Below are 72,089 nucleotides of genomic sequence, written 5' to 3' on the forward strand. Positions count from 1 at the left end.
TAGCACGCTTGTTATTGTCAGATGGAAGGGGAAGCCTTTGAAGTAGTTTCAATATAGTTTATAGTCAGACATTTGTCTAAATAAAATATAAAGTGTTGAGAGGGGGAATCGAACTGCTGAAGAAAAGCAACCTTTTTGCTGCAGTATAGAGTGAGGCTTGTACTTTATTCTGCCAGAGTTTTGAATTTCCTGAGTGTATTAATCAAGATCACATTACTGTTGTGTTAAGTATCTCAGTATCCTTTTTTTTTCCAGCTGCCAAATACAATAAATATGTGTAAAGTTTAGAGGGTTCCTTTAGACTAAAGATGAATTGTGGACAGGTAGGGAATGAGGGTTGGGCCAAGGCCACAGCGCTGAGAATATATGCTTTGCTGATTGATGGGTGGACTGAATCAGAACTCATGGGTTCTCTGACCTACTTAGGATATCTTAAGATGTCCCAGCCAAATCCTGGATCTTCTCCAGTTTCTGGTATTTTATTCCAGTTTGGTCCTGGGAGTGTGTCTGTGAGCTTCCACTCACTCCACTGCCATCTTTAATCTCCCATCAGTTTCTGGTATTTTAATTTGGGAGACAGCACTTAACTATTTCACAGGACAGGTTAGCTCATTTGGATTACTTATTTTTGTGTGTAACAACTCATGTCTAAATGAATTCCTGCCTCCACAAAACATGACAGGACTTGTTGCAATTAAATACCTTTTTTTTATTTTATAGGTAGGAAAAGTCCACATATTATATAAATTTTACCTGAATTAGTAATTGCCCACTTTCTCTGTAGCATGTTTTTGAACAGGTCCCTTTGGACAAAGAGAGGGGAGGGCCAAATAATCATCACTATTAATATTAAATTGCATCGGCACATGAGTTATTATTGATACAGGTATTTTATGTTACAATGTCTCCATGTTTGCCAAAAACAGTCTGGAACATTTTGATTTCTTTTTGACCAGGGATAGAGTGACCATAAGATAAAATACTTGATTCACTTATTATTTTTTTCTTCACTTGATGACTGCCAATTTCACTCATTATGAGGACTCTCAAAACTAAACAAAATATCTGGGCTGAGTACATGCCACAGTAAAGCTGCTGAAAGCCTTGAAGATAGGCAGGTATTTTGCAAAGTACACATGATAACAAGGTGTGTGTGTGTGTGTGTGTGTGTGTGTGTGTGTGTGTGTGCGCGCGTGTGAAAGCAGTTCCCATATCTCAGTATTTCTTTTCATTCCCTATCTACATAATGAGTTCTCTATGACTGCAGCATAGGTACAGGCCATTGCTGGGACATTTTTTGCTGGGTCCATTTGAAAGGTAATTGATAAATGTTAATGACATTTGTCACTACTAAACGCTTAATTTTATTTGTAAAACTTCTGAAGGTTTCTGTTTAGCTTTAAAAAGTTTCCCCTAAACTTATCTGTGGAATGTCAGCTTGCCATCAGAGTGCGAGGTGGACGTGAAGGGAGATTAGAGCCGGTCACCGCGGGCAGCACGTAGGAGAGGCAGAGCCCGAGCTGAGGAGGGCTGCTGTCTCCCGCAGGCCAGGCAGGAAGTGGGCACTGGAGAATCTGACAGGTCTCTGTCTCTGATTTTCTTTTGTGTGACCTTTTCATGTGCGAGCAAATTACTTAGCTCCCCATGAGTATCTGTCCCACCCCTATAACATGGAAGAATAAAGGAAGCCCTAACCACCAGGGAGAGACTGGAGGCGCGCACAGTCCAGGAATGAAGCCTGGTGCCCCGCCTTCGCTGTAGCTGAACCGCAGGCGGGCAGATCGGAGAAGCAGCTTTCGCCGGAGATCCACTGATGTTCAAAGTGAAGGGTAAAGGAGCACTCAGTCTCACAGGTCAGATGACCCAGAAAGAGTTTTTACCTTAAGTACAGTCGGTACACAATGTTACATTAGTCATACTAGTTTTAAGTCTACAATATAGCGATTTGACATTTTTAATTCCAGTAATCATCTGTCTCCGTGTAAACTTATCCCAATGTTACCTACTGCATTCCCTTCAGCAGGCATTATGCTCAGGGAAATAAGTCAGACAGAGAAAGACAAATATCATATGGTTTCACTTATATGTAGAGTCTAAAAAATCCCACAAATGAACAAACAAACAAAATTTAAAAACCCAGTTTCATAGAAAGAGAGCTTCTTTTTAAAACAGCAACTCCCAAGGTAATTTAATGGCACGAAGTCATTTAGAAGTATGAGGCTAAACTCCCTCTTTAGGCTGTGTGACTGAGGAATAAAATGTTCTGATTATTAGAACATTCTCATTGACCTAGCAATATAATATTCAGTAAGACCATCACCTTATTTGAAAACAGTAAAATACAAGTTAGCACTAACAGTGCATGGTATATAACTCAAACTTTTAGGAAATTTATAAGGTGCTTTGGAGTCTTATAACCCATATAGCCTTTATAATCGAGTGTCTATACATGATTCTTATTTTCCTGGGCTCTGGGAAAAGAATTTATTTGATAAATAGGATTCCATTTCCATCATGGCAATGTTTTAAGGGTATTTGTTCACATTCATGTGCCCTAAAGTCCCATTTACTTTACCTGATTTTATTCTTTCTTCTTTCTTCTGCAGTCTAGTCACTATGGGTTGGCAGCTCTCCACCTCCCCCACCTCTTTTTCTTTTCTTTTTTAAACCACAGAATGAATTGTAATGTAGTTAAACAACCCTGACTTAATATTACTTCAGAAAAAAAAGATGGAAATTGCACAAATATTCTTTGTAGGCTCTAAAACTATGTTGGCTCAAATATGATACCTAATCTAATTATTCATTTAGATGCTTGTTTTATAAGTTTGCCTTCCACTTCATGATTTTTCAGCAGCTGGTACTATATCTTGGTGTCATTCCCATGTTTTCTATAATGGATATTTTCACATCTACCAGCCTGTGAATTGAGTTTTCATTTTGAAATGGGAAGTGAAGGCAACATAGTTATTCCATAAGGAAATAGCTGATTTAGGAGAATAACCCATCTTTATTAAATTGAGACATTTTAGCCAAGAAAAATATGGGTCAAATTTAAAAAAAATGTTTTTCACAATTACCAGAAGGAATAGGTGGGGCAGCCTTCCTCGTTTACCATCCAGCTGCAAGAGTCAAGGATCTTGGCTCATTCTATTCCCAAGTGCATAATAGATGCAGAAAAAAGATGTGAAGGTCACAATCCTCAAATCAATGAAATGCATTGTGTTCTACAACGGATCCCGGCTGGAGGTGGGGAGGTGGAAGGGAACCAAAAGTGATAGATGATGAGGATCTGCCTGGGGATGTCCGTGACGCATGCATTTTATACAACCTTACAGTACTCCTACGAGTTAATAAGACAGAGTAAGCGGCTCCCCTCACTCGCGCAGTGTACCACTACAGACTAGACTCAGTGATCCCTTCTCCTGGCTTTTCCCCCTCAGCGATTTTTAATTATTTTTTCAGAGATTAAGGGCATAATTAGGAAAAAATAACCAGGACATCAAAGAATAAAGGTATAATTATGTATGTATCAGGACTTTGTGATGTTTCTGAAGTGATCATGTTCAATATGGGATATAATGAAAGATCTTTCTTTTTTTATCTTGTTTATAATGATGTTTTATCTAAACTATGGATCAGATAAGTTCATGCTACTGTACTGTTGTTTGGAAGTGCTTTAGTCTTAATGTTAGCTAATTATAAGTAAAAAATGTAGAAGCCTTTACGTATGTAAAAGGGTCTTTCCTTCTCATGTATATAATTGTGCCATTTTCATTATTAATAAACTTCTCTTTCAAGAACCTCGCCTACATTTTTTTTGTTAATTAGAAAAAACATCGTGGATTGTAGCAACAGTTGAGTTGTAATTACCACTCAAAGATACAATGTGAGCATGGTATAAAAATGAAAATCATTCTTTGATTAATCTTTTAAAAGTATATTTTATTTATTTGATTTTTTAAAAATAAAAAATTAAATTACAGTTGACATAGAATATTATATTAATTTCAAGTGTACAATGCAGTGATTAGATATGTTACTTACAAAGTGATCACCCTGACAAGTCTAGTACCCACTTGGTCTATACATAGTTATTACAATACTAGAGGCCCGGTGCATGAAATTTGTGCAATGGGGAGGGGGGGAGGTCCCTCAGTCTGCCCCGTGCCCTCTTGCAGTCTGGGATCCCTCAGGGGATGTCGCCTGCCAGCTTAGGTGGACATCTGGGGAGCAGGCCTAAGCTGGCAGGCAGACATCCCCCAAGGGGTCCTTAGCACTGCCTCAGAGGCAGGAGAGGCTCCCACCACTGCAACTGTGCTTGCCAGCTGTGAGCCCGGCTTCTGGCTGAGCGACACTTCCCCTGTAGGAGTGCACTGACCACCAGGGGGAACTCCTATGTTGAGCATCTGCCCCCTGGTGGTCAGTGCGTGTCATAGTGACCTATCATTCCGCTGTTTGGTTTATTTGCATATTAGACTTTTATTATATAGGATTATTGACTGTGCTCCCTATGCTGTACTTAACAAACCCATGACTGTTTTTATAACTGGTGATTCTTCTTAATCCCTTCACCTTTCTCACCTAACCCCTCCCATCTGGCTTTGATTAATTTTTGTGTAGTGAGGATGTAGGGGAACTGGAGACAAATCTAGAGCCCAATTGTTGCCTTGAATTTTGTTGATAATTAATGATGCAGTCATCGTTTAGCCTTTCTTGAACTTTACTCTTTTAAACTCTTAGAAACTTTCATTTTCCCCCTCGTCTGCTTAAGGCAGGGATGGAAAGAAAACTGATGGAGTTGATTAAAGGAACATTAGGGGGTAGTGAGAACCAGCAGCCCTGGAATGAGAGAAGGAAGTGGTGAGCTGTCTAATGAGAACAGAGGAGACCAATATGCTCAGAGCAACCTAAAGCAATCTTGCTGGGGAGGGCAAAAGGAAAATCAGCTGCCACTTACCTAAGCGTCAACATCAGAAACTTCAGTTTTCACTTTTCTTCCTTCCTGCGCTTGTGTGATGTCTTGCTGGCAATAGGGGGTGTGAAAATCCTAAATCAGTAAAGAGGAGGGTGGTCTTGATTTAACTCCAAGACTGTATTATAAAAACACAAAGTGGGAGAAATGTGTCTAATAAATACCTGTTGATTGATTAATTAGTGACTTAAGTTTAGGAGAAACAGTGAGTAATAACACTGTTTTGAATAATTCTGGTCAGGACAAGCCCTACTCACTCTTGGCTCATGCCCTCCCCATGCTGGTCTACTGTTGAGCTCCTTCTGCATATGTCCCATCTCAGCTGGTCCTTGATGGGCTGTGTCCCATGAACTAACCTTTAAATTATCTTCTCACCAAAATACACATATTTTGTGTCCCATTTTTTAAAGTACAAATAAATCTGTGCTGATATAGTAATAGTTGTTAAGAAATTACATTTTTCTAAGTAAGACCAATATGGTGTGTGGGCTTTCTGGAAATATCTTATTTTTTTGAAATGAATAACTCTCATTGTTAATATTGCACATACCATGGCAGGTTTGGGGAAGAAGATGCATATTTTTGGCAGGAGGGTCTTTGAAAGAACCTCATAAAACCCACAAAAACTGCTTTTTTTATGGCTTTTTCTGTATCATGTACATGCTTCCATTCCATTATTCACCAAGGCTGTGCTATAATTTTTTATTTATGTCACTTACTTTCCACTAAACTGAGTTCTTTGATGTTGGGGGCCATGTCTTGCTCATCTTTATTCATGAAACTGATACAGGATTCCAGGGCAAACTGAGACAGGGAAGTTAAAACAAGGGCAAACAGTGTGGGTAATTTGCAACCAGCTTGTAACTAACAAACCAATATCTGCCCCAGCCAAGGACCAGAGAGAAAATGGTTAAAAAACCTCCCTACAGAGAGAATGCAGATAGGGAGAGGAAAAGGGAGAGGAAAAAAGGGCAGTTTTACTCCCTAAGCAGAGAAGCCAGCAGTCTCAAGGCCTGGCAAGATAAAGTTGCCAGGTGCTTCTCATGAATTCTGGGAAGGACACAACAAAGTGAAGAAAAGGGACCTTGAGAATTAATCTGCACCAAAATATTAAGCAGAGGAATTTGAGACATATAGACAGGTGGGTATATTAACACCTCAGAAACCACCCAACTTGCTCTTCAGATTAGCCAAGAGCCTGTCTGTGCTTCATAAGCCAGATGTGTAGGTTTGCCTGTTTTGCTTTTTCAATAAAGGTGCATGCTTTAATTGCTTTTCACAACGCAATACAGGTCTCTCATATAAATTCATTTATATGAGAAGACAAGGATCAAGGTTGGGGACAGCCCTCTACACTGTCTCAGGGGCTGTCCTGTCCAGTAACACTTCTCTGGTGTTGGTGAGAGGTGCCTATAACAAAACTAAAGAATGCTTGATGCAGAATTTGTCTACAATTATTATTAACTAGAGGCCTGGTGCACGAATTTGTGCATGGGTGGGGTGCCTTGGCCTGGCCAGTGATTAGGGCCAATTTGGGCCGTTTTGCACATTCCTGGTCAGGGCAGGGCCAGCCAGCCGGGGGCAGGGACCGCGGGAGGTTGACTGGGTGGGAGGTTGGCTGTGGGAGTGCACTGACCACCAGGGGACAGCTCCTGTGTTGAGCGTCTGCCTCCTGGTGGTCAGTGCATGTCATAGTGGTCACTTAGGCTTTTATATATATAGGTTCAATTGGCTTTAGATAATGGGACATATGTAGATATCCATTTTATGACTATCCAGCAAATGATTGTTTTGTATCCAGGAGCAAATTAGGTGGACCTATTGAAACCAAAAATGTGGGTGATTTGAGTTCAAGTTCTTTGTCTTGTGAAAATCAAAGAATGAAGTCGCGGACAAAAATGATTAATGGAATTGAAGTTTACTGGGAGAAGCCAGTCCTGGAAAAGGTGCAGCTGGGATTCAGGAGCAGCCCAGTGTCCAGAGCCTCCTTTCCATGTTACAGTCGGGAGTAGTTTAGTATCCAAGCGAATTAAAGCCTAAATAGTCCATGTGTGGAGGCCCAAGTGGCCATAAGCCACGTGGGCGAAGGGGGTGTGTTCACTTGTCAGGTATCCATTGTGCACTGCACAGCCCCTGAGGGAGGGGGGTGGAAGAAGGAAGTACAGTGGGGCCTTGACTTATGAGTGCCCTGACTAACGAGTTTTTTGAGATACCAGCTGTCTCTCGGCCAATTTTTTGCATTGAGTTGATAGAGTAATTTGAGTTAATGAGCTCCTTAACAAGCTCGGTCTGGGAATGAATTAAACTCATAAGTCAAGGCCCCACTGTACGTTCTTTTTTGTATATATGCTTGTTAGTTCCTGATTGGTTATCTGCAAGCTGTCTGTCTTGGCAATATCCATACATTTTAAGGTTCATGCCTCTCATACGCACCCTTCTTCCCCGCCCAGTTGGGGTGTCTTAGTAACTCCGTCTAGCTGGGGTCCAGGTTTCACTTCCTCCTCCCATGGTCCCGCCCCGATCTACCTAACTTCTCCTGTCTCACTATGAGTGGTTTCCAAACTGAGAAAGAAGTGGTTGACAAAGATTTAAAAATAGCCCTAAGTGTTTCAAGAGATCAGGTCCATTAATATCCATCATATTTCATTGAGTAATTCATGAATTATAAAGTAGAAAGCATTTTACAAAAACTGGTCAGAAAGTACGGACTGCTACAGCCAGATGTAGTAACCTGTCTGAGTTTCTTAACCACAGCGGAAGGTGAGGTGAAGATGAATAGAGTGGGGGACGCTACTAGGGTGGTAGACACAAGCTTCAGGTGCTGCGGGGGAGGGGCGACGGGAACTCTGGAGACCTGTGGGTTTGTAGGACAAACATTTGACTTTCTGTTGACAGAGCTGGGAGTATGATACAATAGTCAGCATCGTTTAATCTTACAGAACAGTTTTTGAACAGTGACTTTATTCTTTGTTAATTTATTGTGTGGCACAGAATAAAATAGTTACACAGTTCTTCCATTTCTTAAAAAGAAAAAAAAAAACCTACCAAAAAGAAGGATGAGTAATTGGTTATACCTGTCAGCTTTATTTAAGTTTCCGTCTTTATCTTTTTTGAAAGTTCTTTATTATGTTTGTCCTGTACACAGCAGAAACCGATTTCAGGACTTCCCCTCAGTTTCCCCAGGTTTAGCACTCGGGGGAAGTTGCTTGTCTTCTCGTTTTTGTAACTCGGTCCTGGCAGAGTGGCAGGCTCCCTGTGCTCCCAAGGAAGGGCCCCGCAGAGCGGACTGCACGCCAGGGCCCTCCAGCCGGGAACCCCATTACCGTGATGTAGGCACAGGCGCACCTCGGAGGCACTGCCGCTTGGTTTCAGGACACCGCAATAAACACGTCTCTCAATAAAGGAACTTGAAATCTTTTTGCTCAGTGGTTCTCAACCTTGGCTGCACATTAGAATCACCTGGGAATCTTTTTAAAATCCTGATTTCTGGGCCTCATCCTCCGGAAATTCTGTTTCTTTGTTATGGGGTGGGGCCAGGATTTTAAAAAGATTCCCAGGTGATTCTAATGTGCAGCCAAGGTTGAGAACCACTGTTTTTGCTGGTGGAGGGCCTTACCTTCAATCTGTAAAAAAATGCAACACCTGTGACCTGCAATAAAGCGAAGTGCAGTGAGATGAGGCACGCCTGTCCGTGGAAGCATCCATTTGGCTCCACGCTGCTGGGAACAGATATACTTTTGCTTGGTGTCAGATAATTCCCAGATACTCCATGAGGATGACACTGCTGCTGCGAGACCATCAAAGGTTTGTGTGGCAGCAAAACAAATGTTAAATACTTTCTCTGCTATAATGAATGACGGAAACCCATTTCGGACTTAGATTTTAAATCGCTTTTCCATGGAAGGTACAGAAAAATAAAACAGATGAGAAAATTTTCCAAGTTAGAGGAAAAATGAAATTGTAATTATTCGACAACATATTGGTTTAGTTTCTAATTTTCTATTAGCGATTATTGTTTAAGATGCCCCTCTCTCTGCTTTTCTAATTTTAGCATGAACACCACTTTTCTACTTTTAAAAACCTAACACAACCCTGGTTGGTTTGGGTCAGTGGATAGAGCGTTGGCCTGCAGACTGAAGGGTCCGGGGTTTGATTTGGGCCCAGGGCATGTACTTCAGCCGCAGGCTTGATCCCCAGCCCCAGGTCGGTGTGTGTGTGTGTGTGTGTGTGTGTGTGTGTGTGCCGGATGCAACCGATTGATGTATCTCTCTCACATCTACATTTCTCTCTCTCTCTGTGTTTCTCCCTCCGTTCCACTGTCTCTAAAAACCAATGGAAAAATATCCTCAGGTGAGGATTAACAACAACAAAAAATGTATACAGAAAGCTTTTGTGCAATAATTGTTTTTCTTCAAATAATTTGTGCTTTCTGATATCCCAATACCTTATTTACTATAAAAGAGAGGAAGTTAATGATCTAAATGAAAGAAAGCCTGGTTCTTTACCTTTACTTTTTAAATACTATTTGGATTTGGAAAGCTACAGATGCAATGAGCATCTAGGTCTCTTCCTAACATTTAGTGACAATTTCACTTGAAAGAAATAATTAATCAGTAATTCATGTTGCAGTTTCTCCGGGAAAATGGATTTCGTGATCTATTTCCAAGGCAAATAATACTTCAAAGTATCTACATAAGGAGACTGTTAGGTTGGAATTGGCCCTTAAAACGCTGCCTGTTTGTTTTAGAAACGTAAACCCAAAGACAACTTATTTCTAGAGAAGTTTCTCTTCCTTACGAAGTGCTCTCCATGACAGTAGTAGAATGATCTCTTCCTCATTAAAAGAAAGCTCTAAAACACATGTGGAGAATTGGAAATACCTTCTGTTCAACGCTGTGAGCCAGGGGAAATTTTCCATTGCTTCATTTTTTCTTGTTTTACTTTCAGATTTGCCAGTGATGCTTCAAAATCAGAATTTAACTTGGAATTGCAGAGCTGCAAGCTTAAACAGATTTTCCATTAATGAACATGACTCTCTTCTGAGGACAGTCTGACATTAATTTTGACTTAAAATACAAAATTGATAGTTTAGAAAGTTCTATAAAATCAGGCGATTCATCTCAGTTTATTAAACCGAGATGGAGAGAGTAGGATTCTGTTCATTAGTGAACATGTTATTAAAACACTGGCTCTGATGGCATTTCTTCAGTGACCAGGTTGGAGTCACACTGACTGACGGCATTTAAGCATTTCTTCTTGTCCCTCTCCCGTGACCCACTGCGAGTCTGTACAAGCTCATGTCAGGACCTCACAGCGACCCCTGCTTGGGATGCCGTGGCAGCCCGTAAAGTGAGGGCCAGATCCTTGCTCTCTGTTTCAGGAACCACTGGGGGAGGATGAGGGTTACATGGCAACCTAACTGGCAGAGACAAACATGTTAATTTGCAATTCAGTTGATCCAGGGTTTTTATTTAATTGCCTTAAAAAATTTTGTCCTCAATACTGTTCAATTTGGAGCCGAGGTTGGGTTAAATTACAGTAAGTCCTTGGTTAATGCAGTCAATAGGTTCTGTAACTAATTACAGTGGGGCCTTGACTTACAAGTTTAATTCGTTCCGAGACCGAGCTCGTTAAGGAGCTCGTTAACTCAAATTACTCTATCAACTCAATGCAAAAAATCGGCCGAGAGACAGCTGGTATCTCAAAAAACTCCTTAGTCGGGTCACTCGTAAGTCAAGGCCCCACTGTAACATGTAACAAAACCGACACTACCAGAGGCTGATATAAACAAGTGTTAAATTCCTATGGCATCTCATCAACGTTATAATAAAGTGATGTTATTCAAGGACCTGCTGTATTACCTACAAGATTCGCTGTTGAGATTTTCTTTTATCAACAAAAAATATGCACCAAAACATAATGTTTTTAACCCCTCGACTTTTATATGATTTAAAGGGGGAGGTAATATTCCCAGTCCCAGGTCATAAGACTGTTCCTCAGGCACAGAAACAGGAAGTAGGATATGTTGAGAACTTTCCCACTTGGCGTTTCCCTTTATTATCTAGGAGACTGGAAAATATAGTAATTCTGGCCAAGAGAGGTGGTCATGAACCTTGATTTTCTAGTATTAATCTACTTGCCCAAATCTAGACCATGTCATACAGAACTCATATGCCAGCCAGGCCTGGAAACCAAACTTCTGCTTCAGCCACCAGCGGGGAGGGAGGTGTTTTGTGTTGTTGGGTACACTTTGTGTCTCTACTCGGCCCCTCCCCTTAATGGGCCTCCTTGTGCCTCTGCATGTTTTGAGCTGCTGATGGCGTCTAGCTCTGGCATCCTCTCCTCCCCTGGCCATGGTGACTCGTGTGTACTCATGGTCACTCTGTGAGCTCAGCGTCTGGGCTTCAGAGTCAGCACCTCCCCAGAGAGCCTGTGTCTGAGGCTGCGCAGCAGAGCGCCAAGAGGCGGAGAGCATGTTGGGATGAGCGCTGCAAACAGGCTGCGAGGACAACCGGTTGTTCAGGTGGCTGGTGGAGAGGTGGCCGATGAACAATACATCTTTCCTCTCAGCCCCAAACCAGACACTCTCAGATGAACACCAAATAAAATCAGCTGGTCTACAATATTTTTATCAGGTTTACACTCCCAAAGGAGTAAATTTTTTGTAAAGAAATTGTTGTTCTCATTCACGTGCCTGTCTTAGGCCCACAACTTGTTTGGGTGTCCCATGTGATTCAGGAATTGTTGAAAACCACGTGAACAGGCAACCCTCGCTTACCTAGGGTAACATTTTGTGTCTTCCTGACAGGTAGGCAGGTTTCCTCCCACTCTTACCTAATCTGGGTTTGGAGAATGTAAAATAGCTTCCATATTTGGCTAACCAAGACGTAAAAGTAAATGTGGGTAAATTTGCGTCATGAAAAGTCACCTGATTATTTCAGGTTACCCAGTGCTTTATCTCTTTCCTTCCTGGATATGGTGACCTAAGAGCTCATGCTCTCTGGGTCTCCCAACACCTGTTCCCTGAAAGCGTTCTAGAATGGTGCAGAGTGGAAAACAAAGACCGGAGAGGTCCTCAGCATCGGCTGAGTGGGCGCCGAGAGAGAAGGGGAAGCAGGCTGTGCTGAAAGCAGACTTGCAACACTGCTGGCCAGTGTTTGAAGTAAGCTTCCCCAAAGGAGTCGGAATCGTGTTTATTGCTGGATGATGGTGACCAGGGTCGGGGGCTTGGGCAAGGAGACCCTGGAAGGGATCAGGGACGTGGTCTCCAGTTAACCACGCTGAGACACCGGTGGCAGTGGGCGGAGGAGTGGGCAAGAGGCGCTAGAAAAGCTAGTAACTAAGCTGTGGACAATGGTTTGAAATCAGGGTGGGCGGAGGTCAGCACCAAGGCAGGCAAGTCGAAGGCAGATGTTTCAGAAGTAAAGTCAGTGAGAACCACAAGCTGCTGCAGAATGCAGGGGTCTCACACAGGAGCTCTGAGGCTTAAGTCAGGGTCTGGGATGGAGGCGTCTAGGAAGGAGAAGGGAGAAGACATCAGAGAGCAAAGGGACACTCTAGCAGGGGGGCCTTCCTTGTGAGGAAATTTCCATCTTTGCTTCCAGGTTTAAATGATTCCCTAGAGACAAGAATCTCCCCGGTGCTGCCTGTGCCTGCAGCAGCAGAAGGCAGTTGGGAGAGCCTGGCTGAGGCTGGGAGCGGAGGGCAAGGAATGGTCACATGCAATGACACAGGGGTGCCTGTTTCCCAGGGGGGTAGCCTGTGGTGCTGGCCACTGAGTTTCTCAGCTAGTTTCTCAATTCTAAAATTGCTATTAAGCTATGCAGCCTTTGAAATGCAACGGAAAACATTCCATATATGCACATAATTCTGCCTTGTAATAATAACCTCTGGGTATCGTATTGAAAAGTGAACACAAATCAGTATCTAATTGCTGGCATAAAAAATGAAGAGCAACAAAATGCAATGACAGTCATTTTTTTATGCCAGCAATTAGATACTGATTTGTGGCTCAGTGGATAGAGCATCAGCCTGCAGACTGAAGGGTCCTGGGTTTGATTCCGGTCAAGGGCACATGACCAGGTTGCAGGCTCAATCCCCAGTAGAGGGTGTGCAGGAGGCAGCCAATCAATGATTCTCTCTCATCACTGATGTTTCTATTTCTCTCTCCCTCTCCCTTCCTCTATGAAATCAATAAAAATATATTTAAAAAAATAAATCCATTTTATGTTTACAGGCATTACTTCTGGTGGCAGGCGTCCATTTTACAAACTTATTCCTGGCTTTACTCTTGAGTGCTTGTTGTTGGCCTCAGAAAGGTAATGCAATTGTTCATTTTCAATTCTCATTTGAGAATGACACCTCTACTCCCCACTAGTTCTGAGTGCATTGTTTTTGAAGTGACCACGTATTGTGTTTATGGGCCACGTGCTTCATATATAGGATTCCTCTACACTTCTTTTATAAATGTTTACAACCTGTTAATAATCTTAAATCAGTAAGTTTTACAGCAATTCAAATTTGTGGGGCCTTGCAAACAGCCATTTACACACAAAATTGAACACGACTGATTGGAAAAAAGAAGAGATTGCTAGTCTTCCTGAGTTGCCCCTTTTAGGGACATTGCCTGATTAATGGTGCAACATTAATGTGAACCCAAAGGAAGGGCTGAACAAATGCATTTTTCTTTCTTTAAGATAGTTTTAAAAATAGTATAAAGTAATAAATCCTCATTTGGAGAGAATTTTGAAAGTACAGAAAAGTGTAAAGAAAAATCATCTGTCACCTCCCTCTAGAGCAGTGATGGCGAACCTATGACACGCGTGTCAGAGGTGACACGCGAACTCATTTTTTTGGTTGATTTTTCTTTGTTAAATGGCATTTAAATATATAAAATAAATATCAAAAATATAAGTCTTTGTTTTACTATGGTTGCAAATATCAAAAAATTTCTATATGTGACACGGCACCAGAGTTAAGTTAGGGTTTTTCAAAATGCTGACACGCCGAGCTCAAAAGGTTCGCCATCACTGCTCTAGAGACAGAGATTATGATTTTGATGTTTTTCCTGCTAGTCTTTTTTCCTACACAAGAAAAATTTAAAGGTAATTAAGAAATAATTAGAAATATACACTCCTCCCCCTTTTAATATTAAACAATGAGCATTTTCAGTAAAACTACTTTAATCACATAATTTTCTTTTAGAGAAATGAATGCATTGAAGAATGCATTGAAGAAATTTTATATGGAAAAAGTTGGCAAGATTTAAAGACTGGCTAGATATGGAGTAGAGGAAAAGAAAAAAAAACAAAACCCCAGATAACTAAAATTTCAAATTCGAGGCATCAGGAGCACTGTAGAGTTTTTAAATAGAGATTTTAAATAGGATGTTTAGCTTGGGTATTGCTTTATTGCAGAAAGGATTATGTATCCAGCTTTAGAAATTATTTCTCCTTCATCAGCTCCCTCTTCTCATGAGGTTTTATTTTGTTGATATTGGAGTGCTAGATGGTGAATTTGAAGGTGAGAAGAGAATTGAATGGTAGGGTAACTTTTGAGACTTGAAAGATACAAGGTTTTCTTCTGAGATTAATGAGCTATTTATGTTGCAGCCTAATTAGGTAATTAGCATAATGTTACCAAGATGACGATAACGAGTTTTGTTTCCTTTTGCTCCCATATGGACTAGTTAGCTTAGCTCTGCTCTTCAGCAGCAGATGCTGCTCCTAATCGTGAACCCACCAATTTAAACTCATGTTGCTGACACCAGGGTAGATTGGGAATTTGAGAGGATGAATCAATAGAAATCAAACTATACTTCCCAAACACATATATATGCACCCATGCCCCCGTGAGTGCACACTCGCTCACATGCCTGTGCACATACTCACCTATGCACACAAACACACATCCATACATCCAGACCCATGTCTTACCTATACATGGGCGAGTGTATTTTTTTTTTAGAGCCTTGACCATATGTTTTTTATTGACTTATTTACTCTTCAACAGTAGATGTCAGAGAAGGAAAAAATGACTAAGAATGAATAGATTAGTGTGTCTTCATGTTTAAAGGGTTGGGTTGTAGAACATGAGATAGTGATAAGCAGGTCTTCTTTTACTGCAAACATTACTCTGGGTAATTTTACCTTAAGTCACTGGAACATACTAGAGGCCTGGTGCGTGGATTCGTGCACTGGTGGGGGGGTATGGCCTGCGGGGATCACCCGCCCGCTGTGGGAGCACCGCTCATCCTGGTCAACTGAGCAGCTGTGGACCTGCCTTCTGAGTGGCTGCTCCTGCTGTGGGAGCACACTGACCTCCAGGGGGCAGCTCCTGCATTGAGCATCTGCCCCCTGGTGGTCAGTGCACGTCATAGTCACTGGTCATTCTGGTTGTTCTGGTTGTTCCGCCATAATGGTTGCTGGGCTTTTATATATAAAGATGATTACATACATTTAAGAGAAACAAAACTACTAATTTGAACTCCTTGGCAAGAAAATGAACAAGATTACTTCTTTTAATAAGCATGTTGGAATCCATTTTTAAGGCTGTACCTAAGTTATCAGATGAGTATTAAGGGCCAGAAAGTATCTCTATTACCTTCAACAGTTGTAAAACTAGAAAATAATGATTTGTTTACCTTCACATTTGTGAATCAGGCGAGCTCTCGGTTGGTCTAAGTGAAAAAGCATCACCCAGTAGCAGCGGTAGCCAAGTTTCCCTGGGAGGGTGTGATGGCTTCCCAGACCTTAATCATGGCATGGACACACACTGCCTTGACCTCATGTGACACATTCCTTACCAAATTGGTTAAGACAAAATTAGTCATGGAGTGCAAATGGCAAGAGAGGGGTTGGAAGGTGGATCAAACTGGGACAGAAGGGAGCAAGAAAAAGATTAGGAACAAAACACAGGGATTCTATGTTGATGGAGCAGGATGGCCAGTGACTTACTTTTATTGGCTGCCTGCTGAATGTCACATAAAGGTTTGGTTTCAATTTAAAGAATGGGGTGGACAACACAAGACTCACAAACAATTGCAATGATACAGCTTAAACTTGATTTGATTCCATAGTTCTCCTGTGTTAAAAATAAGCAAATAGTAGATGTAGCAAAAAACAGGACACTGTATTTTGGTTTGTGTTAAACATTCTCAGCCGGATCTGGAGAAGGTAGTTGATAAATTGCTCTAGTACAAGTCACCAGAACTACTTCCTATTGCTGACCACAGAGAGGCATTTTGAATAGCTTAATTGGCCAATGTGTTCTCACAGTCCAGACCAGGAAGTCTTTAGTCTTCTGGCTCTTTCCTTGATGATGGAGAGGTACAATGGTGACATTTCATATAGATTTCCTGATCACAAATCCCTTTGATTCAAGTGTGTGTGTGTGTGTGTGTGTGTGGTGATAAATATAGAATCCATGTATAACAAATGGCCAGAGATGTGGGACTGAGTGGGAAATGCACTATTTTGGGAATGGGGATAGTTAGAACAACGTTCACTCAGGGAATCATAGATCAGTAACAAAATAACTAAGTGACTTTGGGCAAGTAAATTCTCTGGGTTTGAATTCCTCATGTGAAAATAAGGAGGTTAAAAGATTGGCAACTCAAATGGTTATGACTGGTCCTCATACATGGGACTTACTGTCCTTGCCTCCCTACCTGTACGTATGTCTAAAAATGTCCATAACAAGTAAACAAAAATTTGGAATGCACGTAAAAAATGAAGTAGAAATGTCATTCAGCCTTCTTCCCACCCACCTAAAATGAGGAGGTTGAATGAGACAATAAAATTGCTTTTATTCTAAAGTTCTATGATTCACTTTGTAATTATACAATATGGAGCCAGGATTGTTTCCAGCTGTTTTGAAAAGGAGTCTGATACAATAAAAATTTTCTTCCCCTGGAATGATTTTTTCCAAGTCAAAATTAAATTCTTGATCATGCTTCCTTGGTCAACTTACGTGGAAATGTATATGTATTTCATGGGCTATACTGAGTGGCCTCGCATGTTTTACAGTGATTTATAGTCTTTTTATATAAAAATCAATGTCAGGTCTCCAGATGTAGTTTGCAGGTAGTACATTCAGGGGAACACTTTCAGAATGGACTGGAAACAACAGCCTTTTGGATAAACATGTGATACTCCATAAAAGGCATACTTTATGGGCAGGTGATTCATGCTCCGTCCTTGTAAAAATTTAAATTTCTCCACCAGTTTTTCTACTGTATTCCTCTATCCACATCTGGCTTAAGATTTGAGACAATCATTCAATGATTTGGTCAGCTTGCAAAGGTGAATTGGATAGGTTTTCTTATGTAAAAACTGGCAATAAAGGGCTGCAATTAACATGGCAACGCTGGTGGCATCAGCAAGCGATTCCACTCTTGCAGGTTTACAATAGTCCCCCCTTGTCTATAGTTCCAGTTATTTCAGTTACCTGCTTGGTAATGACACTCTGGGAATATTAAGTGGAAATTTCTGGAAATAAATAATTTATAAGTTTAAATTGTGAGCCGTTCTGAGTAGTGTGATGAGCTCTCGAATTGTACTGCTCTGTCCACCCTGGGATCTGACTCATGACTCATCCCTTTGTCCACACTCTACATGCTCCCTGCCAATTAGCCTTTTAGTAGCCACCTTTTTTTTGCTTGGTTTTTAAAAATTTTTTATTGAATTTATTGGAGTGACATTGGTTAATAAAGTTATACAGGTTTAAAGTGGATAAATCTGTAATACTAGAGGCACGGTGCATGGATTTGTGCACTGGTGGGGTCCCTCAGCCTGGCCTGTGGGGATCTGGCCGAAACCAGCAGTCCAACATCCCTCAAGGGATGTAGTAGTGAGCAAAGCGACAGGGAGGAGCCTGCTCATCCCAGTCCTGCTGTGCCTGCTGCTGCCGCCACTTGGTAGGCTTGCTGCCGTTCCTCTGTGGTCTCCGGATGTCGTCCTAGGGCAATACCAGCATGCCCATGACCAAGAAGCTGCTGTGGGCTTCCGCCCAGTCGGTCCCGATCCTGGTCCGGTCCGGATGGGGGAGGGACATGCAGGGGGAGTGTCCGCCGGAGAGGCTCACGCTGTTGCTGCAGCTGCGCTCCCCAGCCATGAGCCCTGCGCCTGGCACCCATTGGTCAGCTGAGCCCACTGTGCATTGAGCATCTGCCCCCTGGTGGTCAGTGCGTGTCATAGCGACTGGTTGAACAGTTGAATGGTCGCTTAGGCTTTTATATATAGACTAGAGGCCCGGGACACGAAATTCGTGCATGGAGCAGGAGGTCCTTTAGCCCAGCCTGCACCCTCTCCAATCTGGGACTGCTTGGGGGATGTCCAGCTGCCAGTTTAAACCCTCTCGCAACTTGGGACTGCTGGCTCCTAACTGCTTGCCTGCCTGCCTGATCGCCCCTAACCATTCTGCTTGCTGGCTTGATGCCTGTAACTGCTCCCCTGCAGGCCTGATCGCTCCCAACTGCCCTCCCCTGCTGGCCTGATTGCCCCTTACCGCCTCTGCCTCGGCCCCGCCACCATGGCTTTGTCCAGAAGGATGTCTGGAAAGTCTCCCAGTCTAATTAGCATATTACCCTTTTATTAGTATAGATTGTTATAATTTTTCTATTTCATTATGAGTTATTGTTGTTAATTTCTTATTATGCCTAATTTATAAATTAAACTTTGTTATAGATATGTATTCATAGAAAAAAAAACATAGTATATTTAGGGTTTGCTACTATCATTAGTTTCAGGCATCTACTGGGGGTCTTGGAACATATCCCCTGGGACTAAGGGTAGGAGGACTATTTTATATTTAAAAAGAAAGTCATGGGCACTCAGCAAAAAATTCCAGGGTAAGCTACATAGTAGCAAAAATGCAATAAAAGGCTTACTTTTAAGAAGAAACTATCAACACGGATGCTAGAACAAACGGTCAAGGCTTGATATTAGGATTATTTTGGAAAGTCTTGCCTTCCATGATAACCACAAAGCTTCTTTAAAATTAATTTGAGCCCAGTTCTTTTCTGCATGGACTGTTATTATGAGCAGGGCTCTGTGACAGCTGGTATTTTGTAGCTAAGCCTAGTTCCAACGTTATTATATGAAATGTCAGTGGTAAGAAACAGAAATTTATATTCATGCTAAGATGCTAGCCAGGACTTGAAGTTAAAAGACTCTTGCCATTTGGGAAATGGTCCTTCAGCAGATACCTGCCAAGGAGAGCTTTTCCCATTAAGTAATGATGACTTGGCAGCACCTGCCTTTTGCGAAAGGAAAATGTGGTAGAAATAAAGTAGCCGCAGGAAGCCTAAAGCTGGTTTTGTTTTGAGAGGTGAGTACAAGTTGTGCAGTTACGGTTTTATATATTTCTTGCTTTCACCTGTGTTTTGAAACATTGTATGATTGTATGACGGCTTTAAACTTCCTGTTTTAAACCTTTTGCTTTCCCATCATTGGTCAGAGAACACGATGTAGAAAAAAAGGTCAAATAATTCATTCTTAGAGGACACATGTTCAAAGTTCTTACCCCTCTGAGCCTCAGTGTGCTCATCTGTTAGTTAGGAATAATGGTAAGACCAACTTCCCAGGTAGTAAATGAGATAATATTTATACAAAATTAGATCACAAACTTCAAAGATTGCGTAATAATAATTATTGATTACATCATTAGCAGATCTGGATCTTAAAAAGCAAGGTCTCTATAAAGCAATGGAATATTTAAGGGCATAAAGAATTTCGAAGTGAAGCATTCCTTCACTGGGAATGCTCCTCACAGAATGAGAAATGTTTGTGTGTATAGTGTCCTGCATTTGTTGGTCAGACTTTGCAAAGATCCCAGGAACAATCCGGAGCTGAAGGGCCTCATCCCAGAACACAGCTCCTCTCCCCTTAGTCTTGTTTACCAACATCATGTGTTGATCCTCTGGGTATATGCAATTGCTGTCCAGGCTCCACTTCAATCTTTCATTTTGTTTTCTCTTTTTAGAGAAGATGAAATACATTGAAGAAAAGGCTTGATCCAGATGGACTGACACTCTTTCCTTCTTTTTTTATATTTGTAATTCCTAGAATGTCTTGGGAATTGGTCACCCGTTTCTGCAGCTGGACTAGTTCATCAATACGCATACAGTGGCACTGATCACTATATTGTGAAATGGTGCCTCCTCAAGGGCCTTTGGAGACACCTCTGATAAGGGGCCTCTTCATCTGGAGGAGCCGTCCTGTGGAGTCACCCCTCCAGTTTTAGCCGCATGGACAGTTAAGAGCTTTGTAATCTCTTACAAAGAGATGGCTAGTGATCTTAACATCTTTGACACGTAGGTTCTTATGAAAAAGGTGTGACCATTATCTTTACTGAGTGTGGCTTTATCACTGCTGGAGTGACTTCCACCTTTCCCATGGGCATTTGTAAGTTCTGCTGCGAAGTCAGCTTATGCCAGGCAGTCTGGCTGCGTTCAAGAGCCCCCACTGCCAGGTGAATGGCTGCGAAAACTATTGACATTATTTTTGATGACTGTGAAAAGCATATTTCCGTCTTTCCTTCCTGTTTTAAACTTCCTTGCATATGTAAGTAAAGCACTGTATGATGCTCAGTTGGTATTTCTTAATTCATCTCCAGCTATCCTGCAGTTCTTGTATTCTGCTCACCCTACTGGCTTTTGTGGGCAACGTTTATGTTAGGTCCTTCGATTTTCCAGCCTTTTCTTGGGTCATTACAAACGTCAAATTGATTTACCCAAGTGGCCCTGATTAATGAACTCTGTAAACTAAGACACTTTTTAAACAATGTTGTCTAAGAAAGCCTTTTCATTTTGCAAAAATTACTCTGAATCCACGCAACCCTAAAGTCACTGCACTGAGTCAACGGAACACAAAACTATTAAGCCTACTAAGGATTCACCACTTACATCACAGTAATAATGAGTAACAAACATCAATAGGGTCAATAGCTACCAGCGTGGGTACCATTTGTCTCATATTTCCTGAGTTATTCTTTTTAATTTTTTTTCTTTTACCAAAGAATACTTTTTTTTGGGGGGGGGGAAAGCTCTGTTCTTTACTTTTACTTTCTTTTTAAAAAAAATTTATTGTTGAAAGTATCACATATGTTCCCCTTTTCCCCCCCATTGACCCGCTCTATCCTACCCTCACCCCCACCCCAGGCCCTCACCACCCCACTGAGTCTGTGGGTTATGTATATATGCATACAAGTTCTTTGGTTGATTACCTCCCACCCACATACCTTCCCTCCGAGATTCTGCACTCTGTTCCATGCTTCCATGTCTCTGGATCCACTCTGTTCATCAGTTTATTTTGTTACTTAGATTCCACACATGAGTGAGATCATGTGATACTTGTTTTTCTCTGACTGACTTATTTCACTAAGCATGATATTTTCCAGGTCCCCCCATGCTGTCTCAAAGGGTAAGGGATTCTTCTTTTTTATATTTTATTGATTTTTTTTTTTTTTTTTTTTACAGAGAGGAAGAGAGAGGGATAGAGAGTTAGAAACATTGATGAGAGAGAAACATCAATCAGCTGCCTCTTGCACTCCCCCTACTGGGGATGTGCCCACGAACCAAGGTACATGCCCTTGACCAGAATTGAACCTGGGACCCTTCAGTCCGCAGGCCGACGCTCTATCCACCGAGCAAAACTGGTTAGGGCTGAGAGTCTTCTTTTTTACTGCTGCATAGTATTCCATGGTATAAATATACTACAGCTTTTTGTCCACTCATCTACTGATGGGCACTTGGGCTATTTCCAGATCTTAGCTATTGTAAATTGTGCTGCTATGAACATAGGAGTGCATACATTTTTTTCTGACTGGTGTTTCAGGTTTCTTAGAATATATTCCTAGAAGTGGGATCATTGGTTCAAATGGCAGTCCCATATTTAATTTTTTGAGGAAACTCCATACTGTTGTCCACAGTGGCTGGACCAGTCTGCATTCCCACCAGCAGTGTATGAGGGTTCCCTTTTCTCCACATCCTCACCAGCACTTGTCATTTGTTGATTTGTTGATGGTAGCCATTCTGACAGGTGATACCTCATTATCATTTTAATTTGCATCTCTCTGATGATCAGTGACTTTGAGCATTTTTTCATATGTCTCTTGGCTTTCTGTATGTCTGATTTAGAGAAGTGTCTATGTAGGTCCTTTGCCCATTTTTAAAATGGGATTGTCTTCCTTTTGTTCAGTAGTATGAGTTCCTTATATATTTTGGATATTGACCCTTTGCCAGATGTATCATTGCCAAATATGTTCTCCCACACAATGGGCTCCCTTTTCATTTTGTTGATGGTTTCTTTTGCTATGCAGAAGCTTTTTATTTTGATGTCGTCTCATTTGTGTATTTTCTCCTTAGTTTCTATTGCCCTAGGACAGTGATGGCGAACCTATGACACGCGTGTCAGAGGTGACACACGAACTCATTTTTTGGGTTGATTTTTCTTTGTTAAATGGCATTTAAATATATAAAATAAATTTCAAAGATATAAGTCTTTGTTTTACTATGGTTGCAAATATCAAAAAATTTCTATATGTGACACAGCACCAGAGTTAAGTTAGGGTTTTTCAAAATGCTGACACGCTGAGCTCAAAAGGTTCGCCATCACTGCCCTAGGAGATGTATTCGTAAACATTGCTATGAGAGGTGTCTGAGATTTTGCTGTTTATAGTTTCTTCTATGATTTTTATGATTTCCCGACTTACATTTAGGTCATTTTTTTCCATTTTGAGTTTATCCTTGTTTATGGTGTAAGTTGGTGGTCTAGTTTCATATTTTTTTTGCATGTGTCTGTCCAATTTTCCCAGCACCATTTATTGAAGAGACTGTCTTGACTCCATTGCCTACTCTTGCCTCCTTTCTGATTTATTCTTTTAATATTTGTTGAAAAAGTATATAAAAGTTCTTTTAACCATCACTGGCCAAATGCAAAAGACTGTACATAGATAGATACTCCAGCTGCGGTAGATGATTCCTCAACAAGGACATAAATGACAACTAATTACAAGTGACATAAAGAATTGGGAAGTTATATGGAGATCTAGAAAACCACCATCTCACAAAAGGCTTTCTTTATTCTCACCAAAACCCTCATACACCATTTATAGAAAAGGAACGGGCTTCAGGACGGCCATACAGAAATAACAGATTATTACTGAGGAAGTCAGTCCTGACGGGAAACACACGCTTTCTGTTTAGGCCGTTTGGGTAGGTTCTGTGCTCTCGGGGCTGCACGCACTGTTTGGAGCAGAAGGGAAGTTGTTGTTCTGAGTTTTGTAAAAGTCAGATGTAGTCATGCCCAGGGTGGGGGAGTCTAGTGCTCCCGCAGCCTCACATTTTGGAATATGTGAAGGAGCAAAGGAAGTTTTGCCAAGACTGGCTGTCCTTTCAGACGCTCCCTTCACCGCGTTCCAGAGCAGAGAGAGTGTGCGGGGTGGATACCGACCACCGTGCAGATGCTCCGGATCCCACGGCGACATACTGTGCGTCAGCAGGACGGCCGGTTCCAGCACCACTTTATTTGTATCCCATTCTGAGTTCTTAGGTAGTTTGGGGACTTTTGGTTCTGCAAGAACAGGTTTTATTCAGAGTATTATATAAAATATTAAAACTTTCCTCCTGCAATGAATGCTAGTTGAAATACTTTCTGTAATTGCCTAAATTACTCCCTGGCTATAATTTAAGCGAATTTGGAAGCTGTCTGTTACCTCTGTCAGGCCCTAGGAGATTATTTAGTACTCCAAGTTTTTATTGAGTGACCAAAGGAACACTAATATTTGGGTAAGTCCTTGGGCAAACATATTAAAGATTAATAAGTCTGGGGAGCTGAAAGATGCCTCAGTTCTATCCAGAGAAGAGCTCAGGCACTAGAAGAATCAGAGTTGGTAGCGGTGCAAACAGACTTCTGGCAAATGAGCAGATATTAGTTAGGACATACCATGGCTGGACTGCAATATTATGTCTCTCGCCACCTTTAGAAACACTGGTACAAGAAAGGGAGGACGTGCCTAAGGACTTCCACGGTGTGAATTGAGCTGCTCTATTCGCTGGAAAATGTGGCCTGTGGGTAGGCGAACCTTTTGAGCTCAGCGTGTCAGCATTTTGAAAAAACCTAACTTAACTCTGGTGCCATGTCACATATAGAAATTTTTTGATATTTGCAACCGTAGTGAAACAAAGACTTATATTTTTGATATTTATTTTATATATTTAAATGCCATTTAACAAAGAAAAATCAACCAAAAAAATGAGTTCGTGTGTCACCTCTGACACGCGTGTCATAGGTTCGCCATCACTGGTCTAGACAGTGGTTGGCAAACTGCGGCTCGCGAGCCACATGCGGCTCTTTGGCCCCTTGAGTGTGGCTCTTCCACAAAATACCGCGTGCAGGCGCGCATGTACAGTGCGATTGAAACTTCGTGGCCCATGCGCAGAAGTCCGTATTTTGTGGAAGAGCCACACTCAAGGGGCCAAAGAGGCGCATGTGGCTCGCGAGCCGCAGTTTGCTGACCACTGGTCTAGGAGGGGAGTTTACATGTTGGGATAAGAAATTACCCAAACTATAAATTCACAATGTAATCGATATTGTGCAATTAGAACACTTTATTCACCCAGAAAATTAGGGTCCAATGAGTGACGCTTCTAGCATAATCACAAGAATTCTCAAACTTCCTGGACTAAATATTAGCTGGGCCCTTTCCTGGGGGAATTGCCATGCGGGTGGAGAAGCAGCCATGAGCCCACATCAGGCCTTCCCTGAGTATCTTCCTTCAATGTTTGCTGGAGGCTGCTATATGCCAGGCCCCAGGCAAGATGCACGGGGAACCAGGATGAGTGATAGCGTGGCCTGGAGTCGCTCACAAACGAGGAGGGAGACAGATGTGTTCATAAACTAATGATGAGAAACTGATAAATCCTGCAATAAGGGCATCTCCTTACCTGGAAAGTACTCATTTTTAGTGGCAGCTGCATCACGTTTATGGATCAGACTTGGTGTATTGTCAATAAAGTTCACAGGTCTATCCCCCCTCTGTTTTGGCCTCCTTTGCAGCTGGGGTTTTTTTGGAATGTGCTCATTCACATGATGATTCAGTCATGCCTTAAAAGAGTTGCAGTCAGAAATATTTCACCTTCACAGAGCTAGAAGCAGGGTAGGTCCACTCCGAAGGCTTTCACCCCCAGCCCCGTAGGATTGTCTCACATTCACAGGGGCACGCTGTGAACTCCCGAGGAGAGGCTGGGTCATCAGGGAGGGCACACATCCCCCCAGGTGCGTGGCTCGGGCTCAGGCTCTGCACCGTACTCCATTCGATCTGTGTTCTTGGAGCTGTCAGAGAGGGAAGCTGGCGGGTGAGGGACTGCATTCTTCTGGTGGGAAGAACTTGGCCAAAGCTCTGTCCCAAATATAATTTTATTATTATTTTTAAATGTTATTTTATTGTTTAAATTATTACAGATAGTAGTACATATGTCTCCCTTTTATCCCCATTGACCTTTCCCTGGCCTCCCCTACTCCCCGGCACATGCCCTCTCCCCACTCTGCCAGTGTCTTGCATCCATTGGTTCTGCTTATATGCATGCATACAAGTCCTTCGGTTGATCTCTTACCTCCCTCACCTTCCCCCCCAACCCTCCCCAGCCTTCCCACTATAGTTTGACAGTCTGTCCAAATATCATTTTAGAGAGACTGCTTAAACATTAACTAGAGCTTTACTTGGTGACCCAGTCATCTTAATATTCATTAGCGGCCTGTGTAAATGTTTTAGTGATAATTAAGATTTGAAAACATGAACATGTAGTCTTATAAAAGTTGCAAGGCCTCAGATAATTCGGAGGTGCCACTGCAAGGTTTAGATAGTTTAGAAAATCACTAGATTTTCAAGGTGAGCCAGATTTTAAATATAAACCCTAGTTGCATTTGAAACTATTTCAAAATTAAATTTTTACCAAAGCTGAGTGGATTTAAACATACAAGTGTACATTATGAGAAGAAAATAAGCTATGGAATGATGAAATGGGAATCTTACTTGCACTGACTAAAATTTGAGGGTTGAAATTCATTTTTCTAGGGTTTTTCCTGGTAGAAACGAACACCAGGGAAAGTGGCTATATTTTAAATACAATGTCCTGCTCCACACTCACAAGTTATTTACTTAAGCATAGGAAAACCATCTTTCTGGCCATATTTTGATGCTTAGGTTTAATATTTTGAAAAATAACCTCAATAAGCCTTTTGAAAAGATATCCAGAGGGGAGAACTCATTCTGAATTCTGAAATACCAACTCTTGCTCCTGTTCACTGGAGTAATTGGTATCTGGATTAGTGATTCTCAAAGTGTGATCCCTGGACCAGCAACTTTCATGTTGCACAGGAACATGTCACAAATGCAGATCCTCAGGTCTGCTGAATGGGGAGCTAGCAGAATGGGATTGAGCACCCCATGTTTTAACAAGCCCTTCACTTAATTCTGATGCTCGCTAAGTTTGAGAACCACCGAGCTAGACTGCTTCAAGCTTTGTAGAATTATTCAATACCATGTGGCCAAATCCTGATGAAACAGAATGAGAAGCCTCTACTTCCACCCGGACAGGTGGTCAGAGAACTATCCACAGAGGAAATGTGTGCCTGGCAAGGAGAAACCTCGGTGCTGTTTTATTCCCCCACTCAGATAAAAGAATGCGTTATTTTCTTCTTCTCTACAAAACCCAACTAGATTTCCTGGGATGCCTAGAACTTATATTGATAGAACATTGCTTCGCTCACTAGTTTAGTTAAACTGTGCTCTAAAATGGAGGAATGCTCCTAAGAAAAGACTCCTGAAGATGAAAAATTTCTTACTCATTGAAATGCTGCATGAAATAGCATAGTGAACCAAATTGTGTAGCTGGAAGGAGCCTGTAGAAGTTCTTTTATTTTATCAGCCTCAAAAAAAATATATTCCTCAAATAGGTCAGAGTTTTCTCTGATCTTAAAATCTCCAAAGATAATCACAATCAATCATAATCTTTCTGTTACTAAAGTGGAAGTTTAATAGCCATAAATGTCAGAAAATGCATTTTTACCTTTCCTATGCTATTTACCATATTAGGATCACATGGCAATTCAAATATTGCCTAAGACCGTCCTTCACAGTTGCAGTTCTGACACATCCGTTGACAAATTCTGATGTTCCACACGCTCATAGCTGAGCCACAGCTTCAGAGCAGGTTACCTCCGGGGCTGATGAAGAGGGAGAAGTGACCCTGCCCAATCAATAGAGACTCACTCCTCTGATCCAGGATATCCCTGCAGTTGGGTCCTTAGCGCACGCACGCGCATGTGTGTGTGTGTGTGTGTGTGTGTGTGTGTGTGTGTGTAAGGAGGCAGTGCTTCCTCTCTAAAGCTAGTGGGAGTCAATCATAAAGCCTGCAAATATTCATGACGGAGTAAAATGAGTAAATGAGGGACTAAAGTGAGTAAAATGAAGTGATTTCACATTTTAGCCACTGTCTTAAAACAATTCAATGAACCATTTAAAAAGGCTTAAACTTTTAAAATATAGATACAATGTCAAATGATAATCAAATGGATAGAAGTATCACTGTATTACTTAAGGATTATTTTTGTCCTAAATGGCAGAGGCATGCCAACTCAAGAATTATTATTGCACACGCACATGCACACGCACACACACAAACTATAGTCATGTGATAAAAATAATGGTATGTTTTATAATAATTGGTTAAGATTTATTGTTTTTGCTATCAGGGAGCTTCTGAGAATGTTTTTCTTTCCCATTTTTAGCTGTAATTATACTTCAGATGCTATAAAATATAGGATTTGTCTGCTGTCTGGGGCAGTGTCCAGCCAAGCAAACCATTCTCACACTGTTGGAAGATTCTTCCTTGCTCTGAGTCGAGATAGTCCTTGTGCACTGTCTCCAGGGCAACAGAAATCTGTCATAGTGAGAGGCCGACAATGAATCCATGGGGCGTGATGTGAAGGTAGAAAGAAAATATTATTTCCATTTTATAGCCAAGGGAACAGACAGAAAAAAGCACCACGAAAGAATGGATGGGATTCAACTTATAAAGATTTAAATTTCCACACTAAAAGTAGACAGGGTTTCCAAATCAGTGTCTCCTAACAGCATCGTTTTTAGTCTGCTAACCCGAGAAAAAGGCAAAATATGCTCTCTAGACCAGTGTTGTCCAGGAGAAATATAATGCGAGATATACATGTACTTTAAATGTTCTAGAAATCACATTTAAAAGATAAAAAGATCAGATTAAAAGGTGCCATTAATTTTAATAATATATTTTATTTAACTCAATATGTGCAAGAATTATGATTTCACCATTTACACTAATAAAAGAGAAACATGCAAATTGGTCATCACTCTGCTATGCCCACCAGCCAATCAGGATGAGTATGCAAATTAACCCAAACAAAGATGGTGGGTTAATTTGCATATGCAGGCATGGAGCGAAGATTGAAGGCTCTGGCCCGAGCGAAGACTGAAGACTGAAGAGACTTGGCTTCTCTGCTGCGGCCAGAGTGAAGGTCTGGGTCCCGGGTGCCTGAGGAAAACTGGTGCCGGCAGCCAGGGGAAGGAAGGCCTATTGCATGAATCTCTTCATGCAACAGGCCTCTAGTGTCATTATAAAAATGAATAGAATATTTTATATTCTTTAAAAAATATTGTCTTTAAAATCATAGCACACCTCAATTCAAGCTTGTCACATTTCAAGTGTTAGTAGCCACATGTAGCTTGTGGCTACCATCCTGAAAAGCACAGTCCAGACCTTTTCCTGCCCTAACAGACCTCTCCAACTCCCTTTCCCCACCAAAAATGCAAAATGTGTTTGTAGATGTTGAATTTCCTTGCTCTGGAAGTGTTCGAGCAGAGGCTGGGTGACCACTGCTTGGTGGGAAGATTGTGAGTAGAGACCATCGGATGAGTATTTGGACAAGAAAAGCCTTAAAATCCCTTGCAACCCCAAAGTTCTGAGATGCTTTGAAATTGAGAAGTGAGACATGGAATTATGAGTTTGGAAAGAACTTCCTTCTGTATAATCCATTATATCTCCTGATTTGTAATTTACATCTTCTCTGCTTCTAATAAGAATAAAATGACATCTGTAGGGTGCTCTATAGTTTATAAACCACTCCCATAAACATTAAGTTAGGTTAGTCACTTACTTCTTCACTCATTCAGAAAGGCATGCCGAGTCCCTGCAGTGTATGAGTCTACACGCCAGGAGCTGGGATGCACTGACCGCAGCGGAGGGACAGGCATGAGCCCTGGGCTCACCGAGTATTCAAGCTGTCTTATTGTTCTTACTCTTCTTTACCTCCGATTTCTGGAATCCCTCTTCTTCTTGTTTTACTTCAGTCACCAGGAGCCACAAACCTGGTAGGAAAACAGGGGTCTAACTATTTCCTGATATGAACTATCAATCCATCTCTAAAGGGCAGTTTTCAGGGCTGAGAAAACTGGAGTTGGGGCTCGCTGCTTCTCTGGTGTGATTAGGGCATTAGAAATAAAGATCTGTTTTCAGTGTTGAAGAGAAGCAAAATCTGCTGCCGTTCAGCTACATGTACCTGGACTTGTAATATGTATTAAAAACTCCTTTGCTGTCAGCCAACTTCTAGGTAAACACTTAATCTCCTTTGACTCTCTGCTGTACCTTTTTGTGCTCTATCCAAAATTCTGAACGAAATAAAGCTTTTGAGCCACAGGTCATCAGTTATGATGTTCCTGCTTTAGAGAAAGGAAGAATACAGTCACTGGGGGTCAGAAAACTGGTGCTTGTCCAGGTAGAAAACAATGAGGATTTATGACCAAGAAAAACCACTTACAGAAGTAGTAGAGGCCTGATGCACAAAATTCGTGCAAGAGTAGGCCTTCCTTCCCCCAGCTGCCAGCACCGGCTTCCCTCTGGCACCCAGGACCCAGGATTACCTCCGGGACCTGGGCTTCCTCTGGAAGGTCGTCCAGAAGGACGTCCGGTCTAATTAGCATTTTATGCTTTTATTATTATAGATTTTAGAGATTTGATTATGATTCTTCCTAGTAAATTTGAAAATACTCCAGTCATTCTGACTAGTTCAAGTGTCCCAAACTATTTTGTGAATTTAGTTTCTAAATTCTATTGTATTCAACTTTTCTGGAATGTGCTCTAACAGCTTCATGTTACCACCAGAGAGCAGCAGAGATTTGTAGGTAGTTAATGATACCCTCAATACCAAAAACCCAGGAAGCTTAGCCACTTGATTTGATGCCATTGCAGTTATTAAATTACTGAGAGAAAAAAGAGGCAGATGATTAAGAACCAGAACATTCGAACATTAGCCCATCTCCCCACACTTTCACCCTTTTATCTCTGAGGTGTATGCATAAATATGTAACTTTTATAATTTATGGCATTGGCTGAGGAGAGTTTTTTGACTTTTCTAGTAGCTTTGGAGATATAGGTAAAAACTATATCTAAAAAAAAGGAATTCTTATTTCATACTCATCCATACCATAAACTGAATGATGAACCTTAAGGCAATGAATCAAAGTAAATAGGGCACTGTTCCTCTAGAGTAGGGGTCATCAAACTACTGCCCTCAGGAAAACTATAGGTGTAGATATGTAATATTTATTTATGTTGGCAAAATTACTACAGTGTTTTTTCCAACATGTGGCCTATTTGCTAAAATTTGTTTAAAAATAACAGCGAATTAATAATAAAAATAACCTGTTAATTTAATTTAAGCAAATCTTTGTTAAAAGCATTTAAAAATTGACAGGGTGTTAACTTTCACATATGACATATGGACCAGAAATTTTGTCTGTTAAATCCAAAGTCCATTAAATCGAGGTTCGCAAAATTGAGGGTTTACTGTATTTTAAATTTTATTTTTCAATTATAGTTGACATTTAGTATTTTATATTAGTTTCAGATGTGTAGCATAATGATCAGACAATTATAAACTTTACAAAGTGATCTCCCTGATAATTCTAGTACCCACCTGGCACCACACATAGTTATTACAATACTAGAGGCCCGGTGCATGGAAATTCATGCACTGGAGGGGGGTTCTCAGCCCGGCCTGTCCCCTCTCACAGTCCGGGATCCCTCAGGTGGAAGGCGACCCGGTGATCAGGGAAAGGCGACACCCCCATCACACCTCTGCTGCTGCCACTGCCGGCAGCGCAAGCCTCGGCCAGCCCTGGTTACCTGTGCCTCAGGCCGGCCCTGGGCGGCTGGGGGGCTGAGGGGACTGGGGGACTCTGGCCTTGTTGTGCACCTGCTGCCCTGGCGGGGCTGAGGGAACTGGGCGCCGCCATCTTGTGGCTGTGGGCACTGCCATCTTTGAGGGCGTGGCAGTCAATTAGCATATTCCCTCCTTATTGGCTCTGGGCGCTGCCATCTTTGCGATGGTGTGAGGGTCAATTAGCATATCCCCTCTTTATTAGATAGGATTATTGACTATATTCCCTATGCGTGGCAGTCAATTAGCATATTCCCTCCTTATTGGCTCTGGATTTGTATTTTTTAACCCCTTCACCTCTTTTACTCAGCCCCCAAACCTCCGTATTAGATAGGATTATTGACTATATTCCCTATGCTGCATTTTACATCTCTGTGACTATTTGGTAACTGCTGATTTGTATTTTTTAACCCCTTCACCTCTTTTACTCAGCCCCCAAACCTCCGCCCAGTTGACAACCGTCAGTTTGTTTTCTTTACGTATGAGTTTGTTTCTTTTTTATTTTGTTCTTTAGATTCCACATATAAGTGAAATCATAAGGTATTTGTCTCTGCCTGAATTATTTTACTTAGCATAATACCCTTTAGGTTTATCTATGTTGTCATAAATGGCAAGGTTTTCTTTTTGTGTGTGTGTGGCAGAGTAGTATTCCATTGTGTACATGTAGCACATCTTTTTTATCCACTCGTCCAGTGATAGGCACTTGGGTTGCTTCCATGTCTTGGCTACTGTAAATAATGTAAGAACTCACTATTTAGAAGGCGAGGATACCAATCAGGCATAACAGAAAAACAGAACCTACTTTGAATTTTCAGCAGAGGAATTTATTTATTTATTTATTTATTTATTTATTTATTTATTTAACTTTGAAACAATCACAAGCTCTCATGATCTTGTCACTTTTGAAGTTTATAGGCCATTTATTTGTAGCATATCTGTCAATTTCGCTTTGATCAATGTCTCCTCATGATTAGATTCAGGTATACGTGTTTGATGGGAATACACAGTAGTGATGCTGTGTTCTTCTCAATGCATCCTATCAGGTGGCACATTTTTTTTATTTGTCCTATTACCGATTATGTTCACTCTGATAACTTTCTTAGAAGTCTGTCAGACTTCTCTACAGTAAAACTAATGTTTTCCCATGTAATTACTAAGTATTTGAGGAGAGAGGTTATTTTGAGACTATATTAACATCTTGTTCCTCATCCAACTTTAATTAATGCATAGCAGTATAAATTCTTGATTATGTAATAATGTTCAATGAATGATGTTACTTTTACTATTTTGATGTTCTATTTGTCCCTATTTTGACCAGAAGGAGCCCCTTCCAGCTGTCTCCTGTGTCCTTTTGAAATGCCCCCCTCATTCCTTGAGTACTTCCTTACATTTTGACCCCCAAAGATATTCCATGCTCATATTATTCTTTCCCCAGCACAGCCCTGAAACCGGCCACATCTCTAAGGATCCCAGACTCCTTTTAGTGAAGAGTGACTTATAAAGACCAAGACCTGGCTCTGAGTGTGCTCATTGCTATTGGGGTATTGCCGCTTTCAGACCCGAACGGAGAGGCTACATTCAGGGCGTTGGTTAAACTGGTGACAGGGAAGCTGGAGCCAAATAAGGGTCAGTGAGGCAACCTAGAGAAACCACTAGCACCGTGAGGGGGAGGGCCAGAGGGGGCGCAGTGTGCCCGAGGTCAGGTCATCTGGAAGAAGCTAGAGAAACGCTGGAAGTGTCTAAGGCAGTGGTTCTCAACCTTGGCTTCACATTAGAATCACCTGGGAATCCTGATTCCTGCCACATCCTCCAGAAATTCTGTTTCTTTGTTATGGGGTGGGGCCACAACATTAGTAACAAAGAAACAGAATTTCTGGAGGATGAGGCCCAGAAATCAGGATTTTAAAAAGATTCCCAGGTGATTCTAACGTGCAGCCAAGGTTGAGAACACTGGTATGGGAAACGTGAGCCAGGGAGGAGCTGCAGCTGTGGCAGGCAAAGCCACGTGGAGCGGAGCGGCTTCTCCCTTCCTCGTGCACTCCTATCAGCGCTCAGTGCCTCTCAGTGGCCTGCCTGGGCCAGAATCCAGCTGTCACGGGGCCTGGGACACAGCCTGCAGAATCAGTCCCCTGAGATAGACTGCGGAGGGAGGGGAGGGACAAGAATGGGACGGAGGTCAAAAGCTGGGACCTCACGAGGATACATACATTCTTGTACCCTGGTAATTGCCATTTGAACAAAACAGAAAGCAAGTGGTTTTGTGACTTGAAATGAGCAACATCGTCTCTAATGTGGCCACTTAAATTTGCCATGCTGCAAGGAGCCTGTACCAGCCCATTAGAACCCAGGCATGAATCATGGCCCTTTCTCCTCTTTCCTTTCTTCTCAGGTAATCTCTACGGATTTTGCGAGAGTGAGCACTCAGGCTCTAAGCGGAGTCATCGAATCTAATTCAGCTTTTTACTAGGTATGTTTTTACATTGCCTACTTTCAGTTGAATTGTGTCCTCCCCAAAAGATGTTGAAGTTTTAACTCCCAGTACCTGAATATGTGACCTTTTTTTTTTTTTTGAAATAGGGTCTTTGCAGGTGATCAAATTAAGTGGAGAATCTCAAGGTGAGCCCTAATCTAATACAACTGGTGTTCTTATTAAAAGGAAATTTGGACACACACACACACACACACGGAAGATACCACATAAACATCAACGCAGAGATTGGGTTGATGTATCTATAAGTCAGCAAATGCCAAAGACTGCCAGCAAACCACCAGAGGCGAGGGGAGAGGCATGGAACAGGCTCCCTCGCAGTCCTCAGAAGGAATCAACCCTGCCAACACTTTGGTCTTGGACTTCTAGCCTCCAGAACTAGGAGAGAATAAATTTATGTTAAGGCATTCAGTTTATAATACTTTGTTGTGACAGCCCTAGCTAATTAATACGAAGAATTAGAGGTGGATATTAGTATTCAATCATCTATTGATAAAGTGATACTTGGTCTCCCACAGTGGAAAGTGGCATAATAAAGGGGCTGGAAGAAGAGGAGGCATGGCCTAATGACCTGCTCTTTCTTCTTCACACGTCTGTGTAGGGACAATCTGGTCAGTATTGAGTTCGTTGCTCCCTGTTCCTCCTCTGCCTTCCCTGGTGGGAGGCCTGCCTTTGACCATTGCTGATAATGGCAGCAGTGGTTGGGCAAAGCTGGCAGCCAGCTCTTCTTGTGATGGTGTTCAGGCCTGGCCCCTGCAGCTGGTTAAGGGATGGGAGCCGGGATTCCACGTGTCCTTTTACTTCCCTCTTACATGAGCACGCTTGGCCTCCTACTTTGAGCCTCAGGTTTAAGTAAGTCTGACATTGGCTCTCCACTTGGATAGAGGAGCAGAGTATGGAAAACAGAATGCCCCCGGAATCCATCAAAATGCCACCCTCTGTTCATGGGACAATGTTTCTGCACTCTTGAATACAAAAAAGAAAAAACATATTGCTATTCTGGTTTGTTGGTTTATTTGATTGTTTTGTCTATAGAATGTCACCTGCTAAAGCCAAGTCGAGGTCAGCTTTTAGGTTTTAGGTTTATATTGGCCAAGTTTTCACACATAATATGTTGAGGATTACATGCATTTCAGAAGTTTGTCATCAAATACTGGAGATTAACATTGCATACCTCAGGAGATGACACAAACTAGAAGTATGCAATGTGAGTCATGTGGCAGATACACTGCGGTCCTATCCAAAGAATTGACTTTATGGGATTTGGCCTCAGTAGGGAACATATTGCTGACATATGCTATGTTTTTATTTCATGCTTATAATTATATGCAACACACAGCACAATGCTTCATTGCTATTAACCCTACAAATTCTGGCCTATGGGAATTTGAAATGAGATAGAACTTCTACCTCCAAGTACTTAGATGTGAAACATGTGTCACTGATATTAGAAAAGGTGACAGGACAAAGGCGCTGGGATCTTGGACTAAGGAGCAAGAAGTGGAGCCTAGAGCTTAAAAAGAACCCTATTTACTTTAACAATGGCAATTTCTCTGTTTTCTATATAAAAGTAGAGAAAACTGGTAGGCATAAGGTAGATTAATGGTTCTTGATGTCAGGATTACTTTTCTAAATATCCTCACCTAAGGATATTTTTTCCATTGATTTTCAGAGAGAGTGGAGTGTAGGGGAAGAGACAGAGAGAAACATCGATGTGAGAGAGACACATCAATTGGTTACCTCTGGCACTTGCTCCAACCAGGGCCAGGGATAGAGCCTGCAACCAAGATATATGCCCTTGACTGGAATCGAACCCAGAACCCTTCAGTTCATGGCCGACTCTCTAACCACTGAGAAAACCCAGCTGGGGAAGGACTACTTTTCACTCTTAAAATTATTGAGGGGTTGCCGAAACCGGTTTGGCTCAGTGGATAGAGCATCAGCCTGCGGACTGAAGGGTCCCAGGTTCGATTCCGGTCAAGGGCATGTACTTTGGTTGCGGGCACATCTCCAGTAGGAGGTGTGCAGGAGGCAGCTGATCGATGTTTCTCTCTCATCGATGTTTCTGACTCTCTATCTCTCTCCCTTCCTCTCTGTAAAAAATCAATAAAATATATTTAAAAAAAATTATTGAGGGCTCTGAATGACTATATGAATTATATGACTACATATTAATTAAAGCTATTAATATTTACCATACAGGAAATTAAAACTGAGTAGTTAAAATATTTATTAATTCACTTAAAATAATAATAAACCCATTAAATTTTAACTTAATTATTTTAAATGAAAATTACATTTCCCAAACAAACATCAGTGAGAAGAGTGTCATTGTTTTTCATTTTTGCAAATATCTTTGATGCCTGGCCTTAGAGATGATAACCAGATTCTAATATCTTATTCTGCATTTAATCTGTTATAATCTCTTTTTTTAAAAATTGAGATATAGAAATAAAATCTGGCATAACACAGAGACACAGTTGGAGAGAGAGGGTCTTTTTTTCTTTAAAAAAAATATATTTTATTGATTTTTTACAGAGAGGAAGAGAGAGAGACAGAGAGCTAGAAACATCGATGAGAGAGAAACATCAATCAGCTGCCTCCTGCACATCTCCCACTGGGGATGTGCCCGCAACCCTTATTCTGCATTTAATCTGTTATAATCTCTTTTTTAAAAAATTGAGGTATAGAAATAAAATCTGGCATAACACAGAGACACAGTTGGAAAGAGAGGTGTTTTTTGATGGCCTCTTCAGGTAATTGTGAGTAGTCTTCTTTAATACTATACCAAATTTGAAAGTGGTAATTTCCTAAAGGTGGAAGTTAAAACCGTTTTAACAACTTTTAACATTCTATTGCATTAAAATCTATTGACTCTTTTGTATACCAAATAATGTGTAATAATCATTTATCCATGTGTGATTTTATACTAGCATGCAGTGGTCATTTGAAAAATATTGGTTCACTTAGCTACTTGGGTCTTTAAATGTGAACATGTTTATTACTCAAGGTAAAGAAATCCACGCTACCAATTTGGTGAGAAAAGTCCTTACATATTGGGAAGCTATGAGGTTTATTGTGTTGTATGCAAGTTTCCCAAAATTTTCAATTTCATTTGAAAACTTGAATTTTATCTTTGGTAACAAATACTATGAGCTGTTTTCCAAGAAGTTACAGGCTTCCTTTGTTGATTTTGAAAAAATGTCTGCCAAATACCCAAGTCTGAATAATCATAATTTGCCTATTATTCATTATTTCAAGTAAAAATAATGTTTGCGGGAAGCAGAAAAATGCCCCGCCCCCTGCCCCCAGATGTTTATGCTCTCATCTTTGGGACCTAAACTTTATATGGCAAAAGAGACGTCGAATATGTGACTCAGTTAAGAATTTTAAGATGAGGAGACTGTCCTGGGTTATCAGGGTGGGCCCATGTAGTCACAAGGGTCCTTATGAGTGAAAGAGAGAGGCAGGAGATTTGAAGACGCTATTCTGCTGGCTTTGAACATAGAGGAAGAAGCCACAAGCCAAAAATTGCAGGTGGATTCTAGAAGGTGGGAAAAACATGGCTTTTGCCTTTAGAGCTCCTAAGAAATTTATTGCTGTCATCAGTGAGATTTGTGTCAGACTAGTTACCTCCAGAAATGTAAGATGTTAAACTTGTGCTGTTGTAAGCCACTAGCTTTGTGGTATTTTGTTATAGCAGCAATAGGAAACTAGGGCAGTATTCCATGACAAAAAGTCGCAGAAACAATCACGCAAGAAGTTTTTCTGAAGACAACGTGGCCCTTCTGTGTGCAGTTGAGGCGCTGTGCATGTTCTCCCATCACTTTCTCATGGATCATTGAAGGGAAATGAATAAGTTTCACTACTTCATCAAGGATATGCGAATGTGAACCTCTGTTTCCTTTCTCACTGTGAATGTGTGGTGGGAAAGAACACAATAACTACTAGTTAGTTTCGTGCCTTGGTCTGTGCTAAGGCACCAGTGGTTTTACTCTCTATTGCTTCCATCAGTACAATTAGCAATACAGTCAGAAGGCAGATGATGTTTTAGTTTTCTTATGAAATGAGTTTTGACCCTGTGAATCCCCTGAAAATGTCTGGGAAATAGCCAGGGGTCCACAGTGTGAAGACTGCTGGGTAAATTCTCATATTACAAGAGAATTAAGCAATACCACTCTTCTCTCACATGGAGGGGTGGGAAAAGCCAAAACGCTCTCTACAGACTTCTGGAAAATCTCCACTCTGCCCAACAGTCTTTAAATACCAACGGGAAAGAGGTGGCTGGGATGGTGGCTGATGGTAGCAGGATTGGCCCTGGAGCGGGTGTTTGTGCCTCGGGGGTACTGAGTACCTTTTCTCAAGTTTGAGGTCACTCCATATCCAATTCAAAAAGCTCTGAGTTTTGCAGTGGGGTTTACGTTACAGTGACAGTTCTGTTTCTGGTCCTGCTTTTAAGGTGAGTTAAATACCATCTCAAATCATGATGTGCCTTAAAAACCAGAATAAAAATCAGGAAGCAATTTGGAAAATGCTTTATTGTAACCCACTGTTAACTCTGTTCAGAGGCCAGATGTGCTCCTGAAACACTGAAAAGGCAAACGTGGTCCAAATAAAAGTACTGCAAGGCCCGCAGGTGCCCTGAGCTCCTGCAAGAGGAATTGTGGGCTTTTGTTGTAGTTCCTGTAGTTGGCCTTCTGCACACAGTGGGGGCCAAGTAAATGTCACCGACTGGGAGAAGGACTAGGAGAAAAGTTGGATGTACTTGATGGTGGCAAAGTTTCAAGTAGGAAAAGCTGCTTCATTGCACGTGGATCCTAAAGGGAAGCTGAAGGGTTATATGCCCAAAGTATGGGTTCCTGTATGTCTCTCGTACTTTCTCCCTGTGTGATTTCAGACAGGTTAACTATTTTGAGTCTTGTTTCAATCTTTTGTGAAATGAAGATAATAAAGGTACGTAAGGTTTATTTTGGGGATCTAATAATGTAGCGGTGCATGTTGAGGTATAGTTTGCACCATGCCATTCAAATATTAAATCCAGTATAATCATTAACTTAGATGGCTTTCAGGGCAAGTGTGGGGGCAGCATAACAGTGAGGAGCAGGGTAGAGGAGAGAGAAGCATCAATGATGAGCGACAATCATTGATCAGCTGCCTCCTGCACGCCCCCAACTGGGGATCGAGCCTATAACCCAGGCATGTGCCCTGACTGAGAATCGAACCGTGATCTCCTGGTTCATAGGTTGATGCTAAACCAACCACTGAGCCACGCTTGGCCAGGCGTCAGCTTACTTATTTATTTTTATTTAAAAATTAAGTGTGCAGGTATATGGTAGAGAATAATAAATGGAAATAACATTTATTTTCTGTAATGATTTCTGCCATTTTAGAAGTGGAAATATTCACTATCTTGCTCTGGCCAAAATGTTCATCTGCTGATAAATTAATTTAAGATGCAAGGCACAAGATGTAACTAACAGAACTGGCGAACATGCAGAAAAGGCCGTCTCGTGGTTAGGTCTGTTGGCAGGAAGCCTCAGACATTCGCGGAACAGCAGGGGGCACTTAGGATGGGAAGGAGCATGCGGGGAACTGCTGACAGTGGCTGTGCAAATGGAGTTGAAGGAAATTGGATCCCAGTAAATGCTTTGCTTCATTCTGTGGCATCATCCTTCCTCATTATCATCACCAGATGACAGTTATGTTTTACTTGGCACCTGGTGCCAAGCTAGACCCACGGTGATCAATTTTCCTGAGGGAAATTCTTTTGCCGCCAGAGGCAAGGGACAATTTCCAGATGACGGTTAGTCCCTCCTCTAAAAAGCTCAGTTCTCCTCGTACAATGACCACAGGTCCTGGATCTCTAGCTGAGACTTAGTTTTGTGTAATTTTATTCTTTTCAATAAAATGATTAAACAAATCTCTCACAATTGATCCTCATTTATAAGAATATACATATATGTATATATATATATATAAATATATACCATTGAATATTACATAAATAAATTTACAAATGAGGGGGCAAAAGACTCCTTTGTCAGATCAGACTTTCCAAATTTTGGGTCAGAAATCATGGTCATTTAAAGGTCAGGCAAAAGGCAGAAAAACTCAATGGTACTAAAGTGGGTAGATAGAACTACTTAAGAATGAACGAACATATCAAATGGATACAGGCCAGTCTTGTCTGAAAAAACAGCATCAATTTGTAGAAGTATGTTTAAATATATCTGCTTTTAATGGGTATTCTTCTAAATGTGGTTTTGTTAGCAGAGTACTTTTTTTTTTTACAGCTGGAGGGTTATTCATAGTTAAGGTAATATTGACAGATCAATTTGTGAGAAGCAGCAAGACAGGTCCTACTTCCTGTTGAGATCCTTTCTCAGAGCATCTCTGCTTCTCATCGATTGCTTTCTTTTTCCCTGTTGATTTTCATGGGCAAGACTTGACCAGCAATTGCTGGTCTGAGTTCCTTTCATGCTCTTATGACCTGAACAGCATGTCAACTACCTTTTATTTCTCCTCCTTTAGATCTGAGCTGAGCAGTTGATAAAAGTGAAATCATTGGTTTCAGGTTCCAGCTTGAGTGCAATTTATTTTTCATTTATTTAATTTATTTAGTTTTGAAATTTACTGATGAGAGAGATTTATTTTTCTTCTTATTTATTGCATCCTTTAATTGATTCTTATATGTGCCCTCCCCGGGGACCAAACCTGCAACCTTGATGTATTGGGTTGATGCTCTCACCAACTGAGCTACCCTGCCGGGGTCTCAATTTTTTTTAAACAATAGAGAAATGTATTGTTTCATATAATATAAAGTCAAAGGTAGGGAAACTTTCTGGGTTTGTTGATTTCACACAATGACTTTAGTAAAAAGCACCACAGTACATAGACTAGCAGTGCAGGCTCCGAAGCTAGACTGTTGGGTTTACACTCCCAGCTCTTCCACTTACTGGGTGTGTGACTTTGAGCAGGTTACTTATCCTATTTTGCCTCACAATCCTCTTTTTCTCTATTGAATTTATTGGGGTGACATTGGTTATTAAAATCATATAGGTTTCAGCTTGAGTCCAATTTTGTCCCAGTCCCTCTTAGTGCTCTTAGAACCATTGAATATTTGTGCCTTTTGCTGGATTTTTTAGGTGACCATAAAGTCTGAACCAAAATATTGAAATGTGTAATCTGACAAGGGACATATGTTGCCTGATATGTGCATTTATTTATTTAAAATGTCTTATAAATGGGGACAAACTATGTCTCAGATTTAATTTCCAATTTAATGATCACTCCCCCACCCTGTGTTGAGTAAGGGGGCCATGGGTCATTGGCTTTTATAGATCTTTGTTGAGGTGACTCTTGCCTGTCCACATGGCCCCTCAGACCTGAGACTCTCTCTGCTGATGCTATGCCATACCTCGGGCACAGAAATGTCAGTGAGGCAGTCATGGTCCCTTCTGCCGCAGTTATTCTCTCTCTGGCATCTGACCCACCTCCACCCCCAGCCCCGGTGACTCTGCTGGGAATCAGAAGCAATCTCCTTGCTAATTGAATCTGTTCACTGCTGATTCTGTTATAAACCCTCCGAGACACCATTTTCTTTCTTTTTAAAAAAATATATTTTTATTTATTTCAGAAAGGAAGGGGGGAGGGAGAGAATAGAAACATCAATGATGAGAGAGAATCAATGATCGGCTGCCTCCTGCACGCCCCCTACTGGAGATTGAGCCTACAACCTGAGCATGTGCCCTCAACTGGAATCAAACCAGGGACCCTTCAGTCTGCAGGCCCATGCTCTCGCCACTAAACTGAACCAGGCAGGGCACCATTTTTAAAAAAATGTTGCTTCCTTTTACAAAACTTAAATTTTTTGGGAAAAAATTAAAAACAAGATTGTGAACTTTTATGGGTTGAATTGTGTCCCCCCAAAGTATATGTTGAGGTCCTAACCCCAGTACCTCAGAATGTGACCTTATTTGAAATAGGGACATTGCAGATTAGTTAAGACGAGGTCATAGGGGAATAGAATGGACCCCTAATTCAATATGACTAGTATCCTATTAAGAATCTAGCCACACGAAGACAGAGACACAAGAAAGCCACTATATAAAGGTAGAGAATCAGAGCGAGGCATCTATGAGCCAATGAAAGCCCAAGGTTGTCAGCAAAGCCCAGAAGCTAGGAAAGGCAAGGAAGGATTCTCCCTGCAGGTTTCAGAGGGAGCAGGCCCTGCTGACATCTTGATTTCAATCCTGTGGCCTCCAGGACTGTGAGAAAATAGTTTCTGTTGTTTAAACAAACAGTTCATGGTACGTTGTTATGGCAGCCCTAGTAAGCTAATACATACATCATTGATTTATGAATTTTTTTCATGTTTTTTAAAAATTTGAGGTATAAAATACAACAATAAGGCACACAAAGTGAAAGTGCACACATTTTAAGTGTGTTGTTAAATTTTGTGTGTGCACATTCCAGTAGATGCTTACATATACCCATGTAGCCAATAGATAAAATACCTCTAGGACCCACGAAGGCTCCCTTGGGCTGCAACACCCAGTCAATACCATCTTCCTTGACCCCAAGAAGTAACCGCCATTTTGACTTCTATATCTGTTCGTTCTGCTTATTTCTGAATTTTGCATAATCATAAATATATGCTCTTTTGTCTGGCTGTTTCTGCTCAACACAATGCTCCTGAGATTCATTCATATTGCAGTGTGTGCCTGTAGTTCATTGACTTTAGATTTAAGAATAATATAGTCCTCCATGCTACTCTGGACAGAAATGAGCTCTTTCTTGCTTTACAATGTAAAGTTACTTCCACGAATAGATTTAATTTTGTGATATAGTCTAATGAGCTGAAAATGACTAGAGCTGTCACCACAAGAGTTGAAATGACTCAGATATTTTAATAAATAATTGAATACACATATGCTTAACATCTGCCACTTGGTAGAATAAAATGAGCTATTGTAGATGAATTGTGCAAAAAGAGACATGCATATACACTGCATATATTACTAAAAAGGCTCATCTGGAGCTATTGCTTAATTCTAGAAAATTTCAGAAGTTAAACAAACATTTGAACTATCCGAAATCATAGTAAGTTCTCTTCAACCCAGCAATTACACTTCTAGGAATTTGTCTCAGAGAATAACTAAATGTGCAAAAAGATTTAGCGACAAGAGTGTTACATTTATTATTGCCAATTGCAGGGGGAGGGTAAGAGCAGAGTGAGAGAACTAGTGGTAGGGAATAATACGAATTCTCAGTAATTTAGGAGGATTGGATAAATAAGGTTAGGCACAGTCACAAAACCAAACCAACTTAATGGTTTGTTCATCTGTCCTCAAAGTTTGGGCATTTCCACTTCAGATTAGCAATGAAATATTTGCAATGCCCTCACATTACCCGTGTGTTTTAGAAGAAGATTTAATGATGTGAGAATGTTGCCTGCTTATTGTTTATTGGTAGGGTTGTTACTAAACAATAAACACAAGGATGATCTCATTTTAAAAACAACATTGTGTAAATTCAGAACAAAGACTAAGAGGCGGAATACCAAAATGTTAATTAAGAGGGGTTACTTCTGAGATAGGATTATGGGTGATGTAAATTTTCATCTTTGTGCTTCTGGTTTCCCAAACTTTTGATAGTGTTTTTAAAATAAGAAAAAAAAGTATCAAAGAAAAAGAATAGAAAGTAACCACCTGTTTTAAGGCCATGTTCACTTTGCAACAGATAATGTGATCTCAAAGCATAGCAGCGTTGGTTCGTGAGAACATCCGTCTGAGATTATCTTTAACATGACCCACCTCCATTGTATATTACTTCATACAAGCAAAGCGTATATTCGTTCTGAATACCTCCAGGAAACTCAGACTTTTTAACTTAAAAAATGCAATATATATTCAAGTCTAGTGTACCATACGAATCTCATGAGCCAGGTGGAAAGTTTAACCTGCATGACCCATCCTGCTACTCTGCTTGTTTTGGGAAAGAAGAGGTTGTCTCCATCTTGGAACTGGCAATGAGTATACTTAGGTTTACTAGGGGGAGGAAGGATCAAAGAGGGTAAGAAGTTGGAAGAGGGATGCTTCCAGGTGTTTCAGCTTTAGATAATTCAAAGATGGGCCCCAAATCATCATTTCAGATTAAGATTGAGTGTGAAGAACTGAGATCAATCGATCTGTGTGGAAGCTCAGGGGTCTGGGGTAGAAGATTGGGGGTGAGGACTATATGGACCATGGACCATGAGCTGCCTCCTATTTGCTCTCTGGGGATGTGCATTTAGACTTTGTCATCTCCAGTGCTTCTTGCTTTTGTGTCTTTAAAAAATATAATATTTTATATATTTCTCTTGTCTGTTAGAGGTGAAAGTCGATATCTGATCTGTTAAGACTTTCTTTCAACATCTGGTGTTCACTACAGTCCTATGAAGTTCATTGGTTTTATTCTCATTTGTCTTCAAATCTAATGCATTTCCACTTAAGCTCAATAATTTTATGGAAGCTGCAACAGAATAAAAATATTCTTTTTTCAATCTTTCTCTTATATTCACCATGCTTATTTCTTAATCTTTCTCTGTCTCTCTATCTGTTTCTGTCACACACATATACTCCTAAAGCCATCCCTACTGAGACATTAAAAACCCAGATTTGCTACAACCCTACCTATGAAAATTCCACTCCTTCCCATTTAATTTCTTCACCAAACACTACAATTCTTCAGATCCAGACCCAGAATGCAGAAAACCATCCTCCTCCCCATTCTTTTTTTTTCAACTTTCATACATTTTATTAATTTTTTTTTTAGATTTATCTTTATTGTTGAAAGTATTACAGATGTCCCTCCCCCCTCCCCCATTGACTCCATTGACTCCTTCTAGGGGTCTGTGTCCATGGGATGGATATATATATATATATATATATATATATATATATTCTTTGGCTAATCTTTTCCCACCCATCCCCACCTTCCCTCTGAGATTCCACAGTCTGTTCCATGCTTCTATGTTTCTGGATCTATTTTTTCATCAGCTTATTTTATTCTTTAGTTTCCACATATGAATGAGATCATGTGATGCTTGTCTTTCTCTGACTGGCTTATTTCGCTTAGCACAGTACTCTCCAGATCCCTTCATGTTGTCTCAAAGGGTGAATTCCTTCTCTCTCTCTTTTTTTTTTACTGCTGCATAGTATTCCATGGTGTAAATGTACCACCGCTTTTTATCCACTCATCTGCTGATGGATACTTGAGCTTTCCAGATGTTAGCTATTGTAAATTGTGCTCCTATCAACATAGGGGTGCATGCATTTTTTTCTGATTAGTGTTTTGGCTTTCTTAGGATATATCGACCAGGTGATCCCACTCCTCCCCACTCTTGATCTGTTTTGTTTGTTTTCTGCTGCTGTAAACTTTCCTCCTCCCAGTGGACATGCTGATTCTCACCCATTTCCTTCTGAGGCAGAGGTGGGGCCTATTCCTTAAGACTGAATCACAAGACATGGACACAGGCCTACCTTATAATGAGATGCCAGAAGACACACTCCATGCATTTAGATGTGCTTCTACCCAATAGAATTCTCAAAAACTGTGATGCAGTTGCCACCTTGGCTGTCTGTGACCAGAAGTGCAGGGACAGCTGGCCCTGTTGTTTGATGAGGGCTGGTCTGTTTTTTGCTGTAATTGGGTTCATTGCCTGAGCTGATGGTTGCTAGCAAATTGGAGACTCAGTCTTAAGGTCCTTCTTCTGCAATCTTACTCTTACGGAGTGCTTCTGGCAAGGAACTTTTTATTTGCTATTGTAGAGCATTCTCCATGGATTTTAGTAATTTAGAATTCAGACAAGAAAATTTGCTTGGCCTATTGTAGTCTTTTTTTTCCTGTCAGTTGTATTTTTTTATGTTTTTACCACTGATGTCTGCTTTTGTAATGTTATCTCTTCTTTTTCCAATTGATTTTCCAGTGAATGTGACCAAGTTTGTGATCATTTTCATGATCTCTGGTTGCCAAATTTTGCAAATAAAAATACAGTAATGCAGTTAAATTAAAATTCCAGATACACAGCAAATAATTTTTAGTATAAGTATATCCCATGCAACGTCTAAGACATATTTATACTAACCAATTATCACTTATCTGAAATTCAAATTTAACTGAGCATTCTGTAGTTTATCTGGTAACTCGATTTCCATGTGACTTCAGAGCCTGTCCCCACTTAATGACTCCTTCTCAAAGAAAAACCCAGGAGAGCAAGCCAAGTGAGCCATGTTGTCCCCTTCGTGGTCACAAGTTGTTGGTGCAGGAAGTTAAAATTTCAGGTGGAAGTGAGTCTTCCGGATCATCTTTAGAATTTTATATGCTCTACCCAAACTCTGGGCTTGGTCCATGATGTTCCTTATGTCTGCGGTTGCCCCTTCCTCCTCTCAAACTCCAACCCTCTCTCTCTGAACCCTGGCTCTTGCTCTGCCTTGCTGCCTAGCTCCTAGTCCTTCTTTGAGTTTCAGTTTTAAGACCATTGCTTTCCTCTGATAACCCTTCCTTGACAACACAAATATGAAGAGGTCGCGCCCACCCTCCGCATGTTCACAGCATTCTGAACTTCTCCACAGAGAACCTGCTCATGGCATTTCGTCTGTTGTATCCTCCACAAGGTCTAGCACATCCATGAATGAATGAATGAATGAATGCATGAATGAATAAATGAAGGACTGTGGAAACTGGGGGTGAAGAAGGGTGAATAGATGAACTGAAGAGTCTTCAATATAAAAATTTATAGAAAATACTTGATTATAGACAAACATGCTTGATTCTAGGACAGCGTTTCTCAACCTGTGGGTCGCGGCCCTTCGGGGGTCGAACGACCCTTTCACAGGGGTCGCCTAAGACCATCGGAAAACACATATATAATTACATGTTGTTTTTGTGATTAATCCCTATGCTTTAATTATGTTCAACTTGTAACAATGAAATTGGGGGTCACCACAACATGAGGAACTGTATTAAAGGGTTGCGGCATTAGGAAGGTTGAGAACCACTGTTCTAGGAGAATGGAGCAAAGCTAGAGAGGAGAGATGTTTTTTAATAGAGCAGATACCTATCAACCATATTGTTCTCTGGCCCAGGCTTCATGGTGTTGTGCTTATGTTCCAGGCCAAGAGTCAGAGGAGAAACAGCCATTCTGCTAAAATCTCCACAGGTGTAAACTGCATCAGACATCACTGGCTGTGTAACAGCAGCGCTCTGGGCACAAAGGTATGAAGGTGGTGATGGGTTAGCTCACGACTCTGGAGAGTCCCAAGACAGGTACTGCCACTTTAGTGAGTTTGAGCAGGACAGAAGAAAAGAGCAGACACCGTGGCAAATACAAGCATTAGTGCCCGTGCCCCCTGGAGGCTCCCAGAATTCTTCATGTGTTCTCTAAGAGGGGCCAGAGTTTTGGCAGAGTTGGGGGAGAACAAAGCCAGCAGATCCAGTTAATAACATATGGTGACCCTATTCTTAGCTCCTGCTTGGTGTGGTTGGGGAGACATCCACTGTATCCATATTCACGAGCTTCTTTGTTTAAAACACTCATAAATAAAGATAATGGTTACTTCTTCCTCATGTACTCTACAGAGGCGTTTATAGCTTCTCTCTGTAATGAGTTACAGGCCGAGAAAGAGTGGAACATTTTATGAGTTGAAGGAAAATAGAATAAACTGGACTTGTCCTGACTGGGAGCATGGTTGTGGCCATATGTCACTTAAGAGTGTTCTTTCTTTTTTCTTTTTCTTTTTAGGTATATTTAAAAAAATTTTTTCTTTTTTTTTTAAATTTAAAGTCTTTATTGCTTAAAGTATTACATATGTCTCCTTTTCACCCCATTGACCTCTCCCTGGCTGTTCCCACCCCCCAGCAGAGGCCCTCCCCCCCCCCCCCCCACACACACACTGTCTGTGTCCATGGGTTATGCTTATATGCATGCATATAAGTCCTTTGGTTGAACTCTTACAAGAGTGTTCTTTACTAGCATTTTTAGGAGAAATGATTTGCTTCTTATAACAGAAGACCTTTCAGATAATTTTCTATGCTTATTTCTAATGAAAATTGCTGGAGGCTAAGACCAGCAGGTCATAATAAATGCAAGAAGTCCTTAGAAGGCTGATAGACTTTGATATTCAGCAGGACTGAGAATTAGCATTGTATTACCCTGCTGTTGGCTGAATAGCTGAAGGCAATCCCCTAAACTGATAATCCTTTATTATTTACCAAACCTTACCATTGATGTCTGTTTGCTTTGCCAAAGGGCAAATGTATATTCTAGTAAATAAAAAGCTGTGGGTCTGGAGATTCAGAGAGCCACTCTACTAGAGAAGAGGTTTCTGCCTGGTTCCCCATGCCTTCCAAATTTATATTTCTTGTCTAGTGTATCCGTTTATGTCGCAGCCCCTTCTCCAGATTCCTGAACTCTCCTACAAAAGACTGCGGCAGAAAATAGTTCACAGTTGCACAAAATAGGAAAGATGTGTCTCTTTTTCCTTTGAATTTGGATAAAAATGAGTGAATGAAGTATAAGATTATAAGGTGAACACATTCTGGTGTCCCTTGGTATTTTCCCCTCTTTATTATCTAATGCAATGCCAACATGTATATATTTCTACTGAGACAGTAAATGGAAGGAGAAACAATGTTGTTTACAACTATTTTTTTATATTTGTTTTTGGATATATATGAAAGGGAAATAGTTGTAATAGGTGGGCAAAAGGAGGGTTAAAAGGAAATAGTCAGCATTTCACTTTCCTCCCAAATCTGTTTGCAAATATAAATTTACATAGAGGCTATGGGCAACTTGGAAAGGAGGTTGGACCTCTGACATACTTCCTGCTCCCAGGTTCTCTTGACCCTGGCCATTCATCATGGTCTCCTGGGGACTTTTAACCCACTGATCCTACAGGACTGTGCCAATTAAACTGGAATTTCTAGGGTGAGCAGGTGTCATCTTTTAAATAAAAATTCCCAGGTGATTCTAATGTGTAACCAGGGTTGAGAACTACTCTTCTGTAATGTATAAAGTTATTTGCAGACCCAGAGTGTTGACAATTGAGGCCAGACTTCAGGAAAAGACTCTAGGTATCTGAAAGACAATTCACTATGAAGGCCTGAAGACCCAGCGAGGTGGTGGTTGGTGGTACTTGTGCAGCTAGACATCGTGCCAGCTCTGTACGTGTGTGTGCTGTACCCATAGACATAGCAAGAGGTCCCTGCATATCATAAACATCTGCACACAGAGGCCAACACTATTTTTCCAGTGTCTTAGGAAAGTGTTTTTTTGATGCTAGGTAACCTATTAAATGAATGTAAATTATAGAAAAGGAAACAATGAACCAAACCTGACCCTTCAAATGTGGGCACACATGTGTGTTTATGAGAGAAAGAGAGAGAAAGAGAAGAGGGGGTGGGCATGAGGGAAAGAATATGAGAGTCTCTAGATATTCAATTTTTTTCTGAGAACTTATCCATTTATCCTAAGTATAAAATAGAGAGGGGAAAATTCCCAATTTGAAGAAGCACTGTTGCCCAGATGAATCAGTTGAGATCACTGTGGCAGTTCTATAGATCCCATGGCTGTGGCAGGTGGTAGAGAGGCTGGTGGGAGTGGAATAATGAATTATGGAGTTCTCTTTATGGGACTTGTGGAGCCCAGGTATGAAATCTTTGCTTAGCTAGTCTTGGTGGTAAATGAAAGTGTTATATCATCAGGGCCCAGGGACCATTCCACTTTGGATTCTGGGATAATTTTGGAGAGGCAATGACTTTTTGGCTTGGAGAATCTCTAAGGTATTTTGACCATATGGATTCTACTATCTCATGGGAGGAAGGCAATGTCCTGGCGCAAGTCTGACTCAGAGAAGGAAATAGCCATGAAGATTTTGTCTCCATAATGTGACTTCTACAGTGTCCTCACAATCCCTTCCACTCAGTCAAATTATAACTAATATTCTATTAACAAGAGAGGCCAGAGGGAGAAGTGTCTGTACATCTTGTCCTAATAACATCTTTGACAGCATGGCCATAACTCCATTTTAAATCTTTCCCTGCAGCAAGGTTAGTTTTGCACCTGAAGAACTCAGGTTACCTACATTTTACAAGGAGCTGGGTCATGGGTTCCTACCTGAGAGTCCAGAAAACTTGTAGGCGAGAAGGTGTTGAGGTAACAGAGTTTGCCTAAAGCCATTGGTTGGAACCAAAGAAGAAGAAAAGGAAAGATAATTTATAAATGTGTATATGAAGCCCTTCTACTCTGAGGAAATATTTAATTCATGCTTGAATCATAAAGCAAGTGTTGAAGGTTTCCTTGAGGTCTGTTTTATTGATCTTGTTTTCCTATTAGTCTTCCATTAATTAATATTAAACTTTAACAGCCTCAGACATCTGCACCCTAAATATATCAATGATCTTCAATTCCCCTAATTACTATAATGTTGTAGGAATCATATAGTCTTGCTTGTGGGAACCTCCCATTGGCCCCTATTTATTTCACAAAAATAATGAGAAAGCAACAGTCACAACTTTGGGGTAAATTTTCAGCCTTGAGCAGCACCTCAGGGGACTTACCTGGGGTCTCATTCATTTTCATCTAATTTGGGTTATAGCAGAGTCAGCTTGTGAGGTATAAAATCTGGGCAGTGAATTTGCAGTATGATCACTGAGATTTGGTATTTAGTATCAGTGGTGCTATAGCTATGAAGCCCATTCTCTTGGGTTACTCAATGATATAGAGTAATTAAATGTGTCTTTGTCAAGTGCTTACTAGTTTAAGGTTACATAGGTACAGCATAAGAATCTGTACTCATGGAACTTTTCAGTTTTTTTAGGGAACAAGACACAGAACCTTATATAGTAGGGGAAGACAGTCTATGATATATATTAAGCTGAGTAGTTGAGAACATAAGTGGGTAGAAACAGCTGGAGAAAATTGCTTGGATAAGTGGGATTAAGAGAGGTTCCAAAGGCTAGGAAGGATAGGTGAGAAGGCGATGAGTGTATGGCAGTTTTAGAGGTGGGAAAGAGAATGACATGCTTCAAGGACAATGAGGAGACTTAGCTAGAGTATTCATTCCCTGGGGCTGCTATATCAAATTACCACAAACTTGGTGGTTTAAAGCAACAGAAATTTATCCTCTCACAATTCTGAAGGCTAGAAGTTGAAAGCAAGGTGTTGGCAGAGTTGGTTCCTTCTGGAGGCTCTGGGGGCAAAACCATTCCATGACTCTCTCCTAACTGCTAGTGGCTCTCTTTGTTGTTCATTGGCTCATAGATGCATCACTCCAATCTCTGCCTCTATCTTCACATGCCTTCTTCCTTGTGTCCCCGTGTCTTACAATTTCCTCTCCCTTCTCTTATAAGGATACCAGTTATTGGATTTAGGGCTCACTCTCAATTCCTAGAGACCCTTTAGTTATTTATATCTGTAAAGACCCTATATCTAAATAAGGTCACATTCACAGGGGTCAGTGGTTAGGACTTATACATATTTCTTTGAGGGAAACTATCAACCCACTGTAGATAGTAAAGGGAGATAAGGTTTGATAAATGAGAGAAGTCTGATTGTGGCAAGTCCTGAATTTTTAAAAATATTGTATTGGGGATTCCAGCGTAAATATTTCAGTTATCAGTCAAAAAGGACATATTTGGTGGAACAATTATGGGATGGGTTCATGTGGGGTCATTTGCATTGGGGACTGAGGATAAATTATTATGAAGGAAAGAAGAGTGACATATATGAGATGATTAATCTTATGTGTCAACCTGACTGCACATGGGATGCTCAGATTAAACATTACTTCTGGGTGTGTCTGTGAGGGTGTTTCTGGATGAGATTAGCATTTGCATTGGTGGATTCAGTAAAGTACACTGTCCTCCCAATGTGGGTGGGCAGCATCATTCGATCCATTGAGGTCCTGAATACAACAAAATGTGCAGGAAGGAGGAAATCATCCTTTATTCTTTCTGCTTGCCTGATTGAGCCAAACATTGGTCTTCTCTTGCCCTTGCACTTAAATTTGTAAAAAACCCCCCACACCCACAATACCTCTGAAGCACAATAAGGTGAAACACAATGAAATGAGATATGTCTGTATTTGATAAGGAGTTAGTATCCATAACATATATAGAACTCATACAACTCAATAGCAAAATAGCAAACGATTTAATTTAAAAATGGGCAGTATGTCCTGGTGCTTACTAATAGTTGATTGGGCTTCATCCCATGCACTGAAAGGTTGCCAGTGATGTTGTGCTCTCACATAGATGTTTCTCTCTCTCCCTCTCCCTTTCTCTTTTCTAAAAATCAAGACACTATTAGAAATTTAAAAAATGTCTATCTTGAATAGACATTTTTCCAAAGAACATATACAAATGCTCAACAGGTACATGAAAAGGTGCTTGACATCACTAATCATCACATAAATGCAAATCAAAACCACAATGAGATATTACCTCACACCTGTTAGGATGACTATTATAAAAAACACAGAAATAATAAGTGTTGGTGAGTCTGTGGGGAAAAAGAACCCTTGTTCACTGTTGGTGAGATTGCAAATTAGTGTAGCCACTATGGAAAACAGTGTGGAATTTTCTAAAAAAAGAAAAATAGAAGGAGGGCCAAGATGGCATCATAGGAAAACGTAGTACTTGCCTCCTCCCAAATCCCATCAAAATTACAGCTAAAACCACAGAACAATCAACATTCAAAATTGCCTGAAATCTGGCTAAATGGAAGCCCAGAACTAGAGAATTAAAGAAGCCACATTAAGACTGGTAGGAAGGGGGAGGCTTGGAAAGGGCTGGTCCAACATCAGGTGTTTTGTTTGTATCTTGGCTGTGGAGGTTCCGCCCTGTGAGGAGAAAGGGGTCCCAGCCCCATACCAGATCCGTCAGTTCAGGGTACCAGTGCTAGGAAGAGAAGTCCCTGTAAAAACCAGCAGGGATTGTGGCTGAGTGACACGGAGGTTGCTGGAGTCCCAGGTAGTTACTCTTAAGGGGCAAACAGTGTAGGACTTTCTGAGACCCCACCCCAACCAATGTGCAGCTCTACCAAAGCTGCTAGCAGTGCTTTTCCATATGAATGGCCTGTCCTGGCTCAGGCTTCAGACTTTCCTAACATCTTTCAAACACGAAATAGCTGGCCTCAGCATGCCCCATACCTCTGAATAAGTGCCCCCAGGCCCAGCACTAGCAGCAGCCTGCCTTCGTTCAGAGCTTGGCCTCTCCTGGGCTCCTTCAAGCCCAACACAAGTAGCAGCCATCTGCAGATCGCTCTGTAGCTCATGCTGGGTGCCCCCAAGCAGGGCACTGGCAATAGCTGACTTTGCACCTCCCGGGAGGCCCCAGAGCCAATGCACCTGGTGGTCAGCTTCAGACCACACCAGATTACAACCCTACCACATCCATGAGTGACACACTCAAGGGTCAGACTTGGTGAGCACCAAGCCCCACTGAAGCAAGTCCTGCTCTACAGGGGTGTCTCCTGCATGGCAGCTCTTCTGCTGTAGTTGCAGATAGTCCTCATCGCCAATTGGTCTGGGGGTCAATCCCTCCCAATGATGCCAACAGCAATCAAGACTCAACTACAACAGGACAGTGCACACACCCCGGGGTGCACCTAGAGTGCCCAGCTGAGGGAGGCTGAGCCACTGGATCCTACAGGGCACCTGCTGTACAAGGCCACTCTACCAATTGCAGGAGACATAGGATCTCCACCTAATACATATAAACAAACACAGTGAAGCAGCCAAAATGTGGAGACAAAGAAACATGTCACAAATGAAAGAACAGAAGAAATCTCCAGAAAAAGAACTAAATGAAATGGAAGCAAACTACTAGCTGCAGAGTTCAAAATAATGGTTTTAAGAATTCTCAGGGAACTTATTAAGAACTTCAAGGAACTTAGTGAGAACATCAGAGACATAAAAAAGGACCAGTTATAAATGAAGGATATACTAACTGAAATGAATAATTTACAAGGAATCAACAGTAGAGCAGAGGACACCAAAAATCAAATCAGTGATTTGGAATATGAGGAAACAAAAAACACCCAATCAGAAGAACAAAAAGAAAAAAGATTCCAAAAATATGAAGGTAGTGTAAGAAGCTCTGGGACAAAAAGATACAAAATATAAACAATAAAATGGCAATAAATACATGTCTATCAACAATTGAATCTAAAAATTAAAACAAATGAACAAGGACTCTAATGAACAAAATAAACTGATGAATAAAATAAAACCAGAGGCATGGAAACATGGAACCGACTGACTAATCTCAGAGGGAATGGGGGTAGAGGGGCAGGAAGAGATTAACCAAAGAACTTATATGCATACATGAATTACCCATGGACACAGACAATAATTAGAGTGGTGACCTGGGTTGGGGTGGGATCCAGGTGGAGGGGGGCAAAAGATTGGTAAGTAGGAGGAGTATCTATAATACCCTTAACAATAAAGAGTTAAAAATTAAAAATAGAACTACCATATGATCCAGAAATTCCACTTCTGGGTATTTATTGAAAGGAAACAAAAACACTAATTTAAAAAGATGACTGCATCTCCATGTTTATTGTAGCATTACTGACAATAGCCAAGACATGAAAGCAACCTAAATGTTCATCAGTAGATGAATGGATAAAGAAAACGTAATACATACGCATACTGGAATATTATTCAGATGTAAAAAAAGAATAAAATCTTGCCATTTGTGACAATGTAGATGGAGCTTGAAGGCATTATGCTAAGTGAAATGAGTCAGACAAAGACAAATACCACACGATCTCACTTATATGTAGAATGTAACAACCAAACAAAAATGAACTAATAGGCCTGGCCAGTGTGGCTCAGTTGGTTGGGCATCAACCCATGCACCAAAAGGTTGCTGGATTGATTCCCAATCAGGTACATGCCCAGGTTGTGGGCTCAATCCCCAGTGCGGTGTGTGTGTGTGTGTGTGTGTGTGTGTGTGTGTGTGTGTGCAGGAAGCAGCAGATCAATGTTACCCTCTTATATCAATGTTTCTCTCTTCTCCCTTCCTCTCTCTCTAAAAATCAATAAACTATTTAAAAAAAAATCGGTATAGAGAACAGATTGGTGGTTGCCAGAGGCAGGGGGTATGGAGTGGGCAAAATGAGTATAGTTGTTCAGAAGGTACAAACTTCCAGTTAGAAAATAAATAAATCCTGGGGATGTAATGTACATCTTGGTGACTATCCTATATAATAAAAGGCTAATATGCAAATTGTCCCCTTGACCAGGATTTCAACCAGGAGTTTGACCAGGGGGCAGGGCTGTCCAACCTCCCATATCACCTCCTCTTGGCTGGCCTGGCCCAATCAGCCCAATTGGGGCCGGCTGGACCCCACCCATGCATGAATTCATGCACCAGGTCTCTAGTAGTTAATACTAGTAATACTATATTGTAGATTTGAAAGTTTCTAAGATAATAGATATTTTCATAAGAAAAACATTGATTACTGTGTAGAGATGGATGTCAACTAGACATTGTGGTGATCATTTTAGAATATATATAAATATCAAATCATTATATTGTACACCTGAAACCAGTATACTGCTATATGTCAATTATACCTCAAAAAAAGAGAAGGAAATGAATAGTCCAACCAATATAATGTTATATGTCAATTATATGAGAGAGAGTGAGAGAGAGAGAGACAAGGAAATGAATAGCCTACACTATACTGGAGAAGTATTTTAGCAGAGGTGAACACAATAGTAGTTCAGTTTCTTATGTCTGCTTTCTTTCTTGAGGTAAGGAGAATTTATAAGCTGTTAACTTTGTATACTCTGCATGAACTGTTGTAAAAGTTTCAAATGTGCATTCAATTTAGTTGTGTGTTTTTTTTTAACTACCCAAGATTCTAAAGAGAGGGGAAATATTAGCCAGAAAGATTTATTTCAAGAGCAACTTTTATTAATTAAAATATTATTAGCATTGTTCAGTATATACACTTAATAACTTCTTTACTATAGCCATTTGTCATTTATAAACACCATCTGATTAACCCGAATAATTAACTCTGTATTCCCTTCAGTTCCACTTAGTCAGGTTCAGGGGTAAGCACAGATTTTTCTCTGGCTTGTTTTGTAAAATAACTTTTTACAACTTGCTTTCATATGCATTCACACATATAAAAGAAGTCAAAATAATATATTACAGAGCCTCAATTATTATAAATGTGAAATTTAATTTCCTATCCATAATTCATTTAAATTAATTAATAATTAGGTTATCTTTTCTTGTAATACATTACTGAATTACTTTCTTGCCTGCTATAAAATTCTATGAAACCATATATTATATATTAGAAAAACATTATTCTGGATCCAGAGCTCCAGGGGCTTTTTAAGAAAGCAATTTATCTTAAAAGAACAACCAAAAACACTTATGCTTCAAAGGATACTATCAAGAAAGTAAAAAGACAACTGAAATCATATATTTAATAAGGAAGTTATAACCAGAATATATAAAAAGCTCTTATTCACAATAATAAAAAGAAAAATAAAACAATTAACATATGGGCAAATGATTCAAATAGACATTTCTCCAAAGAAGATATATAAGTGACCAATGACCACAGAAAAAATGCTCAACATCATTAGTCATCAGGGAAATGCAAATCAAAACCACATGAGGTACCAATTCACACCCACCAGGATGAATAATTAAAATGGAAAAGACAGACAATAAACAAGTGTTGGTGAGGATTTGTAGAAATTAGAACCCTCATGTATTGCTGGTAAGATTGTAAAATGGTGCAGCCACTTGGGAAATCAGATTGGCAGTTTCTTGAGTGATTAAGAGTTCCCGCCCTAACTGGTTTGGCTCAGTGGATAGAGCGTCGGCCTGCGGACTGAAGGGTCCCAGGTTCGATTCTGGTCAAGGGCATGTACCTTGGTTGGGGGCACATCCCCAATAGGGGGTGTGCAGGAGGCAGCTGATCGATGTTTCTAACTCTATTCCTCTCCCTTCCTCTCTGTAAAAAAATCAATAAAATATATTAAAAAAAAGAGTTCCTATATGAGCTAGCAATTCCACAGCTAGATATATAACCAAGAGAATGGAAAACATGTGTCCACACAAAACTTGTACACAAATGTGCATTGTAGCATTATTAATGATGAGGGGCCCAGTGCACGAAATTCATGCGGGGGGAGCCCAACCTGCACCCTTTCCAATCTGGGAGCCCTCAGGGGATGTCCTACTGACAGCTTAGGCCTGCTCCCCATGGTTCTCTGCTCTCTGTGGACCTGCCTGCTTGATGCCACCACAGGCCCTGGTGTCTGCTCTCTGTGGGGGACTGCTTGCCCTTCGCCGCCAGGGCCAGAGGCAAGCGGGGACATGCTGTCTGTTCTCTGGCTCGCCGCTGAAGGGGCAAGCAGGGCCCTGGTGTCTGCTCTCTGTGGGGGCCCTGTGGAGGACTGCTTGCCCCTCGCTGCCATGGCCAGGGGCAAGCAGGGCCCTGCTGTCTGCTCACTTGCTGTGGGGGACTGCTTGCCCCTCGCCACTGGCAAGGGGCAAGCAGTCCCCTGCAGTCTGCTGTCTGCTCACTTACTGTGGAGGACGTTCCCACCCCGCCCCTGGCCGCTTGTGCATGCGCCGGCTCGGAGTGCCTGGGTCCCAAGGATGTTCCTGCCCCACCCCTGGTGTCTTGGCGCCTGCGCGCATAGGCCTGGAGTAACCGGGGATTGTTCTGGGACCCTGGGGGCTCCGGGCCTACATGCAGGCCTACAGACTCAGAGCGGCCTGGGTCCCGAGGACGCCCGTCCCCGGGACCCAGACTGCTTGGTGCCAGTGTGCATGCAAGTGGCCGCCCACCCTCTGCTGCTTGGCGCCTGAGTATGCAAATTAACCTGCCATCTTTGTTGGGTTAATTTGCATACTCACGCCTGATTGGCTGTGGGGCATCATGAAAGTACAGTCAATTTGCATCTTTCTCTTTTATTAGTGTAGATAACCCCAAAGAGGAAACAACCCAAATGCCTGCCAATTAATGCATGGATGAATAAGATGTAGTGTATCTGCACAGTGGAGTATTATTGGGTCATGTTATGGACTGAATGTTTGTGTCCTCTGAAAGTCATGTGCTGAAGCCCTTACCCACCTGTGCTGATATGAGAAGCTGAGGCTTTTGGGAGGTAATTGGATTTGAATTAGGTCCTGGGAGTGGAGCCCCCATAATGGGATTAGCACTCTTGTAAGGAAGGGAAGGTTCACTTGAGCTTCTTCTCTCTGCCATATGAGGATATAGTGAGAATGTGGCCATCTTCAAGATGAGAAGGAGAGCCCTCACTGAGAACCAAATTTGGCAGCAACTCGATGGACTTCAGAGCCTCCAGAACAATGAAAAATAAAAGTCTGTTCACTCTATGGTATTTTGTTATAGCAGCTTGAGCTGACTAAGGCAGTGAAAAGGAATGAAGTACTGATACATGATAAACCTGAAAACATAATGTTAAGCCAGATACAAAAGACAAAAAAAAAAGCAGTAGCACTCAAATCACCTAGTAGAGATTTGATTGGACCGCAGCATTGCCAATCATTTCTGCCATAGGAGAGATTCTGAGAGAGATCAGAACCTCTCCCTTAGAAGCAGACAACAGCACACAGCACTGCCCTGTGTTTGCCTCTCACACTTCGGACATGGCACCTGCTTACACATATGAACCAGGAGGATATCTCTGTGAGCAGAGGCTGAAACTGGTGTTGTAATACCTGAATGTTGTGAGCAATGCTTTTTAATTTTTAAAAAAGTGGTCCAACAGTCTTGTCTTACTTAAAAAAAATTTTTTTTAGCAAGAAAAAGAATGCATGTAATTAGACAACTCAACATACTAGCTTTTTCATTCTAAAAGCACTTGCAACAAAAATCAATTTTCTTTTTTGGAGGATGGTAGCAATTAATAATTATTGGAATCCCTTGTCCTATGAATGAGTAATGGCAAGTGTCATGAGGCCACTTAAAATATTTATTTGTTTTATTGTGGTAACATACATATAACATAAAATTTACCATTTTATTCATTTTTAAGTGTATTATTTCAGTGAAATTAAATACATTCACATTGTTGTGTATGAGGCTATGTTTTGAAATTTATTTTTTACTTGGTCCCTTTTTTCCCTTTAAAATATGAAAGCCACACTCAAAGTCCATGCACATCCAGTTCAGTGAGGTCAATATTTTTGTAGAGAGAGTGACATCAAAAAGATAATTTTGAATTACTTCATCTCCTATTTCTTAGGTAGGTGGTATGAAGTCTGGATTAGCAAATTCCTGAAGAAAGATTTCAGGATCTGTCATAACTAACGTCAATGGAAAATTCTTTCTTTGAAATCGCCTTGAATTCAGTATACTGTTTAATCCACTTGGCCCACGTGTGTGATACTTGTTAAATTCTTTTACTAAATCTGGGCAGACATAACTATAGCACTGCTTTACTTGCATAGCTGTTTCCAGGGATTGCTCTGGAGCTATTCCTACTTCTCGGCCTCAGCAGTCACCGAATGAAATATATTGCAGCTGCATTGTGATTGACATGTGCTTACCACAGCTGCCAATCACACATCCTTCAGCCACAGGAGGAACTTGAGTGACACCATCTTTACTCTCTGGTACCATACTAGTCACTAGCAGTTTTCCTACTTGTCTTGATGCTCAGGATGCCATTAATGCAAAAACAGCCTGTATGGCTATGCATAAGCCTGAAGTACTGAAGGACTCAACAGTGTTTCAGCAGTATGTTCTGTTTTCTTGATTATCTAGTGGAGGTTTAAGCAAAAGAAAGTAATGACCTTCAGGTTCCGCTTTAAGTATTTAAAGAACACTTGCTCCACAAACCTTTCCATCAGGTCAGACTTCAACTATACCATGTGGACTGGCCACTTCCTGCTACCTGGGGCCTTTTCTAACTTCATTCCAATAAAGAAGTCAAGGATATCACTACTTCCATCACCCTTTTTTACGCTCCATTGCCCACTGTCTTTGACTCCTGGGTTGCAATACATGAAAGGATAATGAACTATGGTCTGTATTAGCATCATGTTCCAGTTTTGTACACTCAGTGCCATGTCCCCCATCTTCATTTTCTCCTGCCCTTTCTGCTATTATTGTCTGGTCTGCTGGCTCGGTTCTGAGATTGGTGATACGGTATAGGGGCTATCTAACCCTCCATAGTGGGGTTACCCTCTCCTACAACTTTTCCCTCTAATGCTGCCTTTCCCCAGAAAGCCAAGATGACCATAGGTGCCCACACCCCAGTCAGGCCCAGGCTGGTGCACACCCAGAGCATCTGTACAATTGTTTTGAATGGAGGTTATAGGGCAGAAGGATAAAATTTTTATTTGTAGGTTGTTGTTTACCTCTTTGCTTATTTTAAAAAACATAGAAATCCAGCCTAGCCTAGCGAGGGTGTCATCCTTAATTTTGACAAGATGAGAAACAAAGTATAAAAAGAGCCAAATAGTGGCAGTGCATAGGCTAAGATCACTTAGGAAAATAAAAGCCCTGGGGACGGTGAGATCATGAATGATGCAACTTAAGTGTGGTCACAGATCAAATGTTTAGGACTCAGTGGTCGGCAAACTGCGGCTCGCCAGCTGCAGTTTGCCGACCACTGGTTTAGGTTGACTGTACTGGTGGGAGGTGACGTACCTGGAGGAAGGCAGGGAACGGCACAGGTGAAGAAACGGTGCAGGTACATGTGCAGAAGTTGCTGCATTGAGTGGGTTTTAACGGATTAGCTTTCTGGGCAATGCTCTCAAACCAAGACACATCTGAGTGAGCCACGTGGTTAAACCAAATAGCTCTGGGAGTCTCACCTGAGGCCTATTAAAACAGACTCTCCAAGGGTGGCATTTTTACCTTTAAAAAACTTTACAGGAGATGGATTGAGGAAGAAATATTTGAGCTAGCACAATTTATTTGCAATGTTCCAGAAACGGGTTTCTATCTCTAAACAGCAAGGAAGTGGCCTGAAGCATTATACAAAGGGAAGGAATTATTGTTTTCCACTCAGTAATCGGGTGTGAACTCAAGAATGCAGTTGTAAGCCTGTTGAAGAACATGCTAATCAAAGAAGGCATGTGATGAAATGGGGTAAGAGAGAAAGGCTTTGAGGACACTGAGCAGATCAGAGGCAGCCGGTGGGCCGCTGCCATTGGCCTGTCGTGGGGGCAGCTCCTCGGTGGGGGAGGATGGCTCTCCAGAGCAGCGGAATGGGGGTGGGTGCAATGACAACACAGTTCAATACAGAGTAAGATTGAGTCGAAGAGGCCAAATCAGGCTTAGGAGTTGGCTCAAATCTGACATTGTGGCTCACGATGCAACCTCTGTTATCTTGGTTTGATTCCTAAGAAAGGAGAGTTGGTTACCAAAATAGAACCACAACTAGGAATTATGTGTTTGTACTGAGCGGTAGGTGCATATAGGATGACTGCTTTATAAACTTGGATATCAGCGTAGCCACTGTATTTGATTTTAATTATATGAAAATTTAATGCACGAAAAGCTTCATGAAATCAGAGACTGTCTATTTTGTTTGTCGCTGTGCCCCGGCTCTCTAGGACAGTGACTGGAACATAGTAGATGCTTGTAGAAGCTCAATAAATGTTGAATGAGCCCATTGTCCCAAAGAGGAAGGGAAGAACACCAGAACCCAGGTGAAGCCGACCACCCACCACGTTGGAACTACACATCATCGTCCCCTTAACAGAGGCACCTATAGAATTGATGTTGAAGTCTGATCTTCAGTTAGCTGTTTATCTTATTTATTCTTCTGTTCTTTTTGGTAAAAGTTAGTGTCTTAATTCTTTCTTCTTCATAGTTAAGATCAATTCTCAAATCCCTCATTCATATGAGAAGTAAAAAGTGTCAAGTTTCTGTTTGCTATTATTTTTCCGAGGGTCCTTACATTTTCTAAATTGAAAAGATAATGTCACAGCATGGCATTTGAATTCTCATTTTCATAATGGGGGAAGGCTTATTTGTCAACAATAGATTGTTTTTGCTTTGGAATTCTTACTGACATGTGAAATTTTGAGAAATGGTGTGCAAAGTGATCTGACATACATTAGAACTCTGGACAGAAAATGAAACTCTCAGCAGAAAAGAGAAGTTACTATGGGCTTACACAAGAATAGATTCTATTTTTGTCCTTTCTCTTCTTTTCCAAGGAAGTGGCAAAGAACAATTCCTTTTTCTCCCTGACTCTGAGGATATGTTGTATGTATTGGCAATTCTTTCCCTCACTCATAAAGGAGCCATGCTAATAGTAACCAGGATCTCTTGGCATTCTCAGCATTTGATTTGATTCTGAGGAGAATAAACCAGGTACGACTGCACAATCAAATAGTATGTTGGAGTGTTTGCCTAATTGAATATGGGCAAAGTCAGCCATAAATTCCAAATATTTCATAGACCACCCAGCCAGAGAACTCTGGTGGGGCCTACACACACAGGAAACCGCCACTAAGAGACAGACACTTGGGATTAAGCAAGTCATACTCACCAGCTGCTGACAGGCATTGGCAAAGCTTCAGTTGTCGTTTGCTTTGTGTCCAGAGCCCACATCAAACACACTGCTGCAATTAAGCAGTGTGTCTGCCACAGTAAGTTTCGTGGAAATGTTTTCTTGCACTTCTCTGATGCATACAAATGAGGTGAAAATTCTGTTTTGCTTTCTTCAGAGCCTGAAATATAAAGATTATAAAGGATGGATGTGATCATAACATAGCAGCTCTTGAAAACACATTCTGTAGCTTAAACCCAACCATTACCTTCCCATGAATGAGTTATCCACTATTATGAGTTTATGAAAAACCTATGCAACCAGGCTTATGTCTTCTTCTGCTGTTTTTAGTTTGAAGTTGTGACAATTTACTCCCCATTTTTCTTTCAAATGAGAAAATTGGTGGAAATACTTTGTAAGCTATGAGGTGCCATTCGTTCTTAAACCACCATGAGTTCCAAGGTTTTGGAAATTGCATTTGGCACTGTTTAAAGCAAGGACTTCTTAGTGCTTATTGATTATGTTTCTTGTTGTAGTTCACCCAGCAAAAGTCTCTCGTCCAGGGTATATGTCTAAAAGAAGCATATTATTCCTTGTGCTTGCATTGCTGCATGCTTTGAAGAAAGGGCTCTTGTAACTACTGGCATAAGCCAGAGCTAAATCTGTGATTCAAGTAATGTCCAAGGCACTTCTGCTTAGATAATTATATGAAGCCAGGTGGGATTAATTAGGGACTCTATATGCTCATGACGGAGACACCAGTTTTGGTTCCGTTCCCGTGGCTCCCTGGCGCCACTGTTAATCTCAGAATTTTAGGTGGTGATGGCAGAGTCCAGACTCACCAGCACCACCAGGGAACTTCAAGGAGAGTGTTAAGACACCAGGGCCTAGACACCGCCCTGCGACTGCTGTTTTGCCCACATTTGTAAAGCGGTTGCTTCAGTCAGAGGAGCAGAGCCTGGGGAAACCCTGCCTGAGGACCAGTGATAGTGAAAGGGCAAACCAGGGTGTGGTGGCAGCTGCAGCCACCACCGGTCCTGGGACTTTGGGAGTTTTACCCGGGTTTTCCTCCTGCATTTGTGGAGACCTGATTCTCAGACCTAGCTCGGTTCTTAAGAGGTGGGACCTGGATGGAATGGGTTGAGGCCCAACTAAGGATTTGGGGCAGAGAGCAATTTATATTCTTGTTAAAGGCTAGGTTTACTTGGGATGCAAAGAAGTGTCTGAATTCTTCAGGCCAAACCAGCTGGTGGAGAGCAAGAGCTCTTATGTGAAAGGTTAGTAACAGAACAGGAAAGATGGAGCAAGCTGGGCAGAGCCCGGAGAGCCCTTCTGAGGCAATGGTGCTTTGATCCCTTTAATTCCGTTTGGCCTGAAGTATGTGACTGATGGGGAAGAAATGTTCCTTTTACTTTAGGTCCTCATTGCCTATAGCTCTTTACATCTGAATCATTGGATCTGAGAACTTAAGTTACGTGAGGATTTAGAGACCCATCCAGAGGGAGCTTGTCCTCCTCCTTACCATCATCAGGTGATATTTTGATACACTTATTTGGGGAATATTCCTAACACAGAGGTCTAGACATCAAACTTCCGGAGTAGAAAACTTCCATGGAAATAATAAGCCAGATTTGTACATCACATGCTTATTTCTAAAGACAAATACATACATATCAGTTCACTTGTACAATCATAATAGTTGTCAGTGAGGAGGAAGGCATTAATGCAGCTGGACTGTGACCCAGTTCCCTGCCCCCTCCCCAGACTACCAGGGGGTTCTCCACATGGGATGGGAGGAAGAAGGCAGGACACTTTATCTAATCTCCTAGTCAGTATAATTCTGGACCTCTAGGTGAATACACTAATAATAAATGCTAGCCGGAGGGTCTCCTCTATAGAATTCTCTTAACAAGATGTCCTTGAAAATTGACATGAAATCTGGGGGAGAAAGGAGACATATTTCATGAGTGAAATGTTCCCTGGCTCTGTGAGATAATCCCATAAGCCCCCATTGGAGAGTCATCCATCACTCTGGGCCAGAGAGTGTGTGCTCATCATAAGGAAGGAGTAGGGAGCCACCCTTGGTGCCCAGACTTCTCTCTGCTTTGTCTGAGCCCCTGGATTTCATGAATCTTTTACATCATTATGAACGCTTGGTTCTAAGATCTTGATTTCTGTGAGTCTGATCCTTTGCATAGCTCAGGCATTAGTCAACAAGAGCAAAGGAAACAGAGAAAATGGTTCCAAGTACATGTGCCCGACTTCTAAGATCTACTTATAGGTCTTAGTTTTTTTGTGTGACAATTGTCCACATTTAATTTATAGAGAAGAATAACAGGAAAGTTTTAAATCAGGTTCCTTAAGTAGCTAGTGGATTAATTTTTTCTCTTTTTTATTGTGGTAAAATATATATATATAACTTAAAATTTATGATTTAAACATTTTAAGTGTACAACTCAGTGGCAATAAGCACGTTCACACTGTTGTGCAAACAACAGCACTATCCATTTCCAGACTTTTTCATCATCCAAGACAGAAAATCTGTGCCCATATCTTTCCATTCCTCTTACTCTATCCCCTGGTAATTTCTCTTCTACTTTCAGTTTGTGTGAGTTTGACTACTCTAGGGCCCTCACACAAGTGGGATCATACAATATTTGTCCTTCTGTGTTTGGCTTATTTCACTTAGGATAATGTTTGCCAGGTTCCTTCATGTCATGGTATATATTAATATTTCTTTTTAAAAAATGTATTTTTAATTGATTTCAGAGAGGAAGGGAGCAGGAGAGAGAGTAAAAAACATCTATGATGATAGAGAATCATCCACCAGCTGCATCCTGCATGCCCCCTACTGGGGATTGAGCCTGCAACTCAGGTACGTGCCCTTGACCGGAATCAAACCCGGGATCTCCCAGTCCACAAGCTGATGCTCTATCCACTGAGCCAAACCAGCTATGGCTCTTTTCTTTTTAAGGTCAATAATATTCCATTGTATGTATATATCACATGTTTATTCATTCATGTGGATGGATTTGGGTAGTTTCCACATTTTGGCTACTATGAATAATGCTGCTAAGAACATTGGTGTACAAGTATCTGTTTGAGTCCATGTTATTTCAATTCTTTTATGTCTGTACCCAGAAGTAAACTTGTTAGTGATTCTATATTTAACTTTTTGTGGACCACCACACTTTCCACAGCAGCTATGCCATTTTACATTTCTAATAGCAATGCTATGCACAAGGATTTCAATTTCTCTACATTCTTGCCAATGCTTGTATGGCTTGCTCCTATGAGCAGCTAGTTGCATCTTTATGGCTATCTTTGCCTCAGGAACAGACTTACCCCTGGAACAAAACTGCCAGGACTGAGCTGGTTAGCTATCTCTTTGAAGGTGTTGGCCAACGTGATTTCCGCCTTGTCATCTCCAGTCAACATCTCTGGGAAATTGATGAGTGAATAACAGAGAAGCTTGTTGGACAATTTGAAACCACTAGCACAATCTTATTTAACCAAAAACAGTTAAAAGACAAAATTTCTCATCAACTTTATTTATGGGGTCTTTCTCTACTATGTCCTCTCATTTAACTTTGACTATCCATGCCATTGAAGAGGGATTTGACATTTGGCCTTATCCATTACTCTGTTTATTGTTCTGTTCTTTTTGTTATGAGGGTATGGTTTACCTTCTAGAAAGCTGAAACGTGTATTTGTTTAATAAAAGTGATTTTTATGAACAACTAGAGGCCCAGTGTAGGAATTTGTGCGTGGGTGAGGTCCCTCGGAAGGACTTCAGGAGGTTGGCCAGCCACAAGAGGTTGGCTGTGGGAGCGCACTGACAACTGGGGGGCACTCCTGTGTTGAGCATCTGCCCCCTGGTGGTCAGTGTGCATCATAGCGACCAGTTGGCCAGTCAAGCGATCAACTGGTTGTAATGGTCGCTTAGGTTTTTATATTGTATAGATTGTGATTATTGATATTTTGGATATAATATTCAGTGATCATCACTGAGGAATTTATATTACTGTTGCTTAAGCCATCATTGCCTTAAATGTACATGCAACTTCTGGATGTCATCGATTACTTCTTCATTGTTGTTAGTAAAAGCAACATCTGGTCACTTTAGATCTTTCAGGCCTGTCTGCTTCTGTTCCTGCTAAAGCTCAAACATTCAGACTGCAGTTGGCACTACAGAGATGGGAAGCCAGGCTGGGGCCTGTTCTCCCTCCCGGGCTGTTGATAAAGCTGTCAGCCAGGTTGTGGGGCCAAATTCTGGCAAGACCAGTGTTCAGAACTTCTTAAGCTTAGCTAACTGGCACTGGATATCATCCAGGGAATGAATATGACACCCTAACTCCTTTATTTTATATAAAAATACACACATACATAATACCATTTCATTTGGATTTATCTGTGATAATACTGTAGGCTATAGAAATCTCTAAATAGGATCAAATTAGAAGAAACCTAATACACTATATGCTTCGTTTAACTTGTAGATTTTTTAAATAGAAAAACTGCTAAAGGTGTTAGGCCTGTCTTTCTGGCACTTTATATAAATAGCCAGTTTTATAAAATAAATCTGATGGTATTAGAAATAAAAATTTAGACCCCTCACTTGAGAAACTAGGATCTTGAGTTTGAAACACGAGTTCCTAGAGACATTGGTGATGTTAAGTGATGCTCAAGTGGTTTGCAGCTATTGAAACTCAACTAGGATCTTGCCATTCAAAGTGTGGTTGAAGGCCATCATCATCATCATCATCATCATCATCATCATCATCATCGCCAGGAACTTGCGGAGACCTGCGGAGAAGATTCTGCATTTTGACAAGACCCCTAAATGATTAGTAAACACGTTAAAATTTGAGAAGCACATGTCTAATAAAAGAGCTTTTATTTAAAAGAAACGTAGAGGAAGATTTCCTTTAAATCAAGTCCTTTAAAATGCACAAGGTACTCCTCCTCTTGTCATCTAATTAGTAAAAGAATACCCTAATGGCAAACTTTGAAATACTCAGTCTTAATTAAGGGGCCATTAATTAAATTTTGGTACTGCCTTAATTGAAATACTACTTCCAAGGCCTTCCAAATTTCTTTATACTTTAGTCTTTACTGCATATACAGTGAGTTTGTAGGGATATGGTCTATTTCATGAAGGTCAGCATAGATTATAAATTGATTCACCTTCTGTATTGTAACCTAATTGCAGCTCCTCCACAGCATCTGGAGACTGGGAAAAGTTATGAGGCATATTAATAGGTTATTGTAACATCTTCTTTGTCAACTAGTTTAACAAATAAAAGGGTTTTATTTGAATTAAAAATTTTAGGTTTTATTTTTAGATTTTATATATTCATTCATTTATTTACAAAATATTTATTAAGGCCTAAACTATTTTTTTTTCTGAAAGGTATTTTTGTTCTATTTAAGAAGTGTTTTAGAATTCAATACAAATACAATTTGAGTAAAACAAAAACTTAGCAGTTGAGAATACAAAATATATATTTTATTTCTTGTCCATACTAAATACTGTGTTTTATATAGAATTGCTATATGAAATAATAATACATTAAAGCATACGTATCGAGCGAGTAGTTTTCTCAGCCCGGCCTGTGCCCTCTCGCAGTCTGGGACCCCTCGGGAGATAACGACCTGCTGGCTTAGGCCTGCTCCCGGGTGGCAGAGGGCAGGCCCAATCCCTAGGTGCAGCCCCTGGTCGGGCTCAGAGCAGGGCCGATGGAGGAGTTGGGGCGCTGCCCCCTGTCATGCACAGAGCAGGGTGGATCGGGAGGTTGCGATGCCACCCCTAGTCACGCTCAGGGTAGGGCCAATTGGAGGGTTGGGGCACCGCCCCCTGTCACACTCAAGGCAGGGTTGATGGGGAGGTTGCAGCGCCACCCCCTGTCACGCACAGAGCAGGGCCAATCAGGGGGGTTGGGGCGCTGCTCCCTGTCACACACAGAGCAGGGCCCATCAGGGGGTTGAGGAGCTCCCCCCTGTCACTCACAGAGTAGGGCCGATAGGGGAGTTGGGGCACCGCCCCCTGTCACACACAGAGCAGGGTGGATCAGGGGGTTGGGGCGCTGCACCCTGTCAAACACAGAGCAGCAGGGCAATCAAGGGATTGGGGAGCTCCCCCCTATCAGGCACAGAGCAGGGCAGATAGGGAGGTTGTGGCCCCGCCCCCTGTCACTCACAGAGCCGCAGGGCAATCAGGGGGTTTGGGCGCTGCCTCCTGTCACGCTGATCCCGGTGCCGGGAGCCTCGCTGCTCCGCTGATCCCGGTGCCAGGAGGCATATTACCCTTTTACTTTATAGAATAGAGGCCTGGTGCATGGGTAGGGGCTGGCTGGTTTGCCCTGAAGGGTGTCCTGTATCAGGGTGGGGGTCCCCACTGGGGTGCCTGGCCAGTCTGGGTGAGAGGCTGAGGGCTGTTTTCAGGCTGGCGGGTGACTGAAGCTTCCAACCGCTCCTTGTTTTCTTTTCTTTCTTTTTTTTTTTTTATTCTGGGCCAGCTTTAGCTCTGAGGCCTCGCCCCTGAAAACATCGATACAATGTTGCTAAAGCCCGGCTGAATGAAAGCCGGTTTCTGGGGTTTTGTTTAGCTTCTTATTTGCAACATAGTACATAGTTGCTCAGAGTTGCAACTCAGAGGCCGGCAAGTCAGGCGGGGAACGTTGGAGTCCGCAGCAAGCAAGCCTCATGTTCGCTTCTAGCTGCCTGGCTGCCGGCCGCCATCTTGGCTGACAGTTAATTTGCATATACTCACTGATTAGCCAATGAAAAGGGTAGCGGTCGTACGCTAATTATCATGTTTCTCTTTTATTAGTGTTGATTGCTATATGAAATAATAATACATTAAAGCATATGTATCGAGCGAGTAGTTTTTTTTAAATTTTATTTTATTGTTTAAAGTATTACAAATAGTAGTACATATGTCTCATTTTTTCCCCCATTGAACTTTCCCAGGCCTCACCTACCCCCCTGCACATGCCCTCACCTCACCTCCCCAGTGTCTTGTGTCCATTGGTTATGCTTATATGCATGCATACAAGTCCTTCGATTGATCTCTTACTCCCCCCCCCCCCAATACTCCCCAGCCTTCCCACTGTAGTTTGACAGTCTGTTTGATGCTTCTCTGCCTCTGTATCTATTTTTGTTCATCAGTTTATGTTGTTCTTTATTATCCATAAATGAGTGAGATCATGTGGTATTTATCTTTCTCTGACTGGCTTATTTCAGTTAGCATAATGCTCTCCAGTTCCATCCATGCTGTTGCAAATGGTAAGAATTCCTTCTTTTTTACAGCAGCGTACTGTTCCATTGTGTGGATGTACCACAGTTTTCTAATCCACTCATCTGCTGATGGGCATTAGGCTGTTTCCTAATCTTAGCTATTCTAAATAGTGTTGCTAAGAGCAAGTAGTTTTAATACACCTCTCTTCAATTTTCAGTGGGAATTTGCATTTCATAATATTTAGAATTTTCATCATTAGGTACGTGTGTATGATTCACTGCATATCGTATGAAATATGTTTTATTTTTCTTCCATAGCTTCAATAAACAGCTCTGATGTTGGAACAAAGGTTTAAGTGTGTGTGTGTTAAGTGTGGCATACTGGGGCTTGACGTTTCCAATTATATTTTCCACTAGAAGTGTCTAAGGATGTTGGTAGAATTATTGAAAACTCTACCTTGGAAAGTGTTCACAGTATGCTTTGCAGAGCATTTGACACATTTTTGAAAGAGTTTATTAGCTCATGAGGGAATGTAAAGTTCTAATGGTGAGTTGCTTTGATGTTTAACAAGATCAATGGTGAAACTGAGCATCATATTCTCTTCCTCATCTTTTTTTTTATGATGATCATCATAGTTTAGCAAAACTAAGAAATTTCAGACAATCTCATGTCCTGATAGTACTATGTTGTGGCTCAGAACATGTACATCTATAATAATAAAAGCGTAATATGCTAATTAGACCGGATGTCCTTCCAGACGACCTTCTGGACGAAGCCAGGGCTGCGAGGGCTGAGCCCCTTGCATGAATTTTGTGCATTGGGCCTCTAGTACACATATATGTTGTGTTCTTAGAAATAAAGAAGAGAATGTGAGGTTATTTGTGATGAACATTCTGTTCCCAGATAATTTTGAAGTGTTTACTGATAACATGCACAACAAAGTCATGTAGCCACAATTACAGTTGTGTGTGAGCTGCTTATTTTTAAGAAAATATTCACAGATAAATTGATACTATCTTCAAGATATTTTCATTGTCTTGTGCAATGTACAACTTGAATCTGATGTGACTATAATTTTTATATTTATAGAAGAGATGGTTCATTTCCAAGTAGAGTATTATGCTTTTATTAGCTCTCACAATCTTTCCTATTATCGCTCCTAGAAAAAGTAAAGCATCTAGACAAAAATAAATAAATCACTCAATTTCATATTGTTAGACATTACAAAGTTAGAAGATAAGTTAATGAGCTTTCAGCTCTCACCGTGTTTTTTTTTTAATTCTTTATTGTTGAAAGTATTACATATGTCCACCTTTTCCCCCATTGACCCCTTCTGGCTCACCCTTACCCCCTGCCCCACCTCTCACTGTTTTTAAGCTACTTTATTTTAATTTTTTAAAATTTAAATTCTTTATTGTTTAAAGTATTACATATGTCTCCTTTTTCCCCCATTGACCTCTCCCCAGCCATTCCCACCCCCAGCACATGCCCTCATCTCCCTATGTCTGTGTCCATTGGTTATGCTTATATGCATGCATGCAAGTCCTTTGGTTGATCTCTTACCCACTCCCCTCCCCTGCCTTCCCTCTGAGGTTAGACCGCCTGTTTGATGTTTCTAAGTCTCTGGATCTATTTTTATTCATCAGTTTATGTTGTTCATTATATTCCACAAATGAGTGAGATCATGTGATATTTATCTTTCTTTGACTGGCTTATTTTGTTAAGCTACTTTATATTTACCATCTTCAAAGACCCTGGAATCCAGCTTCTTCTAACACTCTGGGACTTAGTGTAGAGAGTATGAGGAAGTTCCAAATATGAGGAGACATGGAGAAAATCTATATCCTAGTACACACCTCAACACTTGCATGTTTTTAGGTTATATTTATTAGAATGAAATATAATTACATTATTCAGCACAACTTCCTTGATTGTTTATATTCCTATAGCTTGCTGGGATGGAGTTCACAAAGGCCTGACAATGCATCAAACATGGGCTACTAGTTTTCAGTGTTGTTCATCTCTTACTCGAGGTTGTACTCTAAATTGCCACCATGTCAAATTATTGTAGAGCCCCAAACAAGTTCACTATATTGTTGATTTCTCTGCTAAGGCCACAACATCAGTATGAGATACCTAGAGAACTAGCAGGCAGTTTCTTGATTGTACTTTTTTTTTTATTCTTTTGTAAAAAAAATATTATAATAAGTATTACAAAGGGTATTACCTATGTGTCCTTCCCCCACCCCCCGCCCTTGACAATCCCTGCCCTCCCTTACCCCCCAGTGTCTTATGTCCATTAGTTATGCTTATATGTATGCATACAAGTCCTTTGGTTGATCTCTTACTCCCCTCCCTTCTGCCCCCCAACCCTCTCAGGCCTTCCCACTGCAGTTTGACAATCAGTTTGAGGCAGCTCTGCCTCTGTATCTATTATTGTTCAAAAGTTTGTAATGGTCTTTATTATCCATGAATGAGTGAGATCATGTGGTATTTTTCCTTCATTGACTGGCTTATTTCACTTAGCATAATGCTCTCCAGTTCCATCCATGCTGTTGCAAATGGTAAGAGTTCCTTC

General features: G+C 41.1%; 1 protein-coding gene and 1 pseudogene across 1 annotated transcript in view; one reads left to right on the forward strand and one right to left on the reverse strand.

Annotated features, from left to right (window-relative positions):
- IMPG2 (interphotoreceptor matrix proteoglycan 2) overlaps window positions 1-723 on the forward strand; it is a 73,678-nt gene extending 72,955 nt beyond the window's left edge. The window contains exon 19 of the mRNA XM_023762104.1: window positions 1-723. This exon is cut by the window's left edge and continues 387 nt beyond it. The gene's annotated coding sequence lies outside the window, so the exon portion shown is untranslated.
- Window positions 724-17,809: 17,086 nt separating this feature from the next.
- On the reverse strand, window positions 17,810-59,611 carry LOC102425788 (annotated as a pseudogene).
- Between the last annotated feature and the right edge of the window lie 12,478 nt (window positions 59,612-72,089).

The sequence above is a fragment of the Myotis lucifugus genome, unplaced genomic scaffold (assembly GCF_000147115.1).
Source record: "Myotis lucifugus unplaced genomic scaffold, Myoluc2.0 scaffold_231, whole genome shotgun sequence".
NCBI lineage: Eukaryota > Metazoa > Chordata > Mammalia > Chiroptera > Vespertilionidae > Myotis > Myotis lucifugus.